The sequence below is a fragment of the Phacochoerus africanus genome, chromosome X, assembly GCF_016906955.1.
Source record: "Phacochoerus africanus isolate WHEZ1 chromosome X, ROS_Pafr_v1, whole genome shotgun sequence".
In the NCBI taxonomy this organism is placed as follows: domain Eukaryota; kingdom Metazoa; phylum Chordata; class Mammalia; order Artiodactyla; family Suidae; genus Phacochoerus; species Phacochoerus africanus.
In genome coordinates, this window is record NC_062560.1 from 14,462,466 (window position 1) to 14,534,554 (window position 72,089).

At 43.9% G+C, this 72,089-nt stretch overlaps 1 protein-coding gene across 1 annotated transcript; it reads right to left on the reverse strand.

Moving 5' to 3' along the window:
* Positions 1-2,219: 2,219 nt before the first annotated feature.
* On the reverse strand, positions 2,220-53,976 carry ACE2 (angiotensin converting enzyme 2). Its single transcript, XM_047765825.1, has 18 exons — positions 53,613-53,976; positions 39,627-39,785; positions 35,866-35,959; positions 35,220-35,363; positions 32,024-32,136; positions 28,903-29,008; positions 26,376-26,473; positions 23,111-23,280; positions 19,700-19,926; positions 17,455-17,599; positions 15,167-15,265; positions 14,361-14,483; positions 13,777-13,949; positions 12,203-12,261; positions 9,590-9,690; positions 7,904-8,020; positions 5,632-5,826; positions 2,220-3,183 (listed from the first exon to the last, which is right to left on the reverse strand). Exons 1-18 carry the CDS (start codon positions 53,796-53,798, stop codon positions 3,075-3,077), a joined length of 2,418 nt encoding a protein of 805 aa, XP_047621781.1. The 5' UTR covers positions 53,799-53,976; the 3' UTR covers positions 2,220-3,074.
* Positions 53,977-72,089: the final 18,113 nt, after the last annotated feature.

The window sequence follows — 72,089 nt, forward strand, 5'->3', positions numbered from 1 at the left end:
AAGAGACATTCACGCCCTTCCTCATCCCACTCGGCCCTCACCCCCCAGCCATTGCAAATGACCCTTCTTGCTTATTTGTTTCTTGACACTTAAATAATGATTCCTTTATTTCTAGCAGAATTGACTTATGATAAAAAGCCTTCTGGTTTTTTTTACAGAGGTACACAAATCTCAATATATAATGAAATGGAACTTTTGAAATAACCAGTAGGGCATTGATATAGTCAGCGAGCATTTGTGTAGCGTGAACTGTGTGCCAGGTGCCTCCCCCGCCCACGGAAAAGAAGAAGGACCACACCCCTGCTCCTCCCCGGGCCCGCAGTCAGGTGGGGTGCCGGCCTTTGCGGCTCTGGTCTGGACGCCAGAGATCTGCACACAGACTGTTAACGCCCCCCCCCCCACACACACACCCCAGAAAGGCTCCTCATGCCCAAACTAGGTCTTTCTGCTCCCCCCTTAAACACTGTTTTCCTTTCTTCTTACGTCAATATATTTGATCTTCCAAAAGTGAAACTGAGTAGGACCCCATGGAACCTTCGCGGGGACAGGACCCCACCCCCTGCCCCTGCCACCCTGCCTCTTGTTTATAGAAAATCTTTAGCCTCCTCCGAGGCCTTTTCCAAGTTCCAAATAGCAAATTTAATCAGAGAATTGAGAATCAGCAGAAACAAAGAAAAACAGTCAAGCAAGACAAAATAATACTAGTTTAGCCATAAAAAGGACCTTTAGTTCCTCCTCACGGGCGAGAGATAATATCCTGGGCCACGTCCTTGAGCTGTTTTGCAGATGCGAACACTCCCACCAGGTGGAAGACGTTAATGGCGTGCGGGCCACCAGCACACGGACCCCAGATGGGTTAGAACCATGAGGGCGATGATGTTAACTCAGGAAATGCTACCTGTAACCGCACCACCAACCAATCAGAAGAAGGTCCACGAATGATCACACACCCTACAATCTTCAAACTTAATGTTGCCTTTCAAAGCCCTTCCCTACTATTCAGAAAATAAAAAGCCATCGGAGGTTTGGGTCTCATGAGCACGAGTTGCTAGTTCTCCTTGCTTGGCTCCACACTGAGTGTCTTCCAATAAACACTGTACTCTCCTTCACCATAACCCGCCGTCAGCAGACGGGCTTTGCCTGCCCACTGGGAGAGGAGACCCAAGTTTGGTTCGGTAACAAAAATAACCATCTTTATAACTACAGTAATACATGTTTGTCACAAAAATTCAAACACGGGATTGTCTACTCTGAATAGAGGCAAAAGCTGTGCTTAGAAGCCTGGCTGCAAAATTCTAGTCAAGCAAGATTTTATCGTACCTTAGCGGTTGATCAGAAAATAAGTCCCGGAGTTCCAATCGAGACACAGTGGTTAACAACTCCAACTAGGAACCATGAGGTTGCGGGTTCGATCCCTGGCCTCGATCGGTGGGTTAAGGATCTGGTGTTGCCCTGAGCTGTGGTGTAGGTCACAGACGTGGCTCTGGTGTAGGCTGGCGACTACAGCTCCGATTAGACCCCTGGCCTGGGAACCTCCATGCCACAGAAGCGGCCCTAAAAAAGACAAAAAAAGAGAGAGAGAGAGAAAAAAAAATAAGTCCACTGATGCTAGGAGGAGTCAAGTAAAGGAACAATAGTCAAGCTATTTTAAAAATGCATAATAATTGTGAATTAACTGAGTTTAGTGGTGATGTCTAGTGTTTATTGTTGTTGTTTAAACCCAGGGCCTGCCTATGCTCTCTCGAAAGTGAAGAAAAAGGTCACCCTCCCCTGACCCGGCTAATGAATCCACCAATGCCACCATCTCTATAGGATTTATTCAGCACACAGTTACTCTAACATTATGCTGGTCACCATATAAAGTGAATCGTTGGGTAGAGTTTGGATATTTTAGCCTATTTAATCCATTTTCAATCAGTTTTCAGGTCTGTAAAGATGCTGTGCTCAAAACTAGGCTGAGGGCTCTGAGATATGTAAAAGCATCACCAGGTTTGCTTCCTGACCCGATGGTGGCGACACTTAACGCAACGCTTTTTCAACTGATTTAATCATCACTTTATGTAATAAATACAAAGCAACTGAAGACGCTGGGATTCATTCCAAGACATTTGAGAGGTCAAGGGTCCTGGGCAGTCAGACGGCAACTTTGTCCCTGGAAGTTAAAAGCAGACCGAATCCATAGAAGCCCCAGCACATAAGTATGCACGAGACCACAGGACTGTGTAAATCACATATTTATTGGATGTCTGCTTTGTGCTCAGCACTGCTCAGACTCTGAGGGCAAATACAAAAGATTTAGGAGGTTGGGTGCCCACTGCAAAGGGTTCCATTCAGTTGAGATCTCCATGCACTCGGAAGTGTGTTTCCACGACACGTGCTCTGGAGGGGGTTCACGGAGGGCCCTGGGGCTAGCTTTTCGTGGTCGGGAAGGTGGTGATCGAGCAGCTTGGAAGGGAGATGGCAACGTCCTCCAACAGCTCTCTGGATTCTCCTCTCTCCTGTAGTCAAGTCATGCTGAAGAAGGCAGGCTCCAGTCCAATCATTGCTGTGGGCAAATCGCTAGAGTACTTACACTAAGTTAACGTGAAGTGAGTGTGTCCTCCTTTACACTTGGATTAAGTCAAAGTCAACAGTGTGCGCCATTCCCAACCCCTGGAGCTCCATCAGGTCACAGGCACTGTCCTTAAAAGCCATCCGTCAGATGCCACACACGACCCAACACCTGCTCCCACTACCTCTCCTTCCCCCCCCCCAACTCCAGCAACACGACAGACTTTTCCATTTCCATGACCCCCGAACAGCCTGCGAGGCCAAAGACACATGCTCTCCATTCTCAAGGAGAAGCATCTCTTTCAGCAAACAGAAAAGAATTCCAATCCTGAGGCAGAAACAAATTCTAAAAGCGATGCAAGAGAAGATACCCTCTCCTCGGGCAGGACTTCTTGGGACCACTTTTCCCAAACAGGACCACAGTTTGGCATTTATTGACATCCTATAATTTCCTATTTGCTCTACCATGAAATTAATATTTACATGCAATAACATCACCTCGCGAGGAAACAAAAGAGGTTTTTCTAAAATGAAGTCTGAATGTCATCGCCATTTTGGAATCCGGAATTACTTTCTCCTTTACTCAAGTCCATGGAGCCGTAAGGGTTTTCTTCGCTGCTTGCTTCCTTTTTCCTGTTAAAGAAAGTGAAGTCGCCCTAGTATCATGATCGCAAGAATGACATGGCCTCCCTTGGACGCCACTGGGCCCGAGCATCTTTTCCGTCTCAGCATCTAATCACCTGTACTCATATGTGCGTATCAGGCCCCTCTTGATGGACCATAAGCACCCAGAGGGCAGTGAATTCACTTCTTTAGCCCCAAGATCCGTTGGTGCGATGGCTGGCAGAGCAGGAGACCGGTTAGGGTACAAGCTCTGAAGTCAGAGAGAGGGGCCTCTGTGCCTCAGTTTTCCTCTTTGGAAAATGATGGCAATTGTGTGAAGTCAATGAAATAACGCTGGCGGGGTACTCATGGTACCTGGCATGCAATCCTCAACAAATAGTAACCATTATTACTATCTTTAGGGTCTCAGTGCCCACTTAGCCAATCACTCATTTTATTTGTTTGTTTGTTTGTTTGTTTGTTTACGGCCATGCCTGAAGCCTGTGGAAGTTTCTGGGCCAGAGATGAAACCTCTATCACAGCAGTGACCCAAGCCAGTGCAGTGACAATGTCAAGTCTCTCACCACTAGGCCACCAGGGAACTCCCTCCAATCACTTCATTTTAATGAGTTTCCCTACTATATTACCCACTTCCAAAGTATAAAGATCAGGGGAGGAGGGCCAGCTTTTTGTACATCAACCAGCTTTACGAACTGAGCATCTATCCACATAAGTTACAGACTAGCTGTGCAAACTTGAGAGTTTCTTGGCCTCGCTGAATTTCAGTTTTATATACACATGAAGATAATTACATGTTTACAACATAAATTTGCTAAGAACTTTAATGTACCTAAGTACTGAGCAGGGTAAACAGTCTTATTTCTCTATGTTCTTTCTATCAACATAATGCATAGCACGAAGGAGGTGCCGCCAAAGACGTTCTGTAAAGAATTACCTTTGGAATAGTAGCTCATGGGCAAATTCTTAGCATATAGAGGAGAGCTTCTTAAACTATAATATGCACATGAATCACCTGGGGGTCTTCTTAAATTTTGATTCTCATGCATCAGGTCTCAAAAAAACTGATCGTTTTTGTTGGCTTTGGGAGGAAATTTAGAAGCAAAGAGTGACACACAGACTCTATGTATCCTTTTGTATTTAAAAAAATGTGAACTATACGGATGTGTTCTATTCAATGCCTGATTGTTTATTTTTTATTTTTTGGCTGCACCCACAGCATATGGAAGTTCCCAGGCTAGGGACTGAATCCAAGGCTACAGCTGCAACCTACACCGCAGCTGTGGCAATGCTATCCTTAACTCACTGCACCAGGCCAGGGATCAAACCTGTGCCACCTGAGACAACGCTGGATCCTTAATCCGCTGTGCCACAGTGGGAACTTCATGTGCCTCATTTTTAAAATGAAGACCTTTGGCAGTTCCCGTTGTGGCTCAGTGGAAACACATCTGACTAGTATCCATGAGAATGCAGGTTCCATCCCGGGCCTCGCTGAGTGGGTTGGGGATCTGGTATTGCCATGAGCTGTGGTGAAGGCTGCAGACTCGGCTTGGGTTCCATGTTGCTGTGGCCGTGGCCAGCAGCTATAGCTCTGATTCGACCCCTAGCCTGGGTTGCGCGGGTGCAGGACAATTGGATATGCCTCGGGTGAGGCTCTAAAAAGCAAAAAACAAAAACCAAAAAAAAAAAAAAGAAGAAGAAGATGAAGAAGATCTTTGGGGGAACAAAAATACAGTGAAGAAAATTGAGCAAAATAGACTAGTGCCTGTAAAAAATTAAAGAACACATTTAAACAAAGTGTACAGAGCATTTGTTAGGTGCTATAAAATAGTATTAACCTTAATTACATAAGCCCAGCAAAAGGAAATTATTTTCTCAAAGTCAAAAAACAAATTTAGTGGCAGAGCCGGACTATAAATCAGGTCTCTGGGGATTTAAATCCCCAGTGACCTTGGATCTTCCACTCAAGAACAAATTCGAGGATGCCTGTCCCATGAACTGAGGGGACAGCGGGGCGTCCGAGAAGGAATGAAGATGATTCACGTGGAACAGTTGGAAGCAAATGTCAGAGGTCATCCTTGAATGATTTCACAGCTCAGACCCATCACGAACCCAGTCTCTAGGGTCCCTGCTGGACCAAGGAGGACCCATCAGTAAGGACAGTCCCTGAGCCCACCCATCCATGCTGCGCTTGGAGGGCCTCTGAGCAGTAGGGAAATGAGCTGCGGCCAGCTGTCCCCAGGCTGGACCTCTCCTGTCTGGTAGAGGTAGGGCTCGCTAGGAAGGCAAAGTGCTGATGAAATCTGATACATTTCTAGGGGGTGCACAAGAATCTTTAGGTGCAAAATGGTCCAAATAAGTAACTGGCTTGTCCAACCTCCCACTTACTGCAAATTTTCCAGTTATTTTCTTCCTAACCTTTCTGTTTTAGGACAGATAAGACAAGGAAAGGTCACTTACTTCCTTCGATCTCTGATCCCGGTGAAGATGAGCATGACGATACCGACCACTATCAATCCCATCACCACCCCAAAGATAATCAGCCATACGGTGACAGGTGGCTCATCGGGGGGTCCCAGCGTTGGCTGAATCCCCAGAAACTCCAGGGTGTTGTCATCCAGGAGGAAAGCATCGTTGATCCGGCTCCGAGACATACTATTCCCCAAAGCAAAACACGGAGGCAAAAGGGACACTTAGCAAAAGAGAATGGCTGGCAATTATTTACTCCTTCTAGCAACCTTCCCAGAAGATATGATAAGGCTTATCCTAAAAATGGACACCCCAAAGAGTAAAGACATCAAAGTGAACAACCAGGTTCAGTGGAAGGTCTGAGTTTTGACAACTAGGCCTCTTGCAACCTGGATGAGGTTTGGAAACAGCTTCACTGGAAAACTGGGTTGCAAGTGTGGAGGCGGGCAAATGGTCAGCACGCGTTCATTTGTGACTACTGTGCTGAAAAGGCAAGCCTGGCAGGTTGGCTAAGAATTTCCCTTCTGTCAGCGTATGTCTGCAACGCCTTTCTATTAAATAAGGGAAAAGCACAACTGGATACACCCCTTCCACGAATGAATCAGGCCCTGTACACAAGTCTCCATAGCTGTATTTTCCAAATAAAAGCTGTCGACATCCAAACAAAAGGCAGCACTGGGGAGAAACACAGGGAAGACGCCTTTGCCAATTCCTCCAGTGCTAGGCTGGGATACGGCTGAATTGTCTAGAGGGGGGAAAAGGGCGAAGATTCTCTCTTATAAACAAAAAAGAGTGAAATGGGGAACATTCTGGATTGAAAACCAAAGGGCCTGGCACCCATCTTCCTGCTCCTGGGTCTAGCGCGGGTCAGAAGGTTGGAGGGGGGTGAGGAATGACCCCCTTGGCAACCTCAGCCTGAACTCCTGCTCATTCTGGAAACAGAAACACGTTGAGGACCGCAGCAGCTTCCAGGAGGACTGGGATCTTTCATGATGCTCTCAGCTGGCGCTTTTCCCCAAGACAAGCCATGTGGGGGCAGCCACTGAGTCTCTGGGTGTGCTCGGTTTAGGTACACCCCACTGAATCACATTTTGGAGGCAACACTCCGCCCCACAGCTCTGGCTCTGCTTCCGGAGGTGACCGGCAGCTCAGGAGCGCCACCTCGTGAGCAACTCGTGTACCACGGGGAGCGCAAGCTTTATTTTTTATTTTGAGTTTTGAGTTTTATTTTTTAAGACCAGGGGAAACCTCTACATCTATGCAGTCTTCAGTCTTGCTGTTTTGGAAAGCAGCTATGACAGAGAAAACTATTCCTTCTAAACAGTCAATGCCGACCGCAAGTCCCTCTGCTGGTGGGGAGGCTAACCAGGGTGTGAGGAATCCTAGGCTGGCCTACCTTGTCTTCAAAAGAAGCCTACGGCAAAGTCCCCAAAGCAAAGGATGAAAACACCTGTCCACGGCCCCTCTGCCCTTAGCGTTTTCCAGGCGTGCTGGCCAGGCTTTCTTCAGCCGGGACCTGCTGCCTTTGCGCAAGAGCATTCTCAGGCCATGAGATGGGGCCCTGTGCGCAGGCCGGCGATGCTGGGGAATGACTGTCACCTGTAAGCACGTCTCAACCAGTGGCTGATGGGAGTTGGTGTATAAGCACCTAGCACGGATGGCCCAGTTCAGGTGCCTTTTCTTACGCTGGCCTCTCAGAATCCCCAGCAGGATGGAGCGCTGGTTGCCCAGTGTCACTTGCTCACTTACTGCCTTCCTTCTGCTCTCTGTCTCCTCCCCGCATTTCTCCATCAGCGCCTTTTTTTTTTTTTGCCTTTTCTAGGGCCGCTCCCACGGCATATGGAGGTTCCCAGGCTAGGGGTCGAATCGGAGCTGTAGCCACTGGCCTACGCCAGAGCCACAGCAATGCTGGATCCTTAACCCACTGAGCAAGGCCAGGGATCGAACCCGCAACCCCAAGGTTCCTAGTGGGATTCGTTAACCACTGTGCCATGACAGGAACTCCCATCAGCGTCTCTTGAGATCAGCTCCCAAACAGACTTCCAACACTCTAACCCTTGTCTAAGGACCTGCACCTGGGGAAACCCAGTTAAGACAACCCCCCTGCTACGAGATCCTCCTGGAGTTCAGACCCGCGTTTTTAAGATGAGGGACAACATGTAAATGACCCGGGACACTGCCGGGCGCCTGGGGACACGCCAACTAGTAGTTCCTGCTGCTGCGCCCCCGGCTGAGCCCCTAGCCCTGGAAAGGACGTCATCACCTGATGGCCTTTTCGACTTCACTTCTGGGAATGATGTCAGACATGTTGGCAGGTGAGGTGACAAAGAAGTTGAAGGAGATTCTTGGCTTCAAGTCACTCACCCACACGTCCTCCGCCCTGTGGAGAAACAAAGGACACAGCTTCCCCGCTGGCACAGAGGACGCTGTCCAGAGGACGAAGGCTCCTGCTGGGGAAAGGAGCTTAGGGGGAGGGTCCCGGGCTGAGGGAGAGGGACACGGGCAGGGCCGGCAATGGAAGGACCCGACGGTCCCCTCAGCCTTAACACGGCCCAAAGCACAGGAACTCATCTATGCAGGTTGAGATGGCAAGTTTGGCACTACCGGTTCTGCCATCATATAAGAACCATAGGGTTTTTTTTTTTTCAAGGATAGAAATATTTCAAACGGGAAGCACCAGCAGCATCAGCAAGGAGTCAGTGGCGACCAAGGACTGTGATCAACAGCACGGCGGGCGGCAAGGGCTCGGTTCCATGGGCAGGAGTGGTGCGTTTACATCTTCCAGCCCTGCCCCTCCCAGCAAAAGACCTCGTGCCACCCCCATGGCGGAGGGGGCGGCAGGGGGTTCAGAGTACAATGTGGCAGGACTGCGCTCTCACGCCACCAGATGCAGCCCAGTGAAACCCAAGGCAGATCATGGGGCGCAGAGGCTTCCTCACTCAGCAGCAAAGCCGATGGCCTTGGAAGGGCTTTGAGGTGCACAGGCACCTTCTCCTCGCCTTCCCACCCCCGTGGCCCAGTCCCCACTGTCTTCTATTCGCTCCCTCGGCTCCCGCCACGCTGGCCTCCTGGCAGCTCCTCCAGCAGGTCAAGGATATTTGCTCCTCGGGATCTTTCCACCTGCTATTTTCCCAACGGAAACACTGCCCTCATTTTCTGCACCTCTGGCTCTCTCTCCTGCTTCAGCTATTTGCTCAATTATTAACAGGCCTTCTCTGACCATTTTAGTTAAAATTGAACTCTACACACAACACACACACACCAGCAGTCTCCAGCCCCCTTTCTGTTGTTTTTCTCCTTCACACTTGTCACCATCGAATTCTATTATATTTCACTTACATATTTTGTTGATTGTCTACAACACACACACATAAAACACACACTTTAGAATATAAGCTCAATGAGAGGAGAGAGGTGGAAAGAATGGGAGAGGAAAAGAGGAGAGAGGAGGGAAGGGGAGGGGAAGAGGCCAGGAGAGGCCACTGAGTAACAATGCTCGTGCCATCTACAAGTCAACTAAGCCACAATCACCCCTAAACAGAGTGGTCCACATTCCAGGAGAGCTAAGAGGTTTAAACGTTATTAGGAAGTTTTTCTTAATTTCACTTGAAGAAAAGTTGAAGCATAATATTTTCTCCAACCCACGGGTTACTGGCTGGGGTAACTTTTTTCTTTTTCTTTTCTTTCTTTAGGGCTGCACCCGAGGCATATGGCGATTCCCAGGCTAGGTGTCGAATCAGAGCTACAGCTGCCGGCCTACACCAACACCAGATCCGAGCCGCATCTGTGACCTACCCCACAGCTCACGGCAATGCCAGATCCTTAACCCACTGAGCAAGGCCAGGGGTCGAACCTGCATCCTCGTGGTTCCTAGTTGGATTTGTTTCCACTGAGCCACGACGGGAACTCCCTGGCTGGAGTAACTTGAGGGCACAGCAAATCCACTCACCCAAATGGAATGGTCTCATTTTTGGGTCTTGAAAAATACTTTCTCATGGCGTAGGCAATAGATGACCGGAACAGATACATTTCATTGTCATTCCATTCATACTGCAAGTTCAAAAGAAAAACACTGCTCAGGAGAGACTGTGGGGCACATTACAACCTGGTACTCCACCCGCATTATTTTTAAATTATCTAATATTCCAAAGATTCTTACTCTGCATTAGTACCTCAGCATCGCGTGGAGGGCTTGCTCAACCATGGCACACGGGGGGGCCTAGCCTCGGGGTCTCTGATTCAGAAGGTCAGGGACAAGACCCAGGGATCTGCAGCTCTAACAAGCTCCCAGGTGGTGCTAACGCTGCTCGTTCAGCAACCTCGCTTTGAGAACCACTGGCTTCACTGGCCCTTTCAGTTTAGTTCGATGTCAGCTGAAATAAACACCCGAGGGCAGGTTTATAGGTGGGAGTCAGGTGAGCCCTTGGTTTGGGTTACAATGTCCATATACGCTGAGTTTTGACTATTTTTTTTTTTTTTAGTAAGTTTGCAGATGTGTATAAGTGTAAAAGAGATCTGAGTTTCAAAGGAAAAGGATAATGTTTTTAAAAGCAAGGTCATTTGTTCTTGATATTCAGCACTAAACCAATGGCTTGTGTATCTGCACGGTTCAGGAAAAACTTGCTGAAAGAGAAAGGAGCAGTCGCCCCAGCAGGTGGAAGTAGAGATCAAGGAATAGCACGTAATACTGCTATTATTAATATCATTACTAACGTTCGGGTTACTATTTCTATACTCAAAAAAAATATGAAAAGCCAAGTTCTCAAAATAGTGGCAAAGATCCGGTTAGACTTTGCCACGAAATAGCTTGAACGGGGCAGCTATGCTGGCCCTGAAAGGTAGGTGGCTAAAAGTGGTTTCTGGTCTCCTCAAAGCAGCCTGTTGCTCAGTGGACAGGCCTCAAAATGTTACACCATGAACCCCTCTGAAGAGTGTGGACCAATCCCTCAGTGCATGGAAAGAAAACACAGGGACAGGCATCAAGAAAAAAAAGACAATTGAAAAGGATCCTTATCTACTCAATATTTTAAATTCAAGTAATTAAAATTTATTGTCCAAGGAAGAGCGAAAAAACACTATGACAGAGAAATAATCCCAGAAACACTTGATGATTGTTAAGAAATGGGAACTTGAACTTTTAGAGTTTGGGACGTGATGCACCTCCATTTTTATTATTTCTTTCTTAAGTTTTCATTTTTTACTTCTATTATTTTATTTATATTTAGATGTCTTATCTGTGAAAATTACACGACAGCTACTGTGGAGCCCTGGACAATACTGAACTTCCCAGGAAAAGTAAGCGGGTAGAAATGCAATCGTCGGGTCTGTCCAAGGCAAATAACACCCTGTCTGGCACCTTGGACTGTTTCATCCACCAGCACCAGGTTGCCCTCTAATCCTGCAAAGCCTTCAGGCTGCCACACGCCCACCCAAGCCTTGGATCCCCACCTGCCCGGGGTGACCCTCTCCTCTCCTATTTCCCAGTCAAAGCCACCATGCCTTCTAACCGGATCACATGAAACAGGTGCTCAGAAGTAAGCACGAGCTGATTCAAAGAATTCACATGAAGGTGTAGGTAATAGGATTTCCTATAAAACCTTGTATTGTCTTGATATGAATCTTTCCATCGGTGGTGGTTTGCAAACCATGATGGAATTGGAATCCCCTGGGGAGCTTTTACGACTATGGGTGCCACACCCCAGGGCAACTTGGTCAGAATCTCGGGGAGTGGGACTCCATCCCACAGGATGCCGATGTGCAACCAGGCTTGAGAAACAGGGCTCTAAATCAGAGCTTCTCAGTCTACCACACCATCTGGGGACTTGTTAAAATGCAGGTTGTGATTAAGCAGGTCCAGGGCTGGGGGCTAAGCTTAAAACAAGCTTCCAGGATACAGATGATTGACTAAAACAAAACAAAGCAAATGATTGTATCAAACAAACAAAGCAAAACTGCCTACACTACGTCTAAAAAAGAATCTCACAAAATATAACTGTGTCCTCTTTTTCAAATACAACTAATGGTGGGCAGAGTGAATTGGGAGGATGGGCATTTGATACTTTGGATGTTTTCTCACTGATCTTCAAAGTCACAAGGAAAGAAGGAGGCATTGTCAATACAATAGGGAATGTGTTACTTTAAAAAAAAAAAGATCCAAAAGCCAAAGGCCAGGAGTTCCCGTCATGGCACAGTGGAAACGAGTCCAACTAGGAACCATGAGGTTGCGGGTTTGATCTCTGGCCTCACTCAGTGGGTTAAGGATCAGGTGTTGCCAGGAGCTGTGGTATAGGTCACAGATGCGGCTTGGATCTGGCATTACTGTGGCTGTGGTGTAGGCCGGCAGCTGTAGCTCTGATTCGACCCCTAGCCTGGGAACCTCCATATGCCACAGGTGCGGCCCTAAAAAAAAAAGAAAAAAGAAAAAAGCTGAAGGCCAGAATCTTGGGCTTTTTAAGAGAACCACATGCCCTCTCATCTTTTAGATCACACTGGAATGGGCTTGTTGTGTCCTATTCAAGAGAATGCACTGAAAAGTTACAGACAGGATGTCTAGAATACTCACTGCTTCTTTTCCAAGAGCTGATTTTAGGCTTATCCTCACTTTGATGCTTTGGTCAGCATCTGATTAAAAAGAAATAATAGACCATTGTTACATATGACAGATTGACCATGTGTGTTCATTTTCTTCCTCTCCCAATATCCCACTAAAGTGAGAGTAAAGGAATTTTTTAAAGGCATAAACACACTTTTGGAAAATGAGAAGTTATGGAGAAGTGGTTAAGCGCTTTCTCAAGGGTCAGGAAGCCATGGCTTAATGTGTACACAGAGGCAGTACCGAGCCCCAGAAAATCCCAGAGAGGTTTGGTATTAAGGTACAGCAAGAGGTAAGAAGATACGGGACTGAAAACAAGGGGAATGAAAGTCAAGGTTTGGTTAAAGGCACTTTGGGGGACAGGTGATGCTCCTACCCCTTGAGCTCTTGCTTAGAAAGTCACTTGGAGGCTGTGCTGCAGCAAAACAAGAGGTAGTCCAAAAAAGGAGACATGGCATCCAGGAAGCAGTGGATTCAACCCAGGACAGCAGCAAAGGGATGACTCAGGATGAAAACTGTGGTCCAGATTGAGACAGGAGAACCCTAAGAGGGAGTCCTTTAGAGAGAAAAATGAAACTGAAAAGAATAGATATGTTGGAAGAGTTGGAAAAGATGAATGCCACACAGATAGCAAATTAGGCATGCAAAAAAATTTGAGGCAATAGAAGCTCCAGGACAAACAAAAAGCCACATAAGAAAGGATATAAAATAGTACATTAGTCGGTTCTACAGGCATGATGCAAATACTGATAATTTCTTTACTAAAAAGTACATTAAACTTCATTGGGGAATTAGGAAAGGAGATGGAAGAGTAGGTAGAAGTGCATGCCTAAAACTGACCAATAGCGAGATGACACTATAAATAAATTGTGTAGAAATATGAATGTAACTGCCAGAAAGGAGAGGAAAGAGCATTGATATTGCTACGAGTGTTTTTCTTTTTTCTTTTTTCTTTTTTTTTTTTTTTTTTTTTTTGTCTTTTTGCCATTTCTTGGGCCGCTCCTGCGGCATATGGAGGTTCCCAGGCTAGGGGTCCAATCGGAGCTGTGGCCACCGGCCTACGCCAGAGCCACAGCAACGCGGGATCCGAGCTGCGTCTGCAACCTACACCACAGCTCACGGCAATGCTGGATCGTCAACCCACCGAGCAAGGGCAGGGACCGAACCCGCAACCTCATGGTTCCTAGTCGGATTCGCTAACCACTGCGCCACGATGGGAACTCCCGAGTGTTTTTCTTTTAAGAACAGGATTTGAGTATAGTGGGTTGAGGACTGCTAAACTCTTTGAAATACAGGGCTAGTCAAGCAGACTTGAAAAAAGCGAGTGAGGTCGTTTTTACCGTGCCAGGCACATAGTACGTGTTCAACAAATGTGTTTACTCCCAGAAAAAAATGGCAATGGCCACCATAGCACAGTCAGAAGCAGGGTCTAAGGAGAGGGAGGACATGTTTGTCTATGTCACTGTCCCATGAGACTGGGGCCCGTGAGGACCAAGGGACGTAGAAAGGGGACAAACTGAAACACGTCAACTAGGCATACTCACATGGGGTCCAGTCCGTGTTCCATCCCACAGACGAATTCCCGTTCTGGGCTTTCAGCCAGGTCAACAAGGGCTCGAAGTAGTTGAGCAGTGGTTTTACATCCATTGTCTTTACTCCGACAATATTTTCCAATGCTAAGGTCCAGGGTTCGGATTTTCCAAGGCTCAGCATTTGTCTACATGTAAAAAGGGGAGGGTGGGTTCAGGGCCTTTTGAGGGATTCCAGAGGTACATCTATTTACATGTACAATCTATGGTTTCTCCTCTTTGGCTTAATTAAGTTTGCTCCTGGCAGATAAGAAAATAAGGCTTGTGTTATTGGATGTAGTCATCCTTCAATCTCTCTTCCCTTCCAGTTACTCCAAAAAGAGCTTTCTAGTTAGGACATGGACACAGGAGGTGGCCTGTCCAGCCATCACACAGTCCAGGTTCCTGTGTGATCACAAAACCAACATTTAATTTGTGGATGATGACATTTGGAGGCCCCACATTTTCTTTTTTGAGCAAAGAAATCAAATTCAAACCCAGACCCAGAAAGAGTATTATTAAAGAGTAGGAGATGTTCAATGTTTTGAGGTGTCTCTTACAGCAGCTTCTGCCCAGCTTCAGTGGAATTTGAGATATCACATTTGTACAGGGGACCTTCGTGTTTAGCTGTTCGACAAAGAGCTTCATGAAACTGGAACTGATAAATGGTCCTTGTGTAATATCTGTGAAAGAGACAATGAAACACAAAAGTTGTCCTGGGTTAAGTTTTGGTGGTAGAGTCAGAGATCGGGGCATATATTTACATTTTGAGGCCCTAGTAACCTAGGAAGTACTACTTAAACCTCTTTTCCCTCCAGAAAGACCCCATCACAAACCCAACAGACTCATCACACATGCCTTGAAGTATCCGTTGATAACAAGGCAGTATTGTTTTGTGAACTGTTGGCTCACTTTTGTATTGTGTTTTACCGACTTATATGCCTTTAATATAAGTGATGCCAATGGATCCTGATGGCAGGTCAATAATATGATTTTCACTTTACAAGTAAAGAAAGCCACAGCTAATTCAAGATTGGGGGCTAATGGGTGAAAAACATAGGTTTTTAGACTTCAAGTTAAAAATACTCCATTACAAATCACTCTGAACTCTACAGTAACAAGAAGACAAACAAAAAATATCTGTATGTCTCCCAAAGACACTCTAAGTTCCTTGATCCTAAAGAAAAGATCTCATACAGGTTTTATTTAACTCAACACATCCAACACATCATGTTGAGTTGAATTGAAACTGATCATCTCTTTTGAGGTTGTAAGGGGAAGAGGGATGGAGAGACGAAGAGAAATTAGTTGTCACCCTGTCCACAAATCCTAGAAGTTTCACAGTGAGAAGAAAACTGTCACTTACCGGATGAACGAGTAGTCTTCAGCAACATGGAACAGACATGCGGGGTCACAGTACGTTTCATCATGGGGCAGAGGTTCCACTACCCCAAGTATCTCTCGCCTTGGAGGAAAAAAGAGGATCCATTAGCAGTGGGTCTTTCATCATGAGAAAGTGTCGATGGGTGCCGTTAGCGCAGTTTCATCAGCCGGTGGCGTTTCTACGGCATTGAAACTGAGACCAGTGTAAAGGATTACAGAATAAAGCTCAGCGTGTTGTCATCTCTCTGTTTGTTAACTCAGCCAGTCTAAACCACTGGAAAATAGCTGTACCTCCAGAACATTCATTGAATAAAGTGCTTGGCGTGGCCCAAAACACTGAAAGTCCTAATAATTCCTCTCTAGCACCAGCTCCTGGTGGAGAGAATGTTCTAAAAGGAGAATCTCACTTATTCTTGAAGGCTAGTGCAAGTGCCCCCTTTTGTGTGAGGCCTGCCCCGATCACAGCCACCCACTGGCATAGTGACCCCGCCAGCAACCTTAGCCTTCTCTAGCTGTGCCCCCTTTGTCATCTCTCTCTCCATTCTATAATTATTCACGTACAGCTCCTTCTTGCCCTGGAGACTTGTGCTCCTAGAGGGAGCGGCCTTGTCTTGGTCACCTCTGGAGTTCCAGTGCCAGACATGATGGTCACTGCGAAGAAAAGGCTTCGTGTGTATTTGTAGAGCGAATGGAGTAATTAATGTACTAATGAATCATTTTAAGGGTCTGATTCCATGCACCTTTGGAACTAAACTACAAGGGATCAAAAATTAATTCAATTAGAAAAAAAGTATGGGAGTTCCTGTTGTGTGCTCAGTGGTTCACGAACACGACCAGTATCCCTGAGGACGCAGGCTTGATCCCTGGCCTCACTCAGGGGATTAAGGATCCAGTGTTGCCGTGAGCTGTGGTGTAGGCGGGGAGCTGCAGCTCTGATTAGACCCCTAGCCTGGGAACCTCCAGATGCCGCGGCTACAGCCCTAAAAAGACAAAAGAAAGAAAGAAGGAAAGAAGGAAAGAAGGAAAGAAGGAAAGAAAGAAAGAAAGAAAGAAAGAAAGAAAGAAAGAAAGAAAGAAAGAAAGAAAGAAAGAAAGAAAGAAAGAAAGAGAGAAAGAGAAAGAGAAAGAAAGAAAGAGGGAAAAATACGGAAACTATGTATTTGGCATTGTTTAAACCGAATACATTTCTAGTTTGGGGCTCATGACAGACATAATTTCGGTAATACTCAACCGCTAGAAACAGCTATTAGAGATGCTGCCTCCTTTCTGCCAAGGAGAATTTGTGTCAACAGAGAGAATCTTGGCAGAAGAGTGGCACTGACTTAAACTTATGGATATGGGGCTGCATGTGACAATGGCAAATCTTCACTACAAAAAGGAAAAAGCAAGAAGAATATTGACAGAAGTCTGACTAATAGGTGTGCGGCGATTTCTCCTTTCCGTCCTTGAATAAAGTGCTCGGCGTGGCCCCAAACACTTCCTCCCTCCCTTCCGCCTGCCATCTTCTATCGAAACACTTTCGCCGTTTACTTCACGGCTGCATGGGCCAGGCACTGGGCCAGCACTTGGGACACAGTGATGAATCGTGAGGCACTGAACTACTGGACAGGCTCACCGTCTGTGCAGCAGGCTCTCTCTCACTAGGCCTGGAACCCTCTCTCTCCTCTGCACACATCTGGTCGGCTCTGGCATCTCTCTCAAAGCTCAACTTGCATGCCCCTCCTCATCTGCCGCTCCAGACAGGGCTCTGGCTCTCCCCTTGAATGCTCATGGGTCCCCACAGCCTCCCACCCCAACCCAGCACGCTGCGGTGGTTTCATTTTCTGCCTCCCTCCATAGGTGGCAAGTTAGCTGAAGTCGAGGAGAACGTCAGAAAAGGACGGGCATCGGATCCCTGGTGCTTTACCTAAGATGTGGGGTCAACAGTTTTGTGTCAAAGCATGGACGAAAGGAAAAAATTAAAAATGACTAAATTGAACACTTCCTAAATAATGTCACAACGTAATGGGTGACTCAACACTGAAGAAGATAGAGCATGAGAAATTATGTCACCTGACCCTGCTTGTCGGGGGGCAGAGGGTGGGGGTGGAAGTGGCGGAGCCAAGCTAATGTTGTCAGAGGGAAAGGCACCCAAATAGAGACCTAAAAACATAAAAAGGAGGCAGTTAATGTGTGTGTGTGTGTGGTGTGTGTACACACCGACGAAATGCTTTTAAATAGACAGCAAACTCATGAGAAAACACTTAACCGATTGCACATTCATTGACTTACTTCATCTCCCACCACTTTTGCATCCACTGCTCTTTGGGAATTTCGCCCTTAAAGACCATCCACCTCCACTTTTCTAACATGTAAGTAAACGGTAGCGTCCCAACAATTGTAAGCGCTTGTTTGAGTAGGAAGTTTATTTCCGTTTCTGAAAGTAAAATAGGAAAAGATAAATATTAAGACGAGGATGACAGCGGACCGTTCATGTTTGATAATTTCCTAATCTCAAGGGAGTCTTCCTTCAGATACACTTCATATGAGGACAATCATGTGAGAAGTCCTGGCAGTGGACAGAGTTATATGTCTATATTCATTTTCTCAGCTGAGGGATGTGGAGTAGGGTGAAGCCTTGGAGAAAACAGGTTAAATAAATCCACAAGTAACCCCTAATCCTCTTTTTTCTATTCGTTCCAGTTGCCTTCCGTAAGCGCCTCTTATCAGAGCTGATGAGGGCTCTTTATCCACTTTCCTAGTCAGACTGTTGGTTCCCGTAAGTTCCGTGAAGGCAGCGACTGGTCCTGTCTCATTCAAGACGGTGCACCTGGCCTGCTCTCTGCTCCGTGATGCTCTCTGGGAGCCTTTGCTAAACAAACAAACATTAAACAGATGTGGCCCAAAGCCAGTAAACCAGGGAGGGAAAACCAAATAGAAAAAGACCCTCCCTGGAGGAAACCATTCACTGGATAATCAGAAGTACAATAGAGTTTAAATGTATTGACATCTTCCTTACTCGAGTTGAACACGCTTTAACAAATTATGTTATTTCATTTCCCCTTTATTGGCGATGTAAAAAGATGGCAGAGCTCATATCCAGTGTCTAAGAGAAGCTCACTGGAATGTAAGTGGGGGGCTATTTTCTACCGGGCAGATCACTGGATCTCTAGTGTCCAAAAAAAATGCTTTACGCATAGTAAAAGTTCAGTAAGTATTTCTAGAAGAAGGCAGGAAGAGAGGGAGCAGGAGAGAGGGGGAGAAGGAACAAAGGACCTTTTCTTGCTTAACATCATTTACGCATCAAGGACAGAGCCAAGGAAAGAAGCGGAAGTTTTTCAAACCGGTGGCTTAACCATGCTTAGTCCTGTCTTAGCAATTCAACCATCTTTACCCGTTGTCAAAGAATACTAAAAAACGGTGAAAAGAAATCATCGTTAATTGACTTGAGAATGATACTTTAAAGTTAGGAAACAGGTGTGGTTGCCGTGAACCCCCTTGCCTCCCGTGCTCCCTTCATGGGACGAGGCCACTGCTCGTCTATCACCCACTGGGTCTGTGCTTTACAGTAACTTTTTCAGACATGATGATGGCTTTACACTGACCGACTCCCAGGTCCTTGTGAGATCATCAAGGTCTGGAGGCAGAAATCAAGGCAAAGGAAGTTGCCCACACAAGGAGGGACGCATGACCTCGACCTCCTCGACCGATGAGCTGATGCTTATGTCCCAAATCACTCAAAGGACGGGAGAGAAATACGTGGAAAAGAAGAACATATGTGGCTCTACATGTTCTCCTTTTACACGGAAAATCTGGATCTCGTGAACACTTGCTGTGTCCCATCAAGTCCCTGCCATCCAAAGAGAAACAGGCTGCCGGAGGCAAAGACGCTAAAGGGTAGCCTGGGTCTGAGGGCTTGTCCCAAGGGCAAGCTCATGCTTCAGCTACACGAACTAAACATTTCAGTCTCTTCCAAGCCTGATATTCCACCACCTGTTCCTTAAGAACTCCCAAATGTCAAGTTAATGCTTTGCTTCGCATGATATTATGGGGAAAGTTGCGGGTTCGGGTTCGGGTTCGGGTTCCGGTTCTGGTTCGCCACATGACTTTCTGACCTTGGGCTACTTTCCCTCTCTTCAAAATGGTTTTTAGAATCTGTCCCAGCTCCACCGTTTTGGTTTTTACCTAGAACCAGGGGGATAAAGTCACAACTGTGACACTAATTAACCGGGTAACCTCAGATAAGCCATTTTAGTTCTGTGGGCTTATTTTAGCATCTATTCAAAAATCATCAGTTAGATCATCCCAAGACCATTCACTGAGTTACTGCTCATGCCCATTTCAAAGATACAAAATCAGAAGTTGGCCTGTTGTGATATAAATTTAAATGTTTTTATCTGTAGCAATTCCCAGTTACCCATAAATACCTTATACTTTATATGGCAAAGATGAAATACATCCTATGCATGACAATAAATACCTTTGCCCACATCAGACTAAAGAATCCCCCAAATAAGCCATGAAAACATATCCGTACCGCTGTCTTCATAAAAATCAGGTGGCAGGAGACCAAGGGCTTTCAAATAGTGAGGTGTAGCTGCAGAAAGTGACATGATTTCCCCAACTGCCTCATGGAAACCTTCATTAGCTCCATTTCTGAGCAGGTAGGGCTGTATGGCATAAGCCATGTCATACTGGATGTGTCCCATCTCGTGATGCGCTGTCAGGAAGTCATCCATCGTCACTTTTGTGCACATCTTGATCCTGAACAAAAACGGGCCAGATCACAATGAATCTCCGTGAATTTTATTTAATCATCACAATAGAGTGATGTGGGGCGTTGACAGCAAGATTTAGTCACCAATGACTCTTGAGGAACCACCTTATATATTCTAGAAACTGTACTAGGTGCTCAATACAAAGTCATGGGCAGGGCCGAATCCGGCTCTCCAGCGCACAGACTAAAGAGAGAAAGAGAGAAACAGAGTGTAATACTACAAAAACTCTAAGGCAAGTGCGCCACACATGATCAGTACATGGGCCTTGGACGTCACAATGAGCAAATGCAGGCACAGACGTCTAGAAGCACCAGGAAGGGCACGACTCAGTATGCAATGGGAAATCTGGACCTTGATTAACATGCAGGGGGTTGCCAGGCAGATGGCAGGGAGGGACATGAGATGACATTCCCCAGAAGGGCTCAGTGAGGATGCCTTGAGGAAAGGATGTGGCATTCAGGACAGAGCCTGTAGCCTGGTACAACCAGGACAGAGAGGTAGGAGGAGAAGCGGCTAGAAGTTGCTATTTAGGAATCATTAGCACCTAAGTCAGTGGATGTAATGGCCCATGAAGCAGGTGGAGAAGGGCAAGAAAAAGAGGGCCAAGGACAAAGCCCCAGGGGGTCCCTGGATGCGCAGAGCAGAGCGAGGACAAGGAGACAGAGAGAGACGTCAAAGAGATTCCGAAGGGGGTTACAATGCAGACGCCACTGAAAACAGCACTTCAAAGACAGCTCGCAAACACTGTCTCATGGCTGTGCGACCCAGTGAAATAAGGGCGGCATCTGGCAAGCAGATGGGAGTCCTTTCCATCTGGGAAAGACCACTTTCAAGCAGCTGAGTGTAGGAGTCACATTTCAGCGTGTTCATTAATTTTCCCACCACTCTACCACATCATCCCCCTGATAAATACCCTTTAGGGGCTCCCGCTGCTCAGAAATGAATTCAACCTCCTCCATACACCCCTGTATTCCCTCCTTTTGTAACTTGCTTTTTCTCTGTTCTCTCTCTCTCTTTTCTAAGGGCCACGCCTGCAGCATGTGGAGGTTCCCAGGCTAGGGGTCGAATCGGAGCTACAGCTGCCAGCCTTCACCACAACCACAGCAACACTGGATTGGAGCTGCCTCTGGGGCCCACTCGGCAACTTGCAGCAACACCAGGTCCTTAACCCACGGAGCGAGGCCAGGGATAGAACCTGTATCCTCATGGATACTAGTTGGGTTCTTAACCCACTTAGCCACAAAAGGAACTCCCTCTACTCTTTTTGGAAACAATTATAAGAATAGCTACTATTTATTTAATATCTACTCTGTGTAAGAGCCTGTGCTGGGAAGCTTCCATGTACTTACTCATTTTTAGATCTCACTCTAGTACTGAGTCAGCAAGCTGGGGCCTGCAGCTGGCCACCTGCTGTGATAAATGAGGCTTTCCTGGGACACAGCCACCACCATTGGTTCATGCATTGTCTGTGGCTGCCTTTGTGCCCCAAGGGCAGAGATGAGCAGTTGCAACAGAGACCTGTGAAGCCCAGACAAACTATGGACTCTCTGAGTCTTTATAGCAAAGGACTGGCAACCCTATTCTAAGGGAGGCTGCTGGGGCCCTGCCTAGATCTGCTTAACCAGAAAGATCCACCCATCACCCAGTTGCCTGGGTCATGGCTGTTAAAGGCCAACAGCTACTTCCTTCTTCATTGTTTTTGATCTCAACCAGGAGGATATGTCCCCCGGCCCCGCCATTCTCTGGGACAGTCCACAGCCAACGACTGACTAACATGGGGTCCTGGTCCTCTTGTCTCAAGGTGTGGCCAGCTCTGTGCTCCAGAGAGCCCCATGGGATCAGACTAAGGCTAAGTCTTCAGCAGAGACCACGACCTCACTTAGCTCTTCCCCTGCCCCAACCTGCTTCCCTCTCGCCCCTTCGCCTGAGCGCTCTCTCTCAGTGAAACACCCATACAAGAATATCCATCTCAAGAGTCCCCTGGTGTTTCAGTGGGTTAAGGATCCGGTGTTGTCACTGCTGTGGCTTGGGTTTGATCCCTGGCCCCAGAACTTCTGCATATCAAGGGCATGGCCAAAAAAAAAAAAAAAAAAAAGAATCTCCACCTCAAGCTAGGGAACCTAACCTAAGACCCTCACAAATCCGCACACTGGGAATTACCACTTCGTGGATAAGGCAACTGAAACCCACGGTTCAACACCTTGCCCGGTTTGCCTAGTCATCAAGTGACAGCCCTGGGCTTGGAAAGCCCTGCTCATTCCGCCGCAGCCACAGACCCTTCTCCACATGCCCTTTCTTCGAGCCTAGCTGCCGACTCCAGTAAACAACGCTGGGTCCTGCCTCTCCACATGTGATCCTGCTCCCTCCCAGCTCGGTCTGTCCCACCCCCTCTTTCAAGCCCAATCTAAATGCCTGAGGAGTTCTTGTTGTAGCACAGCGGAAACTAATCCGACTAGGAAGCATGAGGTTACAGGTTCAATCCCTGGCCTCGCACAGTGGGTTAAGGATCCGGCGCTGCCGTGAGCTGTGGTGTAGGTCGCAGACGTGGCTTGGATCTGGCATGGCTGTGGCTGTGGTGTAGGCCGGCAGTTGTAGCTCTGATTAGACCCCTAGCTGTGAACCTCCATATGCCACAGGTGCAGCCCTAAAAAGCAAAAAAAAAAAAAAAAAAAAAAAAATGCCTCTTAAAAAGCCCTGCCTGAGTCTAAGGCTTCCCTTATCTTCCAGTTCTCCATGGAGTGTTCTCTGTGTTTCTTTTATGACACACACCACGTGCTCTGTTGGATCTATTCACCTGTCCGAGCTCACGCGGGAGAGGGAAACAGGACGGGGAGGATGGATGCCCGATTCACACATCCCGTCTCTCACAAACTCTGCACCAAACCCTCCCTAATGGGGGCACCACCACACCCATGGCTACACAACTCTAGAGGGCGCATATTATCTCAGATGAGGCAAACTGTCTCAAGGTTCAAGTTAGGGCCTGCTGACAAGCCCCTTGGCCTTGGAAAGCCCAGGTGTGCTCTCACGGCTGCCCAGCCTTCGTTCAAGGCGAGAGAATTCCTTCATCTCGTCTGTGCTCAGAGAGGCAGAGAAGGGAACTGAATCCATCCTCATCCATCCACTATTTCCCATTTTGGTACCAGTTGTGTAAACATCAGCCTCACTACCTGAAGTCACCCTTCCCCAGGTCCCAGGCGGTGGGGTGGCAGACCACTTTTCGACCATCGCCTGGCTCCGTTAGCATGGAGTTATTCCAGAATCCTTGAGTCATATTAGGGAGACCAATAGACACAAAGAACTTCTCAGCCTCCTTGAATATCCTTATTGCATCCCAGGACTGGAAAAAAAAAAAAAAGAATAGCCTTTAATTCTAGCATTAAAATCACAACATTCTTCTGCTGAATGTGTACAAAGGGATAATCTTTCTGGAAGGCACTCTGGCAACATGTATGGACAGCTTTCACAGTGTTTATAGTCTCTGCTTCAGTAATCCTATCTCTAGGGAACTAACATAGGAAATTCTCAAAAATTAGACCAAAGAATTATTTTTAAAATGATTATTATTTTTCAGTTGAAATATATTTGGTATATTGTATACTTTTAAGGCAGACAACACAAAATGATTTTTTTTTCCTTTTTATGACTGTACCTGTGTCATATGGAAGTTCGCGGGCTAGGGATCGAATTGGAGCTGCGGCTGCAGAACTACGCCACAGCCACAGCAAAGCCAGATCCGAGCCACATCTGCAACCTACACCACAGTTTGTGGCAATGCCTGATCCTTAACCCAATGAGCGAGGCCAGGGATCAAGCCTGCATCCTCATGGATACTATGTCAGATTCTTAACCTGCTGAACCACAATGGGAACTCCCTAAAAATGATTTTTAATAGGGTCAAAAAGTGGAAACAACCAGCAGAATGGTTAAATAAATAATGATGACTTTGTGGAGGAGAGATTCCAAGTAAATTAGATTTATAGGAATTTTTTTGATTTTTTAAATGATTTAATAGTAAGTGAAAAAGTAAAAGATATAAACTGCTTATATAGTATAATCTTAATGAGGAAATACATTAAAACGTTAACAGACTAGGTGAGAGTATATGTGATGTTTTTCATTTTTAATCTTTATGTTCCAAGTATAAACATAAATGATATGATCTTCTCTCTGCTGATAATTATTCAGCTCAAGCCAACGATCCTCAGTTGAGCTCTTTCAAGGGGCAAGGCCCCAGTATTAGGCTCAGGGGAAGACACAAACAATAAAGTGGACATGAAGTTGCATGCTTTTAGAACCAAAACGGCCCACATATGACCCAGCAGCCAATGAGCAGCTGGGCCTGGCTTCATAGTCTACATAGAAATCTAAACTTTCAGAATGTTCTGGAACTGGAGAGAGGCAGCAGTAGGTTTCTGCCAGCTAGCAAACTCTTCTGGGAAGCACTATCTCTGGAGCTGAAAAAGTTTTATTTGGAGATCAGTCCCTATCATTCAGATATTGGCAGATATTTAATGAATGACTTTTTTTTTTTTCCTGTCTTTTTGTCTTTTCTAGGGCCGCAGCCGTGGCATATGGAGGTTCCCAGGCTAGGGGTCTCATTGGAGCTGTAGCCGCCGGCCTACACCAGAGCCACAGCAACGCTGGATCCAAGCTGCATCTGCAACCTACACCACAGCTCATGGCAACACTGGCTCCTTAACCCACTGAGCAAGGTCAGGGATCGAACCCGCAACCTCATGGTTCCTAGTGGGATTCGTTAACCACTGAGCCATGATGGGAACTCCTAATGAATCACTTTTTAGTGACACAGAAAACTCTTCTGATCTTGAAGACCAGTCAAGATGGGTTTTTCTCCTCTATCAGCCTCGGGGATAAGAAACTGGATATAAGGGACACTATGGATTTGTTTTTTACCTTTAAAGGCTTAAATGTCAGGCAATACTGATGTGGATGAATACGGAACTCTGAAGGAGAATGAATGTATACCAATACTGTGTAGACTGGGAAGCAAGTTAACATCTGCTGAACGAAGACTGAATGGCTAGAAAACCAGCCCGGAAATATTAAGAGGTCTGAGTTCCAACTTGCGTTGCCATCGACTGTCTTTGCGACTTTGGGCCAGTCATTTATCGGAGCCTCAGCTTCCTCACCGACCACATGGAACTATCACAATACCTGTCCTGACCGACCCATAGGTTTGTTGTAAACACAACATTAGGAGAGAGGGTGGGTGGAAAAGCACTGTAGACAGGCTCTGGAGCCACATAAAGATGGGCCTTTGCTGCTCTCAACACTACAGAGTGGGGCTAGAACAGCTGCAGGAGTTTGGGGGCCCTTTTGCGGCTTCACACTTTTATTTCACTGTGGACTTTTCCCAGGAGTCTGTTATGTAGATAAAGATGTTGGTTGCACTGCTGCTACAGATTGAAAACTGTTAACAAGCACAAGTCCAGCAGCGCAGAGTCCAATAAATCATGGCGCAACTATCTAAAGAAGTTTTAGGAGTTCCCGTCGTGGCGCAGTGGTTAACGAATCCGACTAGGAACCATGAGGGTGCGGGTTCGGTCCCTGCCCTTGCTCAGTGGGTTGAGGATCCGGCGTTGCCGTGAGCTGTGGTGTAGGTTGCAGACGCGGCTCGGATCCCACGTTGCTGTGGCTCTGGCGTAGGCCGGTGGCTACAGCTCCGATTGGACCCCTAGCCTGGGAACCTCCATATGCCGCGGGAGCAGCCCTAGAAAAGACAAAAAAAAATAAAAAATAAAAAAAAATAATAAAGAAGTTTTAAACTGCTAATAGATGGAGGTATAGTTATGGATTCTACCCAGAAATGTACTCTTAGCCAAAAAAAGAAAGCATTGATATGATTTCGCCAATGGAAGGGAACACAGAGAATTTAAACAATTATACCAAGATGGTAACAGGAAGGTTATTTAAGAACTATTTCAGACCGTTGCAACACTTTTCACAGTAATGACTTTAATATGCAAAAATGTTCTAATGATATCCTTTTTATTACTACTCATAAAGATTATGACTTTATGAATTCAGCAATGACTAACTTCTGAAAGAGTTACGCCAACCAGTTGATAATAGCACATGTTATTGTTGAGGGGAAAGCTCAGGTCATCTCCACTTTTAATATCTCTCAGCAAGATCAATACCATTCTTATTCAAGGTACCTGATGTCACTGACATCGTCAACTATGTTTCCATGAAAACATAGCTACATAAGAAATACATTTAAATTATTTAAGTTTACATTTAATTTGAGATTTTTTTCTTATTTTCCTGGTTTCACATGCAAAAGAGAAGGATGGCATAAAAAGAAATTAAGGTGAGGATTTAGATTGGTTTTCTTAAAAATTATAGTTGATAAAGACAGAATGAGAAAAAGAATGCACAGATTGGGTTTTTAAGGCCTCTTCTTCCTACCTGGTTCACCATTGCTTCAGTAACATCTATGCTCGGTTTCTCTCCGAAGGGGACTGTCAAAGGGTACAGATTTGTCCAAAATCTACCCCACATATCGCCTGTTTTTAAAAAAAGATTTCGTTAATCCAGGATAAAGACAGCAGAAGTATAGACTTGATTTTACATAGTGCATGAGGTGGGACCGGTAAACAGGTCACAGAGTATTCCAGAGTTAATCTCAAGTTTCTGGGCTTCCTTTTCACTCCCTCTTTTTCCCTTCCCTTATTTTAAATTTTCAACGCTCCCTCCTTTTCTCTCTCATCTAAAAGGTTAAAATGGTAGGTGATGATGTGGTCAGGCAAAGCTTATTAGGGAATCATCCTTGTTTCTCACATTTCAAATTACATTTGGAAGGCACCATTTTATTAAGTATATGAGCTATCACAGCTACTATACATTAGAAACAGATTTGAATAGGCCATTATCCATGGGACAAAATACTACAAATTAAACTATTAGTAGTCTCTAATACTGGATTCAAGAGAGATCATACAATATTCAGGATTCTCTGCTAACTAGTAACTAAATTCTACTTTTACTATGATACTATAATAATACACTCAACTGGGTGTTTTCAAACATCTTGAGCAAATGTTCAACTGGATTCCAAAGGCCAGAAACCCTAAAAGGAGAAATGGATCTAGGAAAAAAGTCAATCTAATAGCAGGATCAGAATCCTGGCACAAAGGGAATGGGTCGAAATAATGACAGAGGAACACACTGATGAACTCATGTTTTATAAGATCAAATTCGGTAGAAATCAATGCAAAGTCCTAGGCTTCAATTTCAAAGAAATATCTATCTATTATAGAAATATGCGGAATTCCCCCGTGACACAGTGGGGTAAGGATGACGCAGGGGTGTTGTCACTGAAGCAGCTCAGGTCACCGCTATGGCGGGGGTTTGATCCCTGGCCTGAGAACTTCTACATGTAGCAGGCACGGCCAAAAAAAAAAAAAATATATATATATATATATATATATATATATATACATACATATATACGTGTATATATATGTATACATATATATATGTTACAGGTGACATCAGGCTGAAACATAGCCCCCATGTAAAAGACTAAAAAGGACTCAACAAGCAGCATGACGTGGCTTCGAAAACACAAATGTGACCTTAAGGTAAATGAATAGAATCACAGCCTCTAGAACAGAGAAAGCCGTGGCACCATCTTTACTCCCTGGTGGTCAAAACTCATCGGGAGTAACGGTTCGGTTGTGAGCATATTTGAAGAGGGACGTCAACAAAAGATAGCTTGTCCAAAGGAGACCAAGTAGAAGAAGGAGATTTTAAGGAACGACTGGAAATTTGTGTAGGCCATTTAACATGAAAGAAGACAATGGTGCGTACATGATGATAACACTAAAACTCACCGAAGTACACTGCGTACCTAATCCCTTGCCAGGCAGGACGCACTGCCTTGGCAGCATTTACTCACAGACCTCTGGAAGGCCATCTTGTAGAAGAAGAATGGACCTATGTTAGGTCACCTCATAGCATGGAATTGGGCAGAATGAATGGAAGAAATTAAAGGGGTGTGGACTCAGCTCCACAGAAGCTGGAACTTTCTTAAAATTGCTACAACGTAGTAATAAATGAGCCTACCTTGGAAGGAAGAAAGAGCCACATCACACCAGATGGGTTTAGACAGAAAATGAATGAGCAAAGAATGCCTGCCAAAGGCACTGTAGAGAGTATCTGCATATTGCTTTAGAGGGAAGCGTCTCCACAGGTCCTTTGCCCATCGTCTCCCCTGCTAAGAAAGGCTTGGCTGTGGAGAAGAATTAGCCACCAGCAACTGAGCTGGACTGCATGAGGCATGCTCTGTATGCGTGGCCTCAGCTCCTGGGGGGAGGGAGAGGGTGGGGGGGACGGCCACTCTGGGGGGAATAAGCAGGTTCAATAAAGGGTCCCAGGTCTTGAATGGTCCACAAAGGCCTCAAGGCAGGATCCAAAGTTCTTGGAAGACTGATTCTCCTAAGCGAGGCATCTTCTTTCATGATGAAGATTCCATTCGTTACTCATATGATTCCAAACCAAGTTCTTTCAGCAAAAGAAATTATTGTGGTTGAATAATGAACTTCTAAAGCCTTCGCTCAGGCCGTACCTTAATTCTAGAAGTCTTTCTCTCACCCCTGATCACTCCCAGCCAACCCAGTGGACAATGTGATACTAAAATCCCACCTCAGGGATTAGCCAACCACCCTGAACAATAAAACTTCTTTTCTCCATTTCCACTCTCGTTTCTCTAGTGATCTTAACCCCTCTATCCTTTGGACCGTGGCCAATATAATAACGCTTTATGTATAAAGTAATACAATAGAGAACAATTTTAAACGACTTTTCTGTTCAAGAGAGTGCTTTCAAAGTGTGATTTCTCTGATGTTACTAACATCATTCATAGAATTTTTCAAAAGTTGGGCCTCACTCCAAAAAAGAGCGAAGTACACAAAGAATTCCTGGAGTTTCTTACCAAGCAAATGAGCAGGGAGGCAGCCAGTCGGACTGATCCGGGAAGGGTAGGCATCCATCAACTTTGCCCTCACGTAAGCATGAAGATGTTCATACAATGGTTTGATCTGAAAAGCCCAGGAAGAAAGTTTAAGGCCACGAGTAGCCTACTCCAATTTCCAGTCCCCAACACTAAAAATAGGAGCTTCTTTACACAAGCAGAAGTTCCCTAAATTCTAATTTCCCTTCCTCTTAAATATTCTGGAGAGTTTGAGAGCATTCCTTCTTCCCAGACAGCAATGATGACTAGCTCCATTACATAAAGCAATAAACACACCTGGGGGATCCAGATCCTGCAAGGAAGGTAGATGCAAAAATTATTCTTTTTGGAGTTCCTGTCGTGATGCAGTGGTTAACGAATCCGACTAGGAACCACGAGGGTGCGGGTTCGATCCCTGGCCTTGCTCAGTGGGTTAAGGATCCGGTGTTGCCGTGAGCTGTGGTGTAAGTTGCAGACGCGGCTCGGATCCCGCGTTGCTGTGGCTCTGGCGTAGGCCAGTGGCTATAGCTCCGATTAGACCCCTAGCCTGGGAACCTCCATATGCTGTGGGAGCGGCCCTAGAAAAGGCAAAAAGACCAACAAAAATTAAATTAAAAAAATTATTCTTTTTCTTTGGCCACGCCCACAGCACGCAGAAGTTACCAAGCCAGGGACTGAACGTGAGGCACAGCATTGATCTAAGCCACAGCAGTGACAGCACCAGATCCCCAACCTCTAGGCCACCAGGGAACTCCAAAAAAATCATTTTTCAGATGCCACCTACTTCCTTTGTTTTTAAATTGAAGTCTCATGTACATATCATAAAATTTACCCTTTTTTTTTTTGGCCGCCCCTAGGCATATGGAGTTCCCAGGCCAGGGAGCAAACCTGTGCCGCAGATGTGACCTGCACCACAGTTGCAGCCACGCCAGATCCTTAACCTGCTGCACCACATAGGAACTTCCTCTTTATAGCTTTGCCGGTTCTGCCCATTTCATATAAATGAAATCATACAATTTGTCACCTTTTGTGGCTGGCTTCTTTCACTTAACATTACATTGTTTAGGTTCCCTTGTGTTGTTGCACGCATCAGTAGTTCATTCCTTTTTATCATTAAGTGGCATTTTATTGTATAACTACATCAGAGTTTGCTTCATGTGGTATCTCTTGGATAAAATTCACCAGTTGAGGGATGGCCAGGTTGTCTCCAGTTTGGGGCTGTTGTGAGTCATGTTTCTATAAGCATTTGTGTCTAAGTTTTTGTATGGCTATGTGTTTTCATTTCTCTCACATAGATCGCTAAGAGGGAATGACACCTTCGCCCTATGGTAAGCATGTGTTTAACTTTTAAGAAACTGCCAAACCATTTTCCAAAGTGGCCGCACCATTTTTTATTTCTGTCAGCAGTGTACGAGAGCTTCAGTGTCCCCAAAGCCTCATCAACACTTGGTATTGTCAGTTGGTTTAATCACAGCCATGCTGGTGGATGTAGAGTAAGGTGTTTGTTTGTTTGTTTGTTTTTGTTTGTTTTTGTGAAGTGTTGTCGATTCACGATGTTGTGTTAGTTGCTGGTGTCAGCACAGTAATTCAGTTACATGGATCTGCTCTTTTTCAGATTCTTTTCCATCAGAGGTTATTACAAGATACTGAGTATAGTTCCCTGTGCTAGACAGCAGGTCCTTGTTGGTTATGTATTTCATAGGTGTGTGTGAATCTCAAACTCCTAACTTATCCCTTCTCCCCTTTCCTCTTTGGTAACCATGAGTTTGTTTTTAAAGTCTCTGAGTCTGTCCCTGTTTTGTAAGTAAGTTCATTTGTGTCCTATTTTTGATTCCACATCTAAGTGGTATCATTTGGTATTTATCTTTCTCTGTCTGACTTACTTCACTTACTATAAGAATCTCTAGGTTGATCCATGTTACTGCAAATGGCATTGTTTCATTTTTTATGCCTGAGTAGTATTCCATTGTATATATGCACCACCTCTTCTTTATTCAATCTTCTGTTAATGGACATTTAGGTTGTTTCCATGTCTTGGCTATTGTGAATAGTGCTGCTATGAACACTGGAGTGCAGGTATCTTTTCAAATTATGGTTTTCTCTAGATATATACCCAGCAGTGGGATTGCTGGGTCATATGGTAGTGCTATTTGTGGTGGTTTTAAATCATGGTTTTACTTGCTTATTTTCCATTTGCATAACTTATTTGATGATGTGCTTATTCAAATCTCTTACCCATTTCTTTTTGGGGGGGCTTGTTTGTCCGCCTTCCATTTTTGATAGCTCTGCCCCCAACTATGGCTATGACAGAATAGCTTCACATAAAAAGTGTGAAGGCCCAGCATAAGGGCTGGGGGATGTGGGGGTTAAAATGAGGGCAGAAGGAGACACTGAGAAGTGTCCATGGGTCATTTCTACTCACAGGTCTCCCTCTGCCCTAGAAAGTCTGCCTTAGTCAAGATAAGGAGACAACAGTATCAACTGTCCCAAGGAAGGAAGCAAACCCGTGGCTCTACTAAGAAAGGAAGACCACCCCTCCTTATAATCTAAAAGAAACCTATCTTACGGTTACCATAGGGGACATGGGGGGCAGTGTAGGAATTGGGAGGGTGAACAACACATACACACCACGGTTTAAAATAGATAATTAACAAGAACCTACTGTAGAGCACAGGAAAATCTACTCGAGAGTCTGTAATAACCCATGTGGGGAAAAAAAACAATGGATAAATGTGTATGTATAACCGAATCACTTTGCTGTACACCTGCAACGAATATAACATTTAAGTCAACTACATTCCAAGAAATTCTAAAATAAAATTTAAAAAAAACCCATTCCTTCCTATAATCTTTCCTTCTCATAATCCTGCTAGTGGTAATTACTGGTCAGTGACTGAAAGGGGAAGAAAGCAGAGCAATTCTGATCATCTGCAGGAGTTGCCCTGCGATGCTTTTACACGCTTTGCAAGCTCTAATATTCCAGAATTCTGAGGCCTGGAAGTGACCAGCTAGTGTGCTAAGAACAAGCCAGAATGCTTTTGGTCACTTTCCCTTTTTCCGGTGCACTGCCCTACATTCGTCTCTGTGGATGGTGCCTCGTTACCTCTGCGAAGGTTCGCTCCACATCTTCCATCAACTGGTTACGGCTGTAGTCATAGTCCCCTGTCCCTGTCACTTCATAATCCCCTCTCCAGTAGTCCCCGTAGTCCTCATAATCTGTTTTGTAAAAGAAGAAAGATGAGAACACCTGGAAAGGAGATAAAGCACAGAATGCCTACAATAGCCTTCCTGGGACTTCCAAAGATGTGTGACATTTCTCCTACCCTTTTAAATAGCAATTCAAAGGGATGCAAATGAATAATAAGCCTAGCTAATGTGTCTGAAATTTAATTCACTATCTCATCTAATAAGCACAAAAACTCTACAAGAAGGCCAGGATCATAATCCTCGTGGCGTGGGTGAACAGCCCTGCTCGGAGCTGGTTAAGTGGCCTGTCCGAGGTCACACAACTGGTGGGGCAGAGGCACACACCTCATCTCCTAGCCCTGGGTCTCTACTCTCTGCATGGATCAGTTCGTATCTTTAGCCTTTTCTTCTTTTTTTTTTTTTTCCTTAGAAAATTATACATTTATTGAAAAATTTGGCACATATTTTCTTGAACACATCATCTTTTAGAATACTCATTAAGTCACAATGAGTTCTTAATTCGTTGTAATGTCTTTGTTTTCTACTTTGTTAATTTCTGCTTTTGTTTCCTTCTGTCAAATTCCCTTGTGTTTATCCTGCTGTTTTTTTATTTTATTTTTAGTGAAGTAACATTGGTTTATAATGTTATTTTTTATGTTTAAAAATTTTATTCAAGTATAGTTGGTTTACAATGTTGTGTTAATTTCTGCTGTACAGCAAAATGATTCAGCCACACATACACACATAGCCGTTCTTTTTCAAATTCTTTTTTCATACAGGTCATCCCAGAACACTGGGTAGAGTTCCTTGTACTGTACAGCAGGTCCCCGGTGACCATCCGGTCCATATACAATAGTGTTCATATGCCAACCCCAAACCCGCAATCTATCCTTCCCTCACCCCAGCCCTTATGCTTTGGCAATCATAATTCTGTTTTCAAAGTTTGAGTCTGTTTCTCTTTCGAAAATAAGTTCAGGGAGTTCCCATCATGGCTCAGTGGTTAACGAACCCGACTAGCATCCATGAGGATGTGGGCTGGATCCCTGGCCTCACTCAGTGGGTTAAGGATCCCACCTTGCCATGAGCTGTGGTGTAGGTCACAGACGAGGCTCGGATCCTGTGTTGCTGTGGCTGTGGTGTAGGCTGGCGGCTGTAGCTCCAATTAGACCCCTAGCCTGGGAGCCTCCATGTGCTGCGGGTGCATCCCTAAAAAGAAAATATTTTAATTCTGCATATAAGTGATATACAGTATTTGTCTGACTTTTTTTTTTTTTTTTTTGGTCTTTTTGCTGTTTCTTTGGGCCGCTCCTGCGGTATATGGAGGTTCCCAGGCTAGGGGTCGAATCGGAGCTGTAGCCGCTGGCCTACGCCAGAGCCACAGCAATGCTGGATCCGAGCTGCGTCTGCGACCTACACCACAGCTCACGGCAACGCCGGATCGTCAACCCACTGAGCAAGGGCAGGGACCGAACCCGCAACCTCATGGTTCCTAGTCAGATTCGTTAACCACTGCGCCACGATGGGAACTCCTGTCGGACTTATTTTATTTAGTATGATAACTTCTAGGTTCATCCATATTGCTAAGAATGGCAATATTTCATTCTTTTTACGTCATCTTTATCCATTCCTCTGTCAATGGATATTTAGGTTTCTTTCATGTCTTGGCTATTGCAAATAGTGCTGCAAAGAACATCAGGATGCATGTATCTTTTCAAATTATGGTTCTCTCCGGACAGATACCCAGGAGTGGGATTCCTGGATCATATGGTAGTTCTATTTTTAGCTTTTTAGGGAATCTCCATATTGTTCTCCACAGTGTTTGCATCAGTTCACATTCCCAGCAACAGTGTAGGAGGGCTCCCTTTTCTCCACAGCCTCCCCAACATCTGTTATTTGTAGACTTTTTAATGATGGCCATTCTGACCAGTGTAAGGTAACACCTCACTGTGGTTCTGATTGACATTTCTCTAATAATTAGTGATGTCGAGCATCTTTGCCTGTGCCTGTTGGCCATCTGTATGTTTTCTTCGGAGAAATGTCTGTCTGGGTCTTTTGCTCATTTTTTGATTGGGATGTTCGTCTTTTTGTGGTTGAGTTGTATGCCCATGCATCTTTAGCTTTAAAACATGTTATTGGATGTTTAAATTCTCATTTTGTTCAGGGCCTTATGCTTTCAAATCTAACCCAACGCATCTTGGACATGGCCATAGTGGGCCTGTGTTTGCTGGCAAATTCTATGTACACATCTCTGGGTGCTTTGTGTAGTGTCTCATCATCATGAGACACGAACTTGTAGTAGGGTAATAACTAGCAATGTTTGTAAATGTATTTTAACAATTTTTATTTTTACATGCGCTTTGGCAGTGGATGATCTGGAAGAGGAGGAGAGAGGTAAATATTTGGATGGGAGGATGTGGCAACGGGCCACTGTCTCCAGATTGCCTGTGGCTTGAGAATCTGAGTTTAAGAGGTGATGAAGGACATTTAGAAAGAACAGATGAAATGTTTTTGCCTTTCTCAACCCCAGGAGGCAGTGAATCACCCAAGTATAAAATTATTCATAATGCCTCAACTTCAGCTCACGTCTCAGGCAGGAGACTAATACATATGGAAATGCCCTCCCCCATTAAGACTTTGATGACCACACGATTTGAATTATAATTATAATTATAATTACAACTGCAAAAAATAATAGGTTTCCAGACTAAACTAATCTGATTTGTTTCTTTCTGGGACACCAGCCTGAGGCAAACACACAAATAAATTTTCAAAATGAATGGCGGCCAGATGGGAGTTTAGGTGAGAGATGCTGTCTCTGTCTCTGATTCTCTCTGATAAATAGAATCCATCAATCCCCAAATGACCTCAGGAACCCTTGGGGGCCTGAGATCGTCCCAGACAACAGATCTGTCTGAAACTTGGTAACTGGGTCTCACTCCTGCACCGTGTAAACTATAGAATGTCAATACACGTTCTTTACTCCCCAGTGCTCTCCTCAAATTGTTCAGCAGATGAGTGTTACTTAAGGGATGCCCCTCAGGCTTGGGGTCCATGAGAAATAGCCCCACGGCCCCGCCGAGGGCTTCGGAACCTGCACAGCTGGGCACACTTACTGTTGGCTCTTGCCATCTCATTTTCCAGGACCACGTACTCTTCATACAACGGCCTCAGCTGCTTGCCGACCTCAGCCCTCCAGCTTTCCCAAGCCCAGAGCCTCCGACTGTAGTCCTTGCTGTTTTCCATGATCTCATCCAAACCTGTGATCACGAGGCACCCACAGGGAAACAAACATGCATTTGTAAAATGTCTATTTGTAAAGAATTACACGGAATTCAAACAATTAAAAGGCTGGCAGACGCCAAGGTCATAAAGGTGCTCAATGAAACCTCGTGGTTCATTAATTTCCTCATCCTCACTATGGTGCCAAGACATCCCTGCAGAGAAATAGGCCCTGAACAAAATGAGAATTTAAACATCCGATAACATGTTTTAGAGCTAAAGATGCATGGGCATACTACTCAACCATTGACGTCATTTAGCTACTCATTTAATTAAATTACTTGAGCGTCACGAGATTTACAGTGAAGTTTTGTTAAAACTTAAAAGAGCATCTGTGTGCTGAAATCCACACAAGTGGAATCTTCTCCTCTTTGGACTATCCATCCGAAAGGCACAAGGCCATCAGCGAATTAATCTCATTTTTAAAGCTTGGAAGAAAAAAGGGACACTTAGAATCACTGCTCAAAATTCAGAGCCTACCTGGTTCAAGTACTAAGCACTCCTGCGGATTATTTGGGTCCAAAACTTTCCCACTACTGTAGATGGTGCTCATTGTGTTTAGAATTGTATTCAACTGCAAGAGAAAGATAACACACAATGTTAAAATGGAAAATTTACTAAAGAGGATGCTAATGTAGAGACGTGCTATCACCCATGTGATTTTTTTTAGGCCTCAAAACACAGCAGTTCACATCTTTTCTGCATAGTTTCTTCTTTTATGCAGGGTAGGAACATTGCAGCTAAACTTCCCCACCATCAACTAAGTGTAGACTGGTCTTATAAGCACATGATGAATATATGTTAAGTAACTGAAGAAAAAAAAAAAAACAACAACCAGATCTGGAGATCCCGTCATGGCTCAGTGGTTAACGAACCTGACTAGTATCCATGAGGACGCAGGTTCGATCCCTGGCCTTGCTTAGTGGGTTAAGGACCCGGCATTGCCGTGAGCTGTGGTGTAGGTCGCAGACACGGCTTGGATCTGGTACTGCTGTGGCTGTGGTGTAGGCTGGCAGCTGCAGCTCCAATTCGAATCCTAGCCTGGGAACCTCCATATGCCTCGGGTGCGCCCCTAAAAAGACAAAACAGAAACAAAAACAGATCTACCAAAATCTCAAGAATGTTTCTTACCCACACATGCACAGAAAAGCACATTTCTTGTTCTATTCAGCCTTCAGTGACTGCACATTCACTGAACAACTACTCTGTCATACGTACACTATGACATGAACAAGTCACTGGTCCCCAGGGACCCTACGGTCATGTGACAATGAGACAGTCATGCAATCAATGATTATGTAACAGTGTGACAGGTGCTATAACTGTGGCCGAAAAGTGATGTGGCAATATGGGAGGAGTGGAAAAATTAATAACCTGAAGATTCAGAAATGGCTTCAAAGAGGGGGAACATGAGCGTTGTGTCTTGGAGGGAACTGATCCAGGAGAGAAGGAAGGTAGAGGACAGAGCCTACAAGACGGAAGAAACTGAGAAAGACGAGTCATTAACAGGGAGTGGGGACATGATCGAGAAAACTCGGGTAACGGTATTGACTGAGGGGCACAGAAGATGGGAGAAGAGAGAGGTAAGCAGGGGCCAGATCCTGAGAGGCCTTCTACGCCTTACTAAAGAGTTTAGATTTTACCCTGGTTTTTATTTATTTACTTATTTATTTGCATTCATGCACACTTTCTTTAAATGATTTTTATTTTTTCCATTATAGTTGGTCATGCACAGATTTTTTATTAAATTCTCCCAAATAATCCAGTAGGTGAGTTAGAGATTCCCCAGAGACAACGTTCAACAGGGTAAAGGAGCAGAAAGGAAACAGAGCAAAGCAGTGCTACAGCACGTATGGTTCACGGCCCGGGGCAAGTCAGCAAAGAGATGTTTCTAGTCTGTGACAAGCACAGAATTGAGAGAACAGAGGTTTATAAACATTTATAAGCAATTTGATATTTCCCTGACATCTAAGCATGTGACCAATGAAATTAACCAAAACTTGATTTGCGATGGGTGAGAAATCAAGGAAGATCAGGAAAAGGGGAGAGACTAAGGGAGGCACGGGGGAGGGAGGGAAGGAAGGAAGGAGAGAAGAAAGGAAGGAAGGAGGGAGGGAGGGAAGAGGGGAGGGAAGAAGGAAGAGAGGGAGGAGGGAGGCAGGGAAGAAGGAGGGAGGGAAGGAAGGCAGGAAGGAGGGAAAGAGGAAGGTAAGAGGGAGGGAGCTTCGATCAGCTCTCCGACAGCGGATTGAAGAAGCACTGGAGGAACAGCCGTGTTTGCCCTTCTCCTCCTAGTTCTCCCTTCGTTATGCTTTCCCTCTGCCACAAGAGCCATTCGCCTAAAACATGCAATAGATCCCATGCTTAACACTTCAACAAGATCCCATAGTCCAAAGGAATAAACCCAAGTTCCTCACCATGGCACGAAACCCTTCCTGGTCTTTTTCTCTACCTGCCTTTTCCACCTCCCATCTTCCTCTCCATTATATTTGCGCATCCTTGAGTCTCCCCTTCTTGCCACACACTTTAAGCTCTTACATGCATTTCAGTGATTTTTTTTTTTTTGTCTTTTTAGGGCCGCACCCATGACATATGGAGGTTCCCAGGCTAGGGGTCGAATCGGAGCTGTAGCTGCTGGCCTACACCACAGCCACAGCCACAGCCACACGGGATCCAAGCCGCATCTGAGACCTACACCACAGCTCACAGCAACGCTGGATCCTTAACCCACTGAGTGAGGCCAGAGATTGAACCCGAATCCTCACGGACACTAATCAGGTTCGTTTCCACTGAGCCATGACGGGAACTCCCTAGGCATTCTTGAATGTAGACAAACCACCTACCTAAGAAGAGAGTTTTAAAAGGTATCATTTTCAGGGCCACTTTGCTGGAAGTTACTTGGAGACGTCCTTGACAGTGAGGTTGACTTGACTCAACCACGGAATTTGACCGTCAGAAAACCAAACCGAAAACCTCACATAGTCTTAGACTCTCTTAGCAGATGTAAAGCACAAGATGCAGGATGTCGTGTTCCTGCCCACCTCTGCGCAGATCAGAACCCGCTCAGAGGGAGGCGTTCAGTCCAAGGATCCTGACAAATGAAGCCAGCAACTAGGACTGGTTAGGGGACTTGAAACCAATGCATGAAAAAAAAAAAAAAAAAAAGACAGAGTGAAGGATGCTTAGCCTACACAAGAAAAGACTCAACTTGTTTTTAAAAATTATCTGCCTTCATGTATTTAAAATCTATTATTAGGAGAGAGCAATCTGGCTCCCGAAGGAGGGGCCACGTGGAAGGAAGGCGCTTCACTCTCCGTGGAGGGAGTCTCTTGCCATCGGTTAGCGGGGCCCACGTGTGGAGCTGATGTCTCGGAAAGAGATGAACTGCCCACCACTGAAGTGGTTTGAGCTGGGCTGGTTCAGCCCCTTGCTAAAGAAGTTGTAGAGGAGCATCATGGACGGAGAGCTTAGGGTTTAAGATGGAAACTCTGCAATGAGGGCTACTGTACAGCACAGGGAACTATCGCCAATCTCTTGATGGAGAACAGGGTGGGAGATGGGATGAGAAAGAGTGTGTACATATGTGTGACCGGGAGCAACACTATGCAGCAGAAATGGACACAACACTGTAAGTCCACTATACGCTAATCTAAAAAAAGAGTTAAAAGTGGGGTGGGGGTGGCTGGATCTGACGACTCCCAGGGCTTCTCCAGCTTAACCCTTAGCACTATTGACATTTTGGGGCATGTGATCAATGAAATTAACCGACACTTGATTTGTGATGGGGGCTTCCTTGCGCACTGTAGTGTTTAGCAGTAGCCCTGCCCATCAGATGCCCACAGCAGCCCCCTCCAGTTCTGACAACCAAACATGTTGCAGCCATTGCCAAATGCCCTTGGCAGGCAAAAATTACTCCCAGTTGAGAAGCACTGACAAAGACTAAGTACCCTCAGAGTGCCTTGTCCTCGAGAAGGTGACCTCTGTCACTGTGTCCATATATACCACAGTGCCCTGACAGTCCCACTGTAACCACGTGTCCTAGCACACCGGCATCCTCCTTCGCTCTGCAAGGATTCCGGCTTGGACGATACACTGTGCGGCCACCCTTCCGAGGCACAGAGCTCTCTCTGTGGTGGGCACTGCTATTTTTGCAGATAAAGGAAGCAGCCATGGGTGATAAGCATGTTTACGATTTCCTGAATAGTTCACTTCTTGGAATCAGGGCTAGAATTTTCACATACTCGTTTGCTCTTGTCTGCTGAGAGCCCTGATGTTCCACTCTGCTGCAGGGCCTGCAACTGGCGCTTGAGTATGAAAGTCTGGATTTCATCTAGTGGATACGTTTTGGCAATCCGAGATTGTTCTTCGTAAAAGGCAGACCATTTGGCCCTGGCATCATTCTGAAATGACAGGAAAAAAAAAATAAATGAATAAAGTTAGAATGGGACCGCTTGAACAGATAGAACGGAAGATACAGGCCAAAGAACATCTGGTGGAACATCTAGTATTTCCTGAGTGACTGAGTGATTTAATTCGCTGCTTTGCTAAAGGTCAAGGCTTAGGTTAAGAGGGACCAAGCCACTCCTGGTCACTCTCTCCTTCTGGCCTAGTGCCTAGTTTTCCCAAGGGTCCTGTCCCCAGAACTAGAAGTGAATTCTCACAGACGATACATGTTGTGGGGCCCTGGAATTTCTGGCCTTAGCACCATGACGCGGGTGAGCTGCTCAAGGATCCAAGAATGGCTGTGTGTCTATGTATGACTGGGTCACTCTGTTGTACAGCAGAAATGATCACAACCTTGTAAATTAACTTAAAAAAAAAAGAATTCAAGGATGAATGCGCAAAAAGGAGAGCCCAGCAGAGCTCAGAGCAAGCTTGCTGGGAATACAGCTCCTCATGGTGATCAGAACCAGTTTGCAGTGAGCTCCATGGTGCCAGGATTTACCTGGGATTCTGATCTTAAGTTATGATCCTCAATCAAAGTTGCCCAGAACATGGCCATTTGATACCCAAGGTGATTTTTCTACCAGTGAAAGAAACTGATAAGCCGGTGATGGTGCCAGGATTCACCTGACCTCGATCTTGAATCTTAGGAGGCAAGTGGACCTGTCTAGACTTATCTAGTGAAGTTTTCTCTCGATGCGCCAAGCTCAAAATGAGCAACTGCTTAGTAAACGGTACTTTTCTAGACCATATACAAGAGGTAGCATATGAGGCAAGTAAGGACTGCATTCCTGGAGTCAGACATCTCTGAAAAGCTGTGTGACCCTGAGCAAATTGCTTAGCCTCTCTGAGTCACAAATTATATTGTTTGTAAAATGAGAGTAATGATAGAACTTATCTCAAAAGGTCGTTGGTAAGATAAGAACATTTCACAAGTAACCAAATGCCTATCAGAGTACCTGATACATCCTAAGCATTAAAAAATGATAGCTATTTTATCACTTACAGGAAAAAAAGGTCCTTGTCCTTAATTTGCTTACAGTTTTAACAGACAGATAAGATATGCATCATGAATGTGTCATTAATGAAACCTAAGAACATATGATAATGTATAAACTATGGGTGGAGTCAAGCAGTTCCTCTCATAGGGATCGGATTTGGCAAATCCTCATGGAGGAGGTGGACCTTAAGACAGACCTTAAAGTAGGTAGGGAATAAACGGGTGCAGGGTACTTCACAAAAGAATTTACTTCATTCCATCTATTTAACAACCCCATGAGATAGAAAGTGATTCTATTTCCATTTTTCATATGTATAAAAAGGGGCTAAGAAAAATACACAGTGGAGCTGGCAACTCATTGCCAGAATCTGAGTTCTAGATCTCGTGGTGGGCAGACTCTGAGATGGGACCCACGATCCCTACTTCTTGGTGGGACACCCTTGTGTGCTTCCCTCCCCTTGAGCATGAGCAGGACCTGGGACTCCCTTCTAACAAGTAGAATATACAGCAAAAGTGACAGGATGTACATGAGATTGTAATTTTTATCTTGCTAGAAGACTCTTCCTTGCGGATTTTGATGCAATAAGACACCCTGTTGTGAACTCTACTATGGAAAGGGCCACCTAGCAAGGAACTGAAGATGGCCTCTGATGACATCCTAAAGACCTCGGTCCAGCAGCACACGAGCATCTGCACGCTACCACAAAGCACATTAGCTTGGAAGTGGATTCACCCAATTCAAGTCTCAGATAAGACCAAACATGAGGGAAATGAGGCACATAGCAGGTAACTGTCCAGGTCGCACAACTAGAACCAGGGTGTCAAGCTAGATAGGTTTACCTCCAAAGTTAGTGCCCTTAACCACTGACCATAGAATGTATCCAACACACTCTGGTCCTCTCTATAACATGCCTCACTGAGAAGAAGTGAGCTATGGAAAGAGGAGTTTGGCCTACAGCACAGTCTCATCTATGCAACCTACCACTTCTTTTTTGTGTGTGTCATTTTAGGGCCTCACCTGTGGCATATGTAAGTTCCCAGGCTAGGGGTCGAATCGGAGCTGTAGCTGCTGGCCTACACCACAGCCACAGCCACAGCCACATGGGATCCGAGCCGCGTCTGCGACCTACACCACAGGTCACGGCAACACCGGATCCTTAACCCACTGAGCGAGGCCAGGGGTCCAACCTGCAACCTCATGGTTCCTAGTGGGATTTGTTAACTCCCTACTTCTTAATCCCTACCCTTCTTCATCTAATCCAGGATGATTTACTGTCCAGCAAAATTTCTAGTAAAACTTTGATCCCAAATTAAGGGAATTCTTTCTTCTTTCTTTTCTTTTTTTTTTTTTTCTTTTTTTGTCTTCTTAAGGCCAAATGTGCAGCATATGGAAGTTCCCAGGCCAGGGGTTGATTAGGAGCTACAGTTGCCGACCTACACCACAGCCACAGCAACATGAGATCCAAGCCACATCTGTGACCTACACCACAGCTCATGCCAACACCAGATTCTTAACCCACTGAGCAAGGCCAGGGATCGAACCCACATCCTCATGAATACTAGCTGGGTTCGTTACTGCTGAGCCACACTGAGAACTCCCAAGGGAACTCTTCTTTTCAATATAGTTTCGAAGCAACTCATAATCCCCAAAAAGCTGAGTCTTAATACATTTTTTTATTACCCTGCATGTGGGAACTTTAAAGATATCTATTTTCTTTTATTTATCACTACCATACTACAAGTATTTTACTTGATATCACCAAAAAATTACTTTATGTTGCATTGAATTCGGGCCCCTAAGGACCTACTGTTCCAACTCAAACTATTCTTTTGAACAGTATTTACAATTTATCCCATAGCCATACCATAATGCTCCCAAGCCCAAATAAAACCGACAGCTTAGCAGTTATACAAAGAGTCAAAGTCAGTTCATACATACCAACCTAGTAGCTTGGTGCTTGATAGCTACCTGTAATTTTTGGAATTGAATGATGAATATATGGGAGAATATCCAGTTATTTACATAACTGTAGGATTCAAAAAGGAACCATTACAGATCAAATAAGCCACATCCTATACTGCCTCTGTGCAAAGGCAGGAGAGCAGCAGCCAACAGAGCAAAAGTGTCAACAGCCACTGTTGGGGGCTTGGGGCCAAGATCACATTACTCAGTACAACCCCACAAAATCAAAACCCTCTCTGAACCACTACATATAACTATAGTGGATACCAGATTCTCATCTTAAGAGAGATCCTTTGTAATTTCGAGGACTGAAAATGTAAAATCCTAAATTATATTTTAAAATCTTCCAGGAGTTCCCGTCATGGCTCAGTGGTTAGCGAATCCGACTAGGAACCATGAGGTTGCGGGTCCGATCTCTGGCCTCGCTCAATTGATTAAGGATCCGGCATTGCCGTGAGCTGTGGTGTAGGTTGCAGATGCTGCTCGGATCCCGACTTGCTGTGGTTCTGGCGTAGACCAGCGGCTACAGCTCTGATTAGACCCCTAGCCTGGGAACCTCCATATGCTGCAGGAGCAGCCCTAGAAATGGCAAAAAAAAAAAGACAAAAAATTAAAAAAAAATTTTTACATAAAATAAAATCTTCCAAAAGATATCCTGCTCTTTGGGGCCCTGATTATATGCAAGTTAAATATAATGACTTCATGATGCTTTTAAATGTTTCCATATGAGCTTCGTCTTAAGCCATAGGTATGAGGTCTCTACCCAAATTATGCCAGTTTCATTTAAACAATTAAAATGCTCTGGTGATAAGTTGTTTGAGATTTAAAAATTAACATCTCATTTTCTCTTGTTCTATGGCTCACTGCAACCTCCAGGCTCTCCTTTCAGCAACCTCTGAAGCACTTCTTCCCCTGTAGGTATAAGAGTCCCCTAAAAACAGAAGACGAAAAACTGAATGGAGCCTTAGCATCCAAGCAGTGACCAACAAGCTCCCAGGGAGCCCTCCACCCTCAGGTCCCTTATACTGGCCCAGTTTCCAGATACAGGCCTCAAAACCATCTCAGATTCAAATATGAAAACTGCCTTGAAATCAACTATAATTTAAAAAAATTTTTTTTAATAAAACTGCCTTGGTTACTTTTCAAGTACGCCCAGATACTTGTATATTTTTAAAACACTTACTCTAGTCAGCAAAGTAGGTAATCTAAATTAGAAGAATATGAATTCTATTGCTTTGCCTTGAGAATCAAAAATTTGTATTTTCAGAGTTCCTGTTGTGGCTTAGCAGGTTAAGAACCCGACCAGTGTCGGTGAGGACGTGGGTTCGATCCCTGGCCTCGCTCAGTAGGTTAAGGATCTGGCCTTGCCACAAGCTGCAGCATAGGTTGCAGATGTGGCTCAGATCTGGTGTTGCTGTGGCTGTGGCGTAGGCTGGCAGCTGCAGCTCCAATTCGACCCCTCGACTGGGAACCTCCATATGCCGCAGGTGCGGCCCTAAAAAGAAAAAAATATGGAGTTCCTGTCGTGGTGCAGTGGTTAACGAATCCGACTAGGAACCATGAGGTTGCGGGTTGGGTCCCTGGCCTTGCTCAGTGGGTTAACGATCCGGCGTTGCCGTGAGCTGTGGTGTAGGTTGCAGACGCGGCTCGGATCCCTCGTTGCTGTGGCTCTGGCGTAGGCCGGTGGCTGCAGCTCCGATTCGACCCCTAGCCTGGGAACCTCCAAATGCCGCGGGAATGGCCCAAAGAAATAGCAAAAAGACAAAAAAAAAAAATGAAAATGAAAAAGAAAAAATATATTTTTTCTTTTCTCAGATGGGAGGAAGGGGTATGGCTTTCAAACGTTTCCATTTTTCGGAGTTCCCGTCGTGGTGCAGTGGTTGGCGAATCCAACTAGGAACCATGACGTTGAGGGTTCGATCCCTGGCCTTGCTCAGTGGGTTAAGGATCCGGCGTCGCCATGAGCTGTGGTGTAGGTTGCAGATGTGGCTTGGATCTGGCGTTGCTGTGGCTGTGGCATAGGCCGGTGGCTACAGATCCCATTAGACCCCTAGCCTGGGACCCTCCATATGCTGTGGGTGCAGCCCGAGAAATGACAAAACAAAACAAAAACAAACAAACAAAAAAACATTTCCACTTTTCTTAATTTTATCTCATAGGGAAGGAAAACACTCACTCCTGAAATTGGATCCCACGAGATATATATTTGCAATACTTTATAATAAAAAATAATAGTATAGGATAAGTAACACAGCAAATACCATGAAAACTTCTACTCGGATTTTTTTTTCATGTTGATATTTTGCAATAGTTAGTTGCTTCAGACATTTTAAGATAGTGGCTATGGTCATTCATACCTTATTATATACCCAAAAGTTGCTAAGACAATAGATCGTAAATATTCTTACCACACACAAAAGAAATGCTAATTATGTGGCGTAATGCAGGTGTTAGCTAAGGCTACTGCCACCAGGGTACCATGGCGATCATTTTGCAGTATGTGTGCATCAGATCAACACTTTGCACACTTCAAATTTACACTATGTTATATGTCAATTATATTTCAACGAAGTTGGAAAAAGGAAAACCCTTTTGCTTTTCTTCACTCAACATTATTTTTTTTCCAGTTTTTCAAGTATATATAATTTATTCATTTTAACTGCTCTGTAACATTTAAATACATAACCAAGTCCAAGTTTATCTAATAATTTCTCCTCTGTGGATGTTTATTGTGTTTCCTGTTTTTAAGTATTACATTTTTTTTTTACCATATACATCCTCATTTTAGGGTAAATCATATGAAATTGCCAACATTCTATTTTAACCTGCCATATGGAAATTCCATAAGATGCAAGAACCAAGTCAAAGTTTCTTATGCATACAGGGAAGCTCTCCAGGTGGAATTCTTAGAGGTGCAATGGAGGGGTTAAAGCAATTTTCAACTTTAATAGATACTGCCAAATTATGGTAAATCTGATTTTATGTCAACTCAGCATTTCATTGTTAATATAATGTTATCCACTTGATTATTAATGAGGTTAAACATATATATTATATATACACAGATATACATGGTATGTAAGCACATATATTCAAATTTCCTCCTCTATGAATTTGCTTTTCATATCTTCATTTTTCCAGGGGATTTTTGTCTTATCACTTAGTAGAATTCCTTTATATATTCAGGCTGTTAATCTTTTGTTAATTATCTGTATCATAAATGTTTTCTCAAGGTCTGCTTCTTGTCTTGTGTGTGTAGGGGTGTGTGTGTGTTTATGATGTCTTTTAATGAACGGAAGTTTGTTTTTAATCCTAATGCAACTGATTTGCTCAGTCTTTTCCTTTATAGATTGATCCTTTTGTCTCTTATTTAATAAACTATTCCCAACCAAAAGTCATTTAATAAGCCAATCCTAACCAAGAGTCATCTCTATTTTCCTATAACAGTTTAAGTGTTGTTTTTTCTATTTGATTTTTAGTCTATCTTAAATTTATTTGTCTACTGCATAAGGTAGGAACACCTTGAGCTTTGGTTATAAAAGGGTCCCTACAGACTTTTTAATTTGCTTCTTTACCCAGAGCTCCAGGAACTAATTTTTTGTTAATTTCTTAACTCAATACTCCTGCACAGTGCTCCTAGTGTCAATTAAATTTCCACCTATTAAAAAAACTCACAAGTGAAACCTGATTTTGATCAAGTCTCTAGATCAGGACTCTGCCCACCATCTGTTTCTGTAAAGAAAGTTTTACTGGAACATATTCACACCCATTTATGGACTGTCTATGGATGCTTTTGTGCTACAATGGTGGAGATGAATAGAGGTTGTAGGCCTCACAAAGCCTGAAAAAATGCCTATCTTGCTTTTTACAGAAAAAGTGTGCTGGAGTTCCTGTCATGGTGCAGCAGAAACGAATCTGACTAGGAACCATGAGGTGGCAGGTTCCATTCCTGGCCTCGCTCAGTGGGTTAAGGATCTGGCATTGCCGTGAGCTGTGGTGTAGGTTGCAGACGTGACTCAGATCCCACGTTGCTGTGGCTGTGGTATAGGCTGGCAGGTGTAGCTCCGATTCGACCCCCTAGCCTGGGAACCTTCATATGCTGTGGGTGCGGCTCTAAACAGCAAAAAAAAAAAAAGAAAAAGTATGCTGACCTCTGCCCTGGATCTATACCTTTACAGAAAATACAGGGGACAAAAGAGTATGTTAGGCAACATTATGGGGGCACCACCAGCCAATCCAGAAAGTGAGAGTTTATATAGGATCAACAATTCAATTCTTCTACAAATAAAAAGCAAAAAAAAAAAAAAAATGAGGGAGGGACTCTATTGATTAAAAGAGACAAAGTACATCTGTCAAAATGATCAGGAGAGAACCTTGTTAGATCCTGATTCAAACAAACAGGTTGCAAAAATTTTTAATAATACATTAGGATGCACCTGAATATTGACTAGATATTTGATGATATTGAGGAATTATTAAGTTTTCAGCATGGTACTGTTATTATTGTTAAAATTCTTACTTTGAGAGCTACAACTTGAAATATTTACACATAACATATAATTATATGGTGTTGGGGGTTTCCCACAAAATAATCCAATAAAGGTGGAGTTGGGACGAAAATCAAATCAAATTGGCCAAAGTATTGATAATTGCTGGGTGATGGATAAAAGGATTTTCAACATACTAGTCTTTCTTCTTTTCTATGTGTTTGAAAAATTTTACAATAAAAAGTAAAGAAAAATCCATATAATGGAACACTATTTGGCAATAATATGGAACGAAATAGTGATATGCTGCAACCTGCAAAGTGAAAGAAGCCAGTCACCAAAGATCACCTAGTGTATGAGTCCATTTATAGGAAATTTGCAGAACAGGCAAATTTATAGAGACAGAAGGTAGGTAAGTGGTCGCTTAGAGCTAGGGGTTGGGGGAGGGAAGGGTGAGTGCTACTGGGTATGTAGTTTCTTTTGGGGATGATAAAAATGTTCTAAAATGAGGAGTTCCCGTCATGGCTCAGCAGTTAATGAATCTGATTAGCATCCATGAGGATGCAGGTTTGATCCCTGGACTTGCTCAGTGGGTTAAGGATCTGGTGTTGCCATGAGCTGTGGTGTAGGTTGCAGATGCAGCTCGGATCCCAAGTGGCTGTGGCTGTGGCTGTGGCTGTGGCGTAGGCCGGCAGCTGCAGCTCCGATTCAACCCCTAGCCTGGGAACCTCCATATGCAGCAGGTGCGGCCCTAAAAAAATAAATAAATAAATAAGCCAAAAAAAATGTTCTAAAATTAGATGGTGATGATGGTTGCACAATTCTGTAAGTATACTAGAAAGCATTGAAGTGTATCCTTTGATGAATTTTGTGGTGCATAATCGTATCTCAATAAAGCTGTTGTTAAAAGTCCTCAATAGTAAAATCAAAGAAAAATATCACCATATTCCCTAGGTCCTATAACTAGATCTAAAAACCCTATGGAATCGCTCCAAACCAAAGGATTTAGCCAAAATAAAATGAATTCTCTTTTGCCCAGTTAACTGCCACACTAAGAAACAGTGGTAGTTTCTGACCACCAGGCTGCCCACCCTGGGTGTAGCTGGTGGCCACTGGTGTCCTGTCAAGGGTGCTCAGATCATTGAGTAATTGTGTCAAATTTGGATGTAAGAAAACATGTCATTTTGAGTTGCTCAAGTTCACTTTCACCAAATTACATCACTAAACTGGGACAGTATCAAGGTTTCACGACAAAGAAATGCTAGTAAGCACAAGGCCTCCCATGCACTTGACGTGTCTTAATCCTCCACCTGTGGAACTTAGCCATTCACCGTGATCATCCACGGAAAACTCAGGGCTGGGCCTGTCTGCCCTCTTACGTTTCAAGAGACCAAAAATAAGTGACTTGTCCAAGTTACCACAGCCAGCTGGGGCAAGACAAGGCAGCGTCGGATACCCCGAATGTCCCTGCATTTGCACCACACTGACCTTCATCCCTGGACCTGTGTGCAGGTACTTGCATGTGTTGGAGAGTGTGGCCCAGACCCCTCAGAGACAGGGATGAGGTCTACACCCCTCCTTGGGGTACAGAATAGCACGGTTTTTTGTTTTGTTTTGTTATTGCTTTTTAGGGCTGCACTTGCGGCATATGGAGGTTCCCAGGCTAGGGGCTGAATCGGACCTACAGCTGCCGGCCTACACCAGAGCCACAGCAACACAGGATCCGAGCCTCGTCTGTGAGCTACACCACAGCTCACGGCAATGCCAGATCCTTAACCCACTGAGTCAAGGCCAGGAATCGAACCCGCAACCTCATGGTTCCTAGTTGGATTTCGTTCCACTGTGCCACCATGGGAACTCCCAGAATAGCAGTTTAAAATGACCCTGCAGAGGTCCCGTCGGGGTGCAGCAGAATCGAATCCGACTAGTTTCCATGAGGATGCCGATTTGACCCATGGCCTTGCTCAGTGGGTTAAGGATCCGGTGTTGCTGAGAGCTGTGGCATAGGTCGCAGTCTCGGCTCGGATCCTGAGTTGCTGTGGCTGTGACGTAGGCTGGCAGCTGCAGCTCCAATTGGACCCCTAGCCTGGGAGTCTCCATATGCTACGGGTGTGGCCCTAAAAAGCAACAAAACAAAACAAAAATGTTGCTCTGCATTCACTGTGCCCCCAGCCCTCAAGACAAGTCAGGGAAGCAGGTTGCCCAAGGACTCTAGGGGCCCCAACCACCCAAAGGGCAAGTATGGGCCTCCTGCTCTCCAATCACAGCTTCTGCTAACTCACCAAGAACTTTTTTTTTTTTTTTTTGCCAGCAAGCAAAGTCTTTATTATAGGAAAGCAAACATCTCCCAGGACAGCTGCGAGGGGGAAGAAGAGTTCTCCTCTCTATTGTCCTGTAGGGGTTTTTATTCCTTAAAGTCCGGGGTGGGTACCAACGTGGGGTCCAGAAAGATGCGGTCTTCTCCCATTGGCCTTGCCCAGTTACCGTAATCAGTCCTTGTCTGATGGGGTGGAAATGTCCCCTAAGTCTCATGGTTTCTTTGCCCTTTTCGTCCCGTAGACTGAGTCACAGGGGGCTGGGGATTACTGTCCATCTGCTTGTAGGCACACTCCCTGGAGTAGACAAGGCCTGTGGGGATGTGACTCCCCGGAGCCCTTCAGCCACACATGTTAATCAAAGGCCATATCGAAGACTGCATCAAGCCCATGCTCCTACACCGACCCCTGCGTTATTATTCTGCCCCAACCCCCCACCTCTAGAGTTGGAGACTTGAACTGCGGGGGGGGGGGGGGGGGGCAACGACCCCTCTGACTGCTTCCTGCTGAAAAGGGCGTCATTAGGGGAAAGCAGTTAGGTCTCCACTCATGGGACCGGCGAGGGGGCTTCGAAGCATGACACTGGGCACCCCTCCCATCACCATCTGAAGGTCCATCGCGTCGGATCGGCATGTAATGAAGCGAGACGTACAATTAATTACACAGGGTCCGAATAAAAGGCTCAAGAGCACAATGATGGCTATGGTGAGGAGATGTTTCCACCAGGAGGTCACCAAGGACTATTGATGAAGTGTTCCCGGAGACCCCCCAGGCCTCCAGCAGGATAGTCTTCAACACCCCTTCAGCTGCGTGCACTGGGGTGTGGGGCAGCTGCAACAGTGAGCGCCCAATCCGGGAACAGTGAACCAGGATGCCCCTGCCAGCGGCGGGAACCTCCGCTGCAGCTGCAGCAACACAGATCCTTTAACCCTGCACTGGTTGGGGATCAAACCTGCATCTCCGCAGCGACCTGAGTTGCTGCAGTTGGATTCTTAACCCACCGCGCCGCAGCAGATACTCCCGCATCTCTCGTTCTTTGGCTGGCTAACCCAGGCATGTTCTCATGCAAAGGCAAAGGTGCAAAGGACAAGCCCCGTTATTCGGGTCCATTCCAAGCCCCCACTTGCATCATATCTCCTAACACCCCGCTGGCCAAAGTAAGTCCCACAGCAAAGGACACAGTCACATCACCTTCAGTGGGCTGGCACTACATAGTGACACAACCTTGGGCATGGATAGAGGGACGGGCAAAGAACTGGGTCCACAAACGCACTGCACCATCCTTCCTGACCCACAGCAGATCCACTATCCTTACATTTGCTAAAATACTTCAGAAACCCAGTGATAGTTTTCAATGCCTCACTTTTTTAAAACTTTTATTATTATTATTATTCTTGCTCTTTACGGCAGCACCCGCAGCACATGGAGGGTCCCAGGCTAGAGGTCTAATCGGAGCTACAGCTGCCAGCCTACACCACAGCCAGAGCAACACCAGATCCGAGCCGAGACTGCGACCCACACCACAGCTCACGGCAACGCCGGATCCTTAACTCACTGAGCAAGGTCAGGGATCGAACCTGAAACCTCATAGTTCCTAGTCGGATTCATTAGTGCCTCACTTTTTTAGGTTAAAAAAAAAAAAAAAGGCCAATTTTACAAGGCTTACCAGTTTCACCACCTATAACGTAAATTGCACCTCCTCCTATTTACTGTAAATTCATCTCTTTTGAGCTTTGAAAGGCATCACCTTTCTAGTACGAAGAGTTGGCCAATACAACCGTGAACACTCTATCCTTGCTCGTTCCATCTCAGACTCATTTTTGTTTTTCGTTTTGAGTCAGTTTTTTCCTAGCTAATTCTGCTTTCCCTCCCTACTGTCTCTGATTACCTTAGATCATTCTTTTTTTTCTTTCTTGGGGAAATCCTCCATTCCTCGAATTCCTTCTTGAGCCTTGGCTACCAGCAACGGAGCTTATCTCAGCTTCCTGCATCCTGGTACCTCTTGTAGCACCAGCTGCAGTGCCCATTACATCAGGGGTCTCCATACATGTGATAAGAGACTAGAAGAGCTATTTCCCTCCCTGGGCACTGCCCCCCTCCGCAGGTAAACTCACACAGGCACTGATGCACCCTTCGCCACTGCTGGAGGAAGGAGATACTGGGCCCCTTGCTTGCTTCCCGCATTCAGATATTTTCACTTTCCTCCAAAGGGCCCACACTTTGTGTACTTTGACCACACTTCGTGGATTTATGCCCTTTCATTTCTGGCCTTTCCTCTAATCCACCAGTGTAATTTAGAAGCGATAGCACTTAATGATCCAGAGACGATTTCAACAAACATCACCTCATCTCACTCTGTAACTTGCCTTCTCAGCATCTGGGCCCTCATCAGAACTCTTACATGTCCTTTCAGCGATTTTAACTCCCTCTCACACTCACAGCCATGAGACCTTACTGCTCTCCCATGCTTATAAGCATTGAGCGCTATTCTGGTGGCTCTCTGTATTAATAGTCATCACAGCCACTCTGAGAGGCAAATATGAGGGTCACATTATAGTTGAGAGGGAAAAAAAAAAAAAAAACCCTAAGGTGCAGAGGGGTTCATTAACTAGCTCAAGGGGACCCAGGTAGAAAGTAGTGGAGCCAGGATTTGGCCCTCAGCAGTTTGGCTCCAGAGCTCTTAGGCATGATGCTGGTAAGCCTTCACCACCACCTACAGGACCATTTGGCTGAGAATGAAAACAAACATACAATGCACTGCATGCACCTAGAGCAGCGATGAAATCAAAAGTGAGGAAAAAAAGCAACAGTGGAGAGACAAGAGCTAAGACCAAAACATGAGCAAAGAAAAAAAAGAAAAAGCTTTCCTATGACAACAGTGGGCTGTCAAAATCTCCTGGATTTCTTTGAGGTTTAGAAAAAAGAGTTCCTGTCATGGCGCAGCAGAAATGAAATCCGACTAGGAACCATGAGGTTTCAGGTTTGATCCCTGGCCTCGCTCAGTGGGTTAAGGATCCGGCATTGCCATGAGCTGTGGTGTAGGTCGCAGACGCAGCTCGGATGTGGCAGTGGCTGTGGCTGTGGTGTAGGTTGGCAGCTGTAGCTCCGATTAGACCTCTACCCTGGGAACGTCCATATGCCGCAGGTGCGGCCCTAAAAAGAAAAAAAAAAATCTCCTAATTCTGCTCAAATGAGGCAGCAGCTCTCAAATTTGATCTGTCCAGTGAATAACAATAATTTACTTTAAACATGCAACCTCCTATTTGAAAAAATAAGCTTCTGAACTACATTTTTTGAAGGAATGCATTGCTGGAACAAATGCCAAAAAACTTTGCTTAAATAATGCTGCTTCGTTTCCAGCACTGCTTTGGGATCTGTGAGGGAAGAAATCTCCTGAAACCTTGCACTTGTCAAACAAAATATCTTGCTTTCCCAGAGCACTCTGAGATTTGTCAGCACTGGTTTAATTCCGGTTTTCCTTGGAGGGCTCTGTGGACTCCGTACCCCCTGGAAGTCCCTCAGAGCTCCATGACGATGAAGTTCCATGACAATGAATTTCCCAGGGCCAACCTCACCCGACCCATGCGATCTTAATTACTAGCTAGCTCTTTCGCTAAAGCTCCAGTTGCATTTTTCAGTTAATATATCATTTGTAGAGAGTCTTTAGACATTCCTGTTGACATTGTGGGCTTGGGGAAATTATTAACACAATAACTTATGGCATTTCCATGAAATGCTTTGAAAGCCTGACTATGATGAGAATTATGGTGGCAACTTTCTAAAGCCTGTTCACTGGTTTCCAAGAATCTGGACTGAGACCAGCGAATTATTTTGTAACAATTTCCCAAATGAACCCAAAGGTCAATTGTTTAGTCATCTGGGACTCAGAATCAGAAATAGGGAGGCAGACATCCAATCTCACTGCTCAGAGCATTTCTTTGATTTCCCTTTTCATTTTCTGGGCAATAACCTGATTTTTAAGAAGCAACAAATACCCCTGTGTCGCCATGAGAACTCACCATCTTTTGGATATTCTCATCGGTAATATTGGTGTTATAGTTCCAAGAAGCAAGTGAACTTTGATAAGACAGGTCTTCGGCTTCAAGGTTAAACTTCTCCAAAAATGTCTTGGCCAGTTCCTCAGTGGTGGACTGAGCAGCAGTTACAGGAATGAGGCTGAGAAGGAGCCAGAAAGAGCCTGACATCTTTCTCTGTGCGCCAAGATCCCATCCACTGAACAACTTCCCTAGAGTAAAACCTCCTCATGAGTTTTCCTCTCTCATCAGCCTTTGAACTTGGGTTGGGCACTGAGCAGGGAAGACGGAAAAAAAAAAAAAAAAAAAGGAAGAAGAAGATAAAACAGTAAACAATCTGCTGAACCAACATAAAATTCGTCCCGGAGAGGACAGATATGTAAACAGATTTTAGAATGATTTCTTAAAGTAAATCAAATAAACAAATGTTATTCATTAATCCTAGAGAACCATAGCTTTCCTCGAACTTTATGGCCAAATCAAAACTTGTACATTTGGTTAATATGTTCCTTAAAATCTGTTAAAGATACACTGAAGGTGTCGCGATTTTCCAGTGAGCAACGAACTCTAGAATTAGGGATCATGGGGGTATTTTCCAGTGAGCAACGAACTCTAGAATTAGGGATCATGGGGGTAAGGTTGAGACTTATACATTTCACAGACAGTTCGGTTAATAGTTAGCCCTCTTTCCTTTTTATTTCAAACTCATATTCAAAGGAACTCTCTACTTGGGTAATCTTTTCCCTTCCTGAATAAACAACTTTGCCCTCATCCTTATGGAGATCATTTTTTGATGAATTTTAATTGCCACGGCCATTTTTTTTTTTTAATTATAAGACTACCTTCCACTGCAAAAGTTAACTCTCCTGACTTAACCTGGAAAAACGTAAAAAGGTTCATTTTCCATTTCTCAGATGCCCGTGTTAAACCCTGGCTCTGTGGCTGATTTCACTGTGTGCGTCTATCCCTTGCACTTACCTGCTCAGAACTCAGCCAAGGTCACAAGGAACTCAGAATGCCTCCCCATGGCCTGAAATTCAGAGTGTGCCCTTGTCCGGTTCTGGTCATCCAGAGCCATGGATCATGGCGTAGAATTCAAAGAGACGTCAGTGGTTTGACTCACGGGAGTCGGACCAGTGTCCTCATTCCCAGGGTGTAGACAGGAATGTCATCGATAAAGAGTGGAGCCGCTTTAAACTGTAGGGCTCATGGGACGGCTAGACTGTGATTATGAAACTTTCACACAGCGGAAACATTTCTTCACCCAGAAAAAACACGTCTTCCAGGTCCAGGTGAAATGGCAGTAGGCGAGCGTCTAAAAAAGTCTTTCCACTACTTCCCTTTACTCCAAAGTTGTGCATATTATTGTAGAATAGGAAACAAGAACTGTACTGAGTGCTTTGCATTATAATATCTCATTGAAACATTACAACAAACCTAGAGGCCAATATTTATTATCGCCATTATACAGATGCTGAGGCTCAGAGAATTTAAATCAATTGCCAGACCCCACTCAGGCAGTAAATGGGAGAGGCAGGATACGAAGGCACACAGTGTGAGTCTAGACTGCAGGCTTGCAAGTTGCCATCAACGACCCAAGAACAATGATGGAGGTGCAGAGGGACGTGGGCCTTCAGGGAAGATGATGGATTTGGTTCCGCCACGTCAGACAGAGGGGGATTCTTACTACCCCTGATATGAATCAACATACATGGTCCTTCTAAGAAATAAAGTAACTGACACATTTAAGCAATTACGATAAAGAATGTTCCAAGAAAGTGAGATGGGAGGGGTCAGTGAAGTTCCAGTAAAGCTCCTGCCACATTCAAGGAAGCTGACATCCACTCACTTCTCACAGGCATAAGAGAAAAGGGAGCAGTGTGTGAGGCTCTGAACAAAGAGTTGGAATGTCACTTTAATAAAAGCTGAAACAAAACTCCACTCAGGCCACTTCCTGAATGAAGCTCTGGGGTTCAGAAAAACAAAAACGGGAGTAGCCCAACTTCAATACATTGAGGCAGAAAATCAGATTAATGTGATCAAATTCAAAGAGAGAAAGAATGATGTGAAATCTGAAAGCTAAAAATAGATGAACAAGGAGCCTGAGATAACAGTGAGGCAAGAAAATTCTGGAAGTCAAGACATTTTGAGGAGCCAGGGAAATGGGAGGATTGTCACAATAATTCTAAAGGAAAACTAGCTCATAACGGCCAACTGCCAGCAACAACTGGATTATTAGAATTTTTATGCGTAAAAAGCTCCTCAGAAGTGTTCTCTCTGAGGCCTCTCTGAGCATGGAAAGAATCCACTACAGACCCAGAGGATGGGGCCCAGTAAAACAACTGGCCTAAACAAACAGATTCTTTTGAAAAAATGGAGAATCAGAAAAAAAAAAAAAAATTAGAGGAGGGAGTTCCCTTCGTGGCTCAGCGGAAACAAATCTGAGTAGCATCCATGAGGATGCAGGTTCAATCCCTGGCCTCGCTCAGTGGGTTAAGGATCTGGCGTTGCCGTGAGCTGTGGTGTAGGTCGCAGACGCGGCTAGGATCCTGAGTTGCTGTGGCTGTGGAATAGGCCAGAAGCTGGAGTTCCTATTCGACCCCTAGCCTGGGAACCTCCACATGCCGCAGGTGCGGCTCTAAAAAGACGAAAAAAAAAATTAGGAGACTGGAGGTAGAGGAAACCTGTTCTACTTTTAGGATGAATTTCATAAGTGGGAGAGGGAAGGGTTTGATCTTGACACCTGACAAAATGATAAACTATCATTTTTAGAATGTGGTTTGCTCTTGGAAAATACATACCTCTGGTCCCAAATATATATCTAGGGACTCGCTAGGAACAGATCAGATGCTGCCTTCCTCATTTCCTTCATATCTTCCATTTCAATGAGGGATTTAGCAGGATGTAAAGTTCTATAACTAGATCTAAATATCCCCAAAAGAAGTACACGGTACAGAATTAAGCAGGCCTCTGATCAACGACAGTTCCTTTCCAAAACAACAAGAACCTCAATTCAACAATTATTTATTGGCTATCTACTATATGCCAAGCACTGTTCTAGATACTGGATATACACTAATGAATAAGACGGGAAAAGTTCCCGTGGCTATCCTCTGATACGAGGTGGAATAGCAGGAACAAACAAATAGCTGACAGTAAATGCTATGACTTAACAATACGTAGGAAAGTAGATGGTGAATGATGGGGTGGGGATGAGAGGGTGACATCTGAGGAAAGACCTGAAGGAAGAGATGAAAGGCACAGGATATGGGAGGGGAGACCGTTCCGGGCAGAAGGAACAGCAAGGGCAAATGTCTCAAGGACATCAGAGGCCTTTGTGGCTGGAGTATATGGGAAGGTAGTGGAGGGGTTCAATCAGAGAGTGATCTGGTAAACGTTTTAACAGAATCACTCTCACTGCTGGTTAGAGAACAGGCACTGAGGGGCAACTGTAGTAAGGAGATCAGTCAGGGAGCAACCAAAGCAGCCCAGTCAAGCAGGGTTGAATAAAACCTTAATATGAGCTATAAATCCAACATGGCTGCCACCAAGCGGTAAATCCATCTTAGACTACCTTAGACTTTGTTAGTAGAAGTATCAGATACCAAGCAATTTAGAGCACCATGCTAAGTTCTGGGGCCCACAATTTAAGAGAGACACAGGAGAATATCCAGAGGAAAATAGAGAGTAAATAGGTCTCAAGTAACGTCATTTGAAGCAAAGTTCAGACATAGAAGAGGAGACGCAGGGAAGAGAAGACCCATCACGGGACTGTCATTTAGAAGAAGACTTGGGTAGCTCAACGGATTTACTCTGCCACTTACTAGCTGTGACTTTAGGCAGGTAATATTCCCCCCACACCTAACTTCCTTATTTCAAAGCTGATAATCGTATTACACCCAGCTCACAAGCACACTGTAAGTATTCTATGGATGAATATATGAGAACACAGAGGAAAATGCCAGGAGCCTAGCAATAAAAGCCATGCAAAATGAGAGGAGCTGTGTAATCATTAGGGAACTTTGAGAAGAGAGGGAAATGGGAGAATCATCTATAGGAGTTCTGTAGGAAAACTGTCATATTGTGAGAATAAGCAGGCCCACATAAGCAAAAGGAAAATGCACTGCTTTGATTATACCAGTTTTGCATATTTTAACCACTTAAGGTAGAAAATATTCTAAAATACATTCCATCCTAATCAGGATGTTGCCTGAACATTATGTTATGTGTCCTTTTTTTTTCCCCTTAGTCCAGATGATTCAGTGTCAACATCTCGGCCAGCATTTACTGATGAGCTATAACGTGACATCTTTGGGGCTATACATTAAACGGCTCCAAAGAGCTTTATTGCTAATAACTCTGCTGTCTCTGCAGGTTCTGAATTCTGTGCCACTTCTTGAAGAATGCACCATTAGTAGCCCTGCCCACTGCAAACCCCCACCCTGTTTCTGATTTGCTGTCTGCTAAGAACAACGTGGAAAGCAGATAACCATGGAGTTCAGTCAGAAATCTCCCTCTTCGAAAGGCTCAGACCTGAGGGTGGGTCTTCACTCCGCTTGAGCAAAGTGCATAGACTTTGAAATCCATATTCCCCTTACTGCTCAACTTTTTATGCACTTCCAACTGAGTCATAAATGGTGCAGTTGCTCAATAGCTATAGCAAAATCTCCCTCTCAAGCGGAGAGGATCACTTTGGTCAACTTCAGAGCGAAAAGGATGTTTTGTGTAATTTCTTATCTTAACATGGACAGAGTAATGCTTCTGACAGAAATAAGAAAGGACATCAGGAATATAAAGTGTAGAGAATTTTAAAAATTCCACGACCAAGAATTTAAAAATTTGCCTTTAGTCCAATCGGTTTTGACTACATATTTATCACACAAAGTGAATTTATAAGGACTTTACAGAAAATAAATAACAAGTTGACTCTTTAGCCCAAAGGAAAAGCTAAAGCTCTTTCCTGTTTACATTTCTAGTTACATAGCTGTCCCTTTTTCCTCCAGATAGAGCAAAGATAATCTTCATTAACCAAATTGACAAATACTTTCAACAGACAGAGTTCAAGTTTGTGAGGCCAAACTGTGGATTCCAGGGAGGCTGTACTGATTATTACTGGCCTGAATTTATGACATTATAGAGCTTGCTATGTAACCCGAATTTATTCCCACACCCAGACTGTACAGAGTAGCAGGTAACATTAGAGTCTTTAGTATAAATTTATATCTAGAGCCTTAGAAGCAAAGCTTGAGCCTTTAATCCTAAGTGAAATGGGAAGCTATGGTAGAGTTTGAATGGAAGAATGACACGGTCTCACTTATATTTGAAAAGAATCACTCTGGCTGCTGTATGGAGAACAGATGGCTGGAACTTCAATAAAATCTGAAAGTAAAACCAACAGGACTTTTCTGGTGAATTAGAGGTAGGCTGTGAAAGACAGAGAGAGTCAAGGAAAGTTCATGGTTTGGGGGTTCAACAGCCAGAAGGGTGAGATAGACATCAATTTAGATGAGAAAGGTTGCAGGTGAAACAGTTTGGAGGGAAGCAAGGAGTTTGTGGTATCTATTAGAAATCCAAATGAAGATATTGAAAAGGCAACTAGATATGCAAATCTGCAGTTTGGCAGCAAGGTCAGGGATGAAGATATAAATTTGAGACTGGTCATCTAGAGATGACTAGTCAAATATGGTCTTTTTAGTTAAGACAAAGATGAAAGAAAGGATCTTACTTCTTCAGGATCCCAGTGTGCTGAAAAGTATTTCTTAGTCCAGACCTCAGGAGTAAAATGGGATGAAATAAGAAGGGAAAAAGTTACTTGAAACAACCCTCCCTAGAGGAGCCATCTCTGGGCTGTGCAGAGAAGTTACAAAAGGGAGTTTCAGGAACTCGGGCAGAGTATCACATTTCTTCACTGGTTTATAGAAAAGTAGACATATCTCAGGAATGCTGGATGGTTGAGCTGAAGCAAAGTGCAGGTTCAGAGAAGGTGGCTGACATGAGACAGAGTTAAAGTCAAGTGACTTAGACCAAGTCCAGGTCAAGGCTGAAGCACTGATGGGCATTCAAAGCACAGAAGACTCCTTTTGGAGCCAGCTCCTGCCTGTCACCTGGAGCCTGCAGGTGACTGGTGACTTTTACACTTTGCATAATACTTCTTAGTTGGCTCTAAATATCTTAGAATAAGCCTCCATTCGTAGTGATCTCTACCTCAGTCTTCAGATTGAGCACAAGAGCAAACCAGAAATGTCCAACAGTAGTTGTCTTCCTGAAGTCTAGCTGGTTCATTGTGGAGCCATTGTGCCCTTCCCTCCAGTGTTCTAAGGGATTTGTCTGGTCTGGGTCATCAGTGGGACTTGGCTAAGGCTGGTTACTGACTCCATCCCCATCTTCCCTAGGCACTCAATGAGTCCCTCCTCCCAAGCCGGAAGAGGAAAGGGCTAATGGAACAATACCCAGATAGAGCCAAGGTTGGCCCTAGGAATGCTCATCAGGACTATAGCCTCTCGAGTTTGCTAAAACACTGCTTTGCCTCCTGCCAATCTGACAGCTCAGAATTTTTTAAAAATATCATGATTCTCGGAGGTCCCGTCACAGCTCAGTGGTTAACAAACCTGACTGGCAACCATGAGGATGTGGTTTCCATCCCTGGTCTCGTTCAGAGGGTTAAGGATCCAGCATTGCTGTGAGCTGTGGTGTAGGTCGCAGACACAGCTCGGACCCTGTGTTGCTGTGGCTGTGGTGGAGGCCGGCAACTATAGCTCTGATTAGACCCCTAGCCAGGTAACCTCCATATGCCGTGGGTGTGGTTCTGAAAAGACAAAAGATGGAAAAAAATTATGATTCTCTTCTTTTAATGAGTCAGGGAGTGGAGCTCAAGCTTACTGATCACCTTTTAAAAATTGATTCCCATCACAACCACTACTATGTAAACATATATTCACATAATTTGGACAACTTCCACCATTATTTTCCTCCAAGGCACTTACCACTATCTGCTACTCTATACTGGTTATATGTTTTACTTACTTTTTCATTCCCCTTCCACTACAATATATGCTCTAAGAGAGCAGGGATTTTCCTCTGTTTTATTCACTACCATATCCCCCAGAAAAATGCTTAGAAAAATGCATGGCACATAATAGACACTCAATAAATTTTTTTTTGTCTTTTTGTCTTTTTGTTGTTGTTGTTGTTGTTGTTGCTATTTCTTGGGCCGCTCCCGCGGCATATGGAGGTTCCCAGGCTAGGGGTCCAATCGGAGCTGTAGCCACCGGCCTACGCCAGAGCCACAGCAACGCGGGATCCGAGCCGCGTCTGCAACCTACACCACAGCTCACGGCAACACCGGATCGTTAACCCGCTGAGCAAGGGCAGGGACCGAACCCGCAACCTCATGGTTCCTAGTCGGATTCGTTAACCACTGCGCCACGACGGGAACTCCCAATAAATATTTTTTAACGAAGATATTGTATATAAACTCAATAGTAAGGAAGAGGAAGAGGGTATAATTTATTTTAATAAGGTATATGTTGTCTGTTTGTTTCCCATCCACAGATGTGATGGATAGAAACTAGTATCAACTGAGAAAAGGTGGAGAAAAATTCTGGAACAAGATGTGATTTGGAAGTTATGATTTGAGTTAATATGGTAGAAGGCATGGAAGAAAATAGGATGATTACTATAATCCAGGTACATGTATTAGGTCACTGAATCTACCAAATGACCATGGAAGAAAGGTAGAGTTACCACTTTTGTACAGATGAAGAAAATGAAGTTTACCTCCATCAACCCATTTCTTCCAAAGTCATGCTACTAATGAACAAGCAGAAAGGCAAGGGTTGAACACTGGTCAGTCTTTCCCCTGAGTCAGATGTCTCAACCCACAATCAATGTTTCAGGCAACAAGAGAACTGAGGACCCTGTAGTATGTATGAGATGAACCATCTTTAAGTCACAACTACCATGGTGACAAAGCTCATTAACGACTATGACACTGAGTGTCAGGGAGAGAGGTAAAAGTAATGGAAGCCCCACCAGTTGATTTCATAACCAATTTTTTCTTTTAAATTTATTATTGAATTAATTCACTTACTTTTACATTTTTTAATACTACATTCCTTGCTCTTGCACAGTGTTGCCTCATCTGTGGCCATAAATCATTTCCCCACAGCTGTGGTCATCAGATAACCAGATGGAAGATTTTGTTCCAATTAGGATATAAAAATGAAATGTCCCATAAAATAATAGTATTCTAGAAGATAAATATAAAATATTCTACAAAAACAAGTACTCCAGATCGAGTTAGGAGGTGTACCTACTCTTTAAACTGAATCAGCAAAACACGGGGCTAGTTATTCTAGTATTGCTAATTTATTCCACAATCTGAAGGTGCTCTGAACTCGAGAGATTAGACAGCTATCAAAAGTTCATGCCATTCCGTGAGGAGTTTCTATTCTCTAAAGATGGCCCTCATAGCCAGACATTAACTTCGGCAAGAATGAGAGAGCACAGTGTCTACATAGACCAGAATACTGGCTAAACTGGAAAGCTTATCTGGCAGCCATGCTGGATACATTTGCTGCCATGGTGATAATGTATCAGAAGTAGGATGAGGAGTTCCCATCGTGGCGCAGTGGTTAACGAATCCAACTAGGAACCATGAGGTTGCGGGTTCGGTCCCTGCCCTTGCTCAGTGGGTTAACGATCCGGTGCTGCCATGAGCTGTGGTGTAGGTTGCAGACGCGGCTCGGATCCCGCGTTGCTGTGGCTCTGGCGTAGGCCGGTGGCTACAGCTCCGATTGGACCCCTAGCCTGGGAACCTCCATATGCCACGGGAGCGGCCCAAGAAATAGCAACAACAACAAAGACAAAAGACAAAAAAAAAAAAAAAGAAGTAGGATGAGAGCATTACGATCAGGAGTCCTCAGAGGTGCCATACCTCTTAGCCAGAAGTTTGGTACTAGAATGGGTGTGCTTATTTCGGAAGAAATTAGGCAACATCAGTTAGAGAAAAGACCTTGGGGATTCTCTGGCCAAGTAGGAACCAGAGCTCTGCTGATTTCTGTGCCCCATGTGAGGATAATGTCACCCCAGATGTCTATGTAACCTATTTGATTTATTACTGATGGTTGAGTGACCAACTCAAAACAGAATATGTGATTAATGTCATAGTGAGAAATCAGAAATAATCAAGATACTTTACTGTCATAGTTTAGTACATCACAAAACTAATATTCCAAAAGTCCAGAGAGAGAAAATGATTATTACAAACATGGAAGGTATGGCGGAGTGTATGATAATGACTCTACAATATAGAGAATCTCTTTTAATTTGTTCCCCTCCTAACACACAGTGTCCCAGATAAGAGCTTATTTACACCTGTGGTGCTGGAAGGATTATAAGCATCAAGTCTGGAGAAGCCTTCTTTGGAGACCACAGAGCTCTGGAGAGCTGAAAGGACCAGGGTGAGGTTCAGAAGTAAGCCTGCTAGTTTGGTCCATAAGACCAGAGAAGGGAGCTTAACTGGGGCTTTGAAGTTTTCTTCTAGGTTATCCTGGAAGAGTGGTACTCTGGCCAAGGATGCTAATGTTTAATTTGGTTGCAGGGCTCCTGTGTTGTCTCTCTCTAGAACCTAAGCAAGTGGGATACATGGAAGAAAGTACAAGTATTTATAGAAGGACTCCAGTTCCCCAAATCAGAGGTGGGGAGTGGATCCATACATCACATTGTAAATCCTCATGGGTCCAACATCTGAGCTTCAAGGAGAGTTGGTCTAGAAGTCAAGAGCCGAAGGGTAAAAACTTCAATCTCATGCCCACATGGACACATGCACTTGGAATTATAAGAACTTTTCTGAGACCTCAGGATCTACCATACTTTAAATCAAAATATCCTGGCTTTTCATTATGCAGGAGATGTAATGCCACCACAAATACATAAAAACCAGAAGCTCAGTTGGGTAAGAACCTTACTACTTACTACTTCATTCATTGCCATTAAAGACCCTCCTCAGGTTTGCCAGCCTGTCATCAATCTCATCAAGAATCTTCTTTGGCTGAGAAATATGGCAGTGCTGAGAAACTAGAAACTATACAACAGAAATCCCAGGGCAGCCTTGCATCTCTTCTGGGACAGTTGGAATGTGGTAGAGATAAATAATACTAATTTGGATTCAAGCCTGAAAGAAATCAAGGCCTTATGACCTCGGAATCTGGATAATACCATTGTGAGATAGATACTATTTTTGGATCTCAGTGATTCTCAATGTTTTGACATTTCTTTACATAAGGTTAGGCAAAGCCTCAGCAATCTCTGTAAGAATGAAGTCACTAAGCAACTGTGAACATTGAAAACTTGAGAATACACTTGGAGGAACTATTATACTGAGGGTCTTTCTCTGCTTAGCCTGTCCTCTAGATTTTGTGATTGGTATTGTCCAAAGCTTTTATCCCCCTCTCCTATTGTAACACTGGGATCTCCCTAAAATTATCTGGAGGGCAGGAGTCAGTCAGTTACAGCTCATTGGGCAGCTTGATCATCTTTGGGAGCCGATTCAGAAACCTGTCTGAATCTATTTCGTCAAGAAGTCCTTAGGCCCAAGTTCCATACAAATTCAACAGGAACCTGATGAAATTCAGGGATAGCTCCAACTCTTCCAGATGCTTCCACAAGATCTAGGATGCTTGGGAGCACAAGGTACTCTAGAGACACTTTTGGTAGTCTAGAGCAGCTTGGATTTGATCCCTGGCCTGGTAACTTCCACATGCCATGAGCGAGGCCAAAAAAAAAAAAAAAAAAAAAAAAAAAAGAGAGAGAGAGAGAGAGAGAGACCAAGAGAATGAGGAAAAGTGAAAGAGAGAATTTTAGGACATTAACTAGAGTGTATAGGCCTGTCTTTACAGATTACAAATCATGGTTAATATTTATATACCAGGGACGGTGGTAAGCACTTTACAAGCATTATCTTCTTGAATGCTCACTGTCACCTTATGAGTAAAGAACTATGATAATTTCCATTTAACAGGACTATAAATGAAGACTTAAAGAGGTTAACTAGGAGTTCTCTTATGACTCAGTAGGTTAAGGATCCAGCATTGTCATTGCTGTGGCTCGGGTCGCTGCCATGGCACAGGTTCAATCCCTGGCCCAGGAACTTCCACATGCTGTGGGCATGGCCAAAAACAAACAAACGAAAGAGGTTAACTAAAGAGTCCAAGTCTGATTAACAAGTAGAGGTGCCAACATTTTTACCCATTTATTCACCATGATGCTCAACTAATTAGGGAAAAAGCTTTATAAATAGTCATTGTAAGATATTCGTAGTAGATGGCAAAACTACCTCTTCACTCCTTGTATCAACACCCTTTACAATTTGACTTTGCAGTTTCTCCCATCAGGATATACACTCTATTTCCCTTCTTCTTGAATCTGTTTTAGCCAATAGAACACAGTAGAAGTGACTGCGGGCCAGACCAGCCTCTTTCTCTCTCTCTGAAGGCTGAGCAGCTACCAAGTGAACAAACCTGCGCTAAACTCCTTGAGAGTGAGGGACCACTGGAAGAGAGATGAGACAACCAAGCTGAGGCCATCCTAGACTGGCCAGACCCCATCCTCCCTAGCAACTGACTACAGATGCATGGTTGAGAGCAGCTAAGACCAGAAGAACTTCTCATGTGAGCCCAGACCAAACTGTCAACCCATGCAATCATGAACTAAATGAATGGCTATTGTTTCAAGCCATGGAGTTTTAGGATAGCTTCTTGTGTAGCAAAAACTAACTGATACAATCTCTTAATAACTTCACCAAGGTCTTTCCAAATTACCTGTTCAGTTAGGATGCTCTTGGAGCACAAGTAAGCAGTCATTCAACTGGCTTAAACAACAAGGAAAACATATTAACTCATGCAAATAAAGATCAAGATATGTTAAATCCAGAGTTAATTTAGTGCCTTAATGCTATCACCGAAGACCCAGGTTTTTTTCACATTTCCACTGTGCCTCCCTTATCATGTTGGCTTCTGCTCTTATTAGAGCTCCCCTTGGGGTCCAAGATGGTTGCATTTATTTCAAGCATCACATCTAGAAATGCCAACATGTAAAAAGAGGACCACTTTCTTCCTGTGAATCTCTACTTTTTCATGACTTTTTTGAAGAATTAAGGAAAGCTTTCTCAGGGGACTAGCATAATTGGCTGAGAGTAATCAAGATTTACATGTGATTCATGTAGGAGAATGGCAGACCTATAACTAAACCTGGCTTTACCTTAAGGGAGTAGGAGGGGATGCCTTTCATATAGCTAATACAGGTAGTGCTTATTCTACCAACTGTACAAGGGGCTATATCTGGGTACATTTTCTGTAGAGATTTCATTCCGACCATGAGTGTGGGTTCTTATGAATCTCAGGCACAGAAGACAGAGCTTTCAAGATCTCCATGAACTGTGCCTTTGTGTGAAGGGAGTTTCCATCTCTGTATCAATATTATGCAGATGCCTCTACCCACTGACTATATATGATATAACCAGATAAGAATGGGCGTGAGGAGGAGAAAGTCATAATAGGAAAGACTAGATATTTTCCCAAACTACTACCCAATTTTTCCCAAGGATACAGATCCTTTCAACTGTGCTACAACTACTTATCTAAAAGATGAGATGGGTGAAAGAATGCAAATCATGTAGAGTACATAAGTTCTGGTTCATTACACCCTACGTTGTTGGGAAATTTTACTCAGATGATACAGATAAAAGACGATGGGAATAAACTCTGATTTGTAATATTATAAGACTTTTCATGATTTCAGGAAAATAGGAAGTCAGAATGGGCCCAAGGATTCAGTCAGATAGGCTTTATGAAGGAGATGAGATTTCAATCTCACCGATGAATACTACTAATAATAGTGACAATAATAATAGTAATACCCCAATTCTGTTGAGTGCTTATTATCTGCCAGAGAGAATGTAACTGCTTTACACATGACCCCACATTTAATCCTCACAGCGATCCTAGGAGGTAAGCAATGGCATCATCCTCATTTTCCAGATAAGGAAACTGAAGCAGCGAATCAAGATCGCAAAGCTGGAAAGCAACGGAAAGAGGGTTGGAGCCTCAGCGTCTAACTTCCTGCCCAGACTTTTTGTACTCAGAAAGGGCTTTTCAAAAGTATTCTTGTTGCAGGCATGGAAGAGAGGTACGGTCAAGGCATAAAGAAGCATAACGGGTGTAGCCGGACAACTTGAGAAATGGTCCCAGGATGACATTCAACTTTCATGAGTTGCAAACACAGTTTGTCCTTGTACTTCTTTTACTACATTCATCTTCACAATTTTCACTGAATGAAGACTATTGGTGCTCCACCCTCTTTTGGTGAAAAGCCATGTTTTTCTTCATAGGGCGAGGATGTTCAGGAATAGAGAATAATTAGCCATCACAGGTTCGCAGATGACAACCTCAGATGGCATGGCAGTAATTTTGTTCTTTCCAAAGCAAATGTATATCAGTGATATAGAGCAGTGGTTCTCAACCAGGATATTTTTGCCTCCCAGGGGACAACTGACAATGTTTGGAGACATCTGGGGTTATCACCACTTGGTGGAGTGTGCAAGTGCATCTAGTAAGTAGAGGTCAAGGATGTTGCTAAACATTGTACAATGTGTAGGAAAGCTCCCCACAAATGAGAATTATTTGGCCCCAAATGTCAACTGCTCAAGATGTAACACCTACGCATGATTCCACCTCCCTACATCTCAATCAGGCTAAGCAGAATAGTAAACTGCCTACTCCCAACAGCAAAGCTGCCAAGACATTTGAGCACAAAGTAGCTAATCCTGTTTAGACATGTATATGTGTGCATTTGCATTAGTCTCAATAACAAATAGGAGAAAGCATGAAGAAATATAACATAAAATCTCAGTACAGGAGTTCCCGTCATGGCTCAGCAGAAATGCATCTGACTAGTATCCATGAGGATGCAGCTTTGATCCCTGGCCTCAGTCAGTGGGCTAAAGGATCGGGTGTTGTCGTGAGCTATGGTGTAGGTCGCAGACTTGGCTCAGATTTGGTGTTGCTGTGGCTGTGGTTGTAGGTAGGCCAGCGGCTATGGCTCCAATTTGACCCCTAGCCTGGGAACCTCCATGTGCCATGGATGCAGCCCTAAAAAAAAAAAAAAAAAAAAAATTAATTAATTAAATAAAATAAATAAAAAATATATATCAGTACAAATAATTAGCCCTGACTTGAATATGACAGGGGAGAAAACTAACAACACTCAAAGCACTTACTGTGTACAATGCACCACTGTATATCACCTTGCTGAGTGTTCAAAACAGCCTTTATGAAAGTTGTTACTTTCCAAACACTCAGCAAGATCAGTAACTAGCTCTATATTACCCAGTAAGAGAACTGGGGTTTAACCTGTCAGTGTGTTTTCCATTTCAACTCCTGCCTCTTTTCTGTGGGATGTGGTAAAGTTCGCAAGAGCTAGTAAGATTGTTGAAGAAGAAAATTATGATATTTTAAAAAATGGGTTAAAATGATGTAGTACTTCTGCCTTGAAATTTATTGACGTCAATATGTAGGAGATATTATCCAGACAGTGCTGTCTCTTCCAAGAAAAGAACAAGAGGAAATGGGCTGAAAGGACATGGCAAGAGTTCAAGTTTAATCCTAAGGGAGAATTGCTTGACAGTTGTGAACACTGATATAGATTATTGAAGAGTGTTGTGTAATCTTCCTCTCTGGAAGGTTTCAGAGGCCGAGGAAGGTTTGGGAGGGTTCGAATTTGGCCTTGACTGAGGGGGAGGACATGGATGGGCAGAGCTCCAGCCAAATGCTGCTCTGGGAAAAATAAAAAATAATGAAAGGGAATAAAGAAAGCCTATGGGACTAATAGAACACCATTAAGAGAAATAAAGTCTGTATCACTGGAATTCCAAAAGGAGAAGACAGAGAGAAAGAGGTGGAAAGCCTATTTAAAGAAATAACGGCTGAGAACTTCCAAACCTTGGGAGAGATTTGGACATCTAAATTCTTGAAGCTAATAGGTCACCCCAAAATTTCAATCCAAAACAATCTTCTCTAAGACATATTATATATAAAACTATCTAAATCAATGCCAAAGAGAGAATTTTTAAAAGAGTGAGATAAAAAAAATTTCCCTCATGCAAAGGAACCCCCATAAGGCTATAGCCATTTTAGCAAAAATCTTGCAAGCTGGGAGAGAAAATGGGTTGGTATATTCAAAGTGCTGAAAGGAAAAAAAAACCGTCAGTCAAGAATGTCTTGGAGTTCCCGTCGTGGCGCAGTGGTTAACGAATCCGACTAGGAACCATGAGGTTGCGGGTTCGGTCCCTGCCCTTGCTCAGTGGGTTAACGATCCGGCGTTGCCGTGAGCTGTGGTGTAGGTTGCAGATGCGGCTCGGATCCTGCATTGCTGTGGCTCTGGCGTAGGCCGGTGGCTCCAGCTCCGATTCAACCCCTAGCCTGGGAACCTCCATATGCCGCGGGAGCGGCCCAAGAAATAGCAACAACAACAACAACAACAACAACAACAACAAAAGACAAAAAAAAAAAAAAAGAATGTCTTACCTAGAAAAACTGTCCTTCAAAAAAGGAGGTGAGATAAAGACTCTCTAACAAACAAAAGTTGAGGGAGTTCTTTACCACTAGACCTGCCTTATAGGAAATGCTGAAATTGTTCAAGCTGAAATGTAAGAATGCTAATTAATAGAATGAAAACATATGAAAATATTAATACACTAGTAAAGAATTCAGAATACTAAAAAAAAACCCCAAACCCAGAATACTCTAATGCTATAATATGGTGGTGTGTTAACCACTTAACTCTAGCATAAAGGTTAAAAGACAAAATTATTTAAAATAGTTATAGCTACAATAATTTGGTTATGCATATACAATATAAAAAATGTAAGTTCTGACATCAAAAACATAAAAGGAGAGAGTTTTTATATGTGATCAAAGTTAAATTTTTATCAGCATAAAATATTCTATTATAGACATAAGATGTTTTATGTAAGCCTCATGGTAACCACAAAACAAGAACATGCAGTAGATTCTCAAAAGATAAAGAGAAGGGACTCAAAGCATACCTCTCTGGAAAATTATCAATTCATTATGGAAGGCACCAAGAGTAGAAGAAAGGAAAAAGGGGACTACAAAAGAGCCAGAAAACAAAGCGTAAGATGGTATTAGGTAAGTCCTTAGCTATCAGTAATTAGTCTAAATGTAAATAAAGTGAATTCTCCAATTAAAAGACTAAAAATAAGTAACTAAGGAACAGACCCAACCATATGCTCCCTACAGAGACTAACTTCAGCTTTAAGGACACACAAAGTGAAGGGATGAAGAAAGATAATTCACATGAGTGGAAACCAAAATAGAGCAGAGGAGGCTATACTTAGAAAAAACAGACAAAGTAAAAAATGGTAACTAGAGATGAATAAGGTCACTATGTAATGATAAAAGCGTTGATTCGTCACGAAGATATGTCAATTGTAAATATATGTGCAACCCAAACTGGAATGACTAAATATATTAAGCAAATACAGATCTGAAGAAAGAAATAGACAAAAATATAATGATAGTAGGGACTTCAACACTCCACTTTTAGCAATGGGTAGATCTTCCAGACAGAAAATCAATATGGAAACACTGGACTTGAATCATACTTTAGATCAAGAGAACCTGATAGACACATATAGGACACTCCAACCAACAGAAGCAGAATACACATTCTTCTCAAGTACACATGGAACACCCCAGGATATATCATACAATAGGTGACAAAAAAGTCTTGGCAAATTTTAGAAGACTGAAATCACACCAAGTATGTTTTCCAAGAACAATGGTATTAAACTAGAAATCAGTAACAAGAAGAAAGCTTGAAAATCATAAATGTGTGGGAATCAAACAACACACTCCCAACCAATAAGTCAAAGAAGAAATCAAAACTGAATAAAAATATCTCAAAATAAACGATAATAGAAACACAACATACCAATATCTTAAGACATTTTTCAAAAATAAATCCAAATGGCCAATAGGTACATGAAAAGATGCTCAACATCACTAACCATCAGGAAAATGCAAATCAAAACCACAGTGAGATATCACCTCACACCTGTTTAAATGGATATCATCAAAAAAGACAAAAGACAGCGTTGGTGAGGCTGGAGGAAAGAGAATGCTTGTTCACTGTTGGTGGGAATGCGAATTTTTCAGCCACTATGGAAAACAGTATGGAAGTTTCTCAAAAAATTAAAAAAAAAATACAACTACTATATGATCCAGCAATCCCACTTCTGAGTATATATTGAAAAGAAAGGAAAACAGGATCTCAAAGAGGTATCTGCACTCGTGTGTTTAGTGCAACAATCACAATAATCAGGATATGGAAACAACCTAAGTGTCTATCAATGGATGAATGGATAGAGCAGTTCTGGAAATGTAGTGTCCAGTATGGTGACTACTGTTAACAATACTGTATTATATATTTGAAAGTTGCTAGAGAAGAGAGTAGATTTTATAAGTTCTCACCACAAAAAGAAAAATTGTAACTATGTGAGGAGATGGATGTGTTAACTAACGTTACCAAGGTAATTATTTTGCAGTATATGCATTTAACAAATCATTATGTCGTACACCTTAAACTTACACAATGTTATACGTCAATTACACCTCAATGAACCCGGAAAAAAAGATGTGGTAAAGATAGGTAGGTAGGTAGGTAGGTAGGTAGGTAGGTAGGTAGATAGATAGATAGATAGAATTGATATCTATCTTATATGTACCTCTTATCAGCCATGAGAAAAAAAGAAATTCTGCCATTCATGACAACAGGGATCGACCTTGAGGGCATTCTGCTAAGCGAAGTAAATCAGAGAAAGACGAATGCTATATAATCTCCCTTATATGTGGAATCTAAAAAAGCCAAACTCATAAAAATAGAGAGTAGAACGATGGTTACCAGAGGTTGGGGGTGGGGGAAATGGGAAGATGTTGGTCAGAGGGTACAAACGTTCAGTTATCAGACAAATAAGTTCTGGAGATTTAACGTCAAACATGCTGATTATAATTAATGATACCGTATTACGTACTTGAAAGTTGCTAAGAGTAAATCTTAAACGTGCTCCCGACAAAAAAGGAGCTGGTAATGATGCGATAGGATGGAGGTGTTAGCTAACACTATGGCGGTCATCATTTTGCAAAATCTATGTTGAATTAACACTTGGTACACCTTAAACTCACACACTGTTATACATCAATTATATCTCTATAAAGCTGGGAAACAAACTAACAAAACCAAATGCTGCTCTGGGAATGAGCCTCAACCACAGCCCAAATGTGGCTTCTTCCCCCCTCCGCTTCCCACCTCTACCCCCCACTCCCTGTGTAAGGACCTCAGCTTACTAGGCAGCCTTGCCCATCCTCCATTACATCCCTAGCAGAC

Coding starts and splice junctions, on each gene's coding strand:
- ACE2 (XM_047765825.1), bottom strand. CDS start 53,798: ATGTCAGGCTCTTTCTGGCTCCTTCTCAGCCTCATTCCTGTAACTGCT. Junction 29,009..32,023: donor TGGAGCGAACCTTCGCAGAG/GTAACGAGGCAC, acceptor TGGGCTTTTCAG/ATCAAACCATTGTATGAACA. Junction 13,950..14,360: donor GAAGCTGGGCAGAAGCTGCT/GTAAGAGACACC, acceptor TTTTACATGTAG/ACAAATGCTGAGCCTTGGAA.